This window comes from Ochlerotatus camptorhynchus, unplaced genomic scaffold, assembly GCF_037179485.1.
Source record: "Ochlerotatus camptorhynchus isolate MF236.1 unplaced genomic scaffold, CSIRO-AGI_Acam_v1.1 ptg000408l, whole genome shotgun sequence".
In the NCBI taxonomy this organism is placed as follows: domain Eukaryota; kingdom Metazoa; phylum Arthropoda; class Insecta; order Diptera; family Culicidae; genus Ochlerotatus; species Ochlerotatus camptorhynchus.
Genome location: NW_027040894.1, coordinates 961,744 through 1,018,578, shown reverse-complemented (window position 1 = coordinate 1,018,578; position 56,835 = coordinate 961,744). Strand labels below are relative to the sequence as shown.

Genomic DNA, 56,835 nt, shown 5'->3' with positions numbered 1-56,835 from the left:
CTAAGAGCTGTTGGCGTCATGTGAATGGCCAAGGTAAGGAAAGCGGACTACCCTCAAGTATGACGAACGGTGTAGTGGAAGTGGACTCTATCGTGGGTATTGCCGATTTGTTTCGCACACAATTTCGGTCCAGATGGCGTAACGTCGTTAGTCCTCAAACGTCCTTAGTCCTCAAAGACGGAAAACAAAATAAAAAAAAAAAAAACCTCAAATACTTATGAAACAACTCATGAGAACTAATGTTAAATTTAACTTATACATAATTCAACCTGAAATTCCAAAGCTGCGTTTTTTTCTAAAATAACCATTTTCAACATGGTTCCGCTAAATGCTCATCATATACTGAAATGTTCATAGAATAACTTCCAATACAGTGATTGTGTCATCACTGGAACATATGTCATAGCCGGCTGACTTACCCTAGCATCTTTTTTTCAGAATTACTCACAGCATAAAAGTAATGCTTTACATATGCTGACATCTTTACAGAATAATCTCACTGTCGCTTATTTCAGCAGCATCTAAAATATCACCCCAAGATGTGTGTCTCGGACGCTTTGGTGATGGTGTTTCTACGGCTATGATTCATGGCCTTCTCGTTGATGCCGTTTCATTTGATTCAAAGCAGCTTAAAACCCCATTTTGTAAAAAAAAAAAATAATAATAATAATGAGACGTTCAAACCGACATCAGACGATAAAACCCTAGAGGTAACTCTAAGACCAGAAGGTCCCGAAGAAACGAGCTCAACTTTTTGGCTCAGCTCTGGTTACTTTCTTCGGTCCCAAGCTAATCGATGCAGCCCTCGAAACATAGGAAAATCCACTAGCCCCTCATTTTATCTGTCAAACTTTCATAGCGAAACAAAACAAACATAGTGTAGTACTGGAATTTATACTAGAATGGGGTACGTTAGTCGATTGGCTTGGGACCAATAGGCTAGTCAAGTAGTGAGCTGCATCAATCCATACTGCTTGAAAGCTCTTTTCTACTCAATACTTGAAACAGCGTCGGTAGTTTGAAGCCATGCCTATTCCATAGAATTATTCCTCCAGGAATGTTGGGTGTTTTTTATATACTCCAGTATTTTGTCAAGCAGTTTCGAGGTTATTTTTTATTTTTATTAATGTCTACTTTTCTTAATTTTCTAGTCTAGAAGAAACAATGTCGAAAATGAAGTAATGAAACTGGGTTGTTAGCGGAATGCATTAAATAAAATAGCAAAAAAGGATTACTTTTCTCAGCTACAACTCTGTGGAATAACGTTTGTCAGCCATACGTCAAATTGAATAATAATAAATTTTCAAGAGATTGATCGTCTTATGGCATGATCAAGCAGCTGTATAGTGGACAGGAACACCAATGTTGCCTGCTGAACAGTTGATTGGGCATAATCATAAGCAGTTAATCCAAACACATAAAGCAACCAACGATAGATTCAAAACGGTTGCTACGAATACCATGACAAACTCGCTCTGTAACGTAGCTCGATCGGAGTGGTAGAAGGATAATGATGTAATGCTTGCTTGCTTTGTTGCAATATACACTGAAGTCTTTTGGTACACGGTTTTTTTACACAGTTTTCCACGATTTACACGGTACATTTTTAACGATTTCTCGACAACGATACAACCTATCGACTTGATTTTAATAACATTATCCGTTTCAACCTATAAGTAATCGAATGACATACTTTTAAAAAAATCAAAATTTTTGGTGTAAATACATAATTTTTTTTAAATATGTCTATATGGCCCTATAACATACTTAATAACAAATGCACAGTGATCCAGAGCGGAAAAATATATGAAAATTGGGTTTTCCACAAAATCGACTTGTTTCAGCGGGGGGTTTCAGGGTGACTTCAAAAATCTAACTCTTCAGGGAAATTTTTGGGATTTTTTTTCTTCTTCAAAGTTGTAGAGAATGCAAAACCAAGCAACTTTGTCCAAAATTTCAAATTTTTATCTCATCATCTACGCATTCTACGAACTGAAACAATGGAATGTTAGGATGATTCATGAAATAAAAACAGTTTTTTGACCATAACCTTTTTTGCTCTGTATTTAGAGATAAGTGTTCTTCAAAACACTTTTAGAACTTTGATCACCTAATTATGACGTTTGGACTGCTGAATCAAAAGATATAGCCATTTTAAGGTAAGAAACAAGTATTTTTCAAGCTTATATAACTTTAAAACGCGCAAGTCAATTTCAAACCTATTGAAAGTAATAGAAAGAAGACATTTGGTTTTATATTTGCTGAATGGCAGAGGTATCATTTTTTTTAACTCGATATATTTGAATAAGAAAATTGTCATTTTTTGAGAAAAAAAAGCTAAAGTCAGTAGAGTTTTACCGGGTTTTGAACTTCAGATCAAGTCGGTAAAATTTTCCAATGACCGTTAAACGTGATAAATCAATAAATTTGACAATTTTTTTTTACTTACGGTGTGTGATGTGGGTGTGTAGTGTGAGGAGGCCGGCCGGCGACGATGGGATCAAGCTTCTGAGGGGTTGATGCTGCTGGCGATGATGGATACAATCGGGTGATCGTCGAGCTCGCTTCTAGCACTCGTTCCACGACGAGCTGGGAAAACTGCTGGCTTGTACGATCGGTCCACGTACATGTGGCCACCGAGCGGAGAATGTCCTTCTGTCGTACTTGGTATCCACCGAGGTCGATCGAAATACGGGGTGCCCATTTGAACAACTTTACTGATGGCAGGAAACTTCTATCCGGTTTCGATGCTGCGTTATTACTAGATGAACTTTATTTGTATTCTTGCGCCAAATAGTGAGTTAACTCCCAGCTAAAGGATGTTACGATCAAAACTTGGACGACTTAAACTTGACGCATTTCTTTGAACACCCCTCATTTTGTAGGTGTGTGCGTGTAGAATGATGCTTCTATTTTGATTTTGACATTTGCTCTTAAGTTTTGGCGTTCAAGCAAGAGAAAAAATGCATCAAAATTTTGCACGCGCATCGCGAAAATCCGAACTACTCGCACGCAAGGCAGACTTCAAACAGCTTTCTGTACAGGAGTTTTGTACGGAAGCCAGAAGAGGAAAGGTGGTAAACATTTTCAAGCATATGAAACTGTCGAAGTTTGCTAAGAAATATCTGGTTTGTCAGGATTTCTGTACCTGTGGCTTGAAAAGTGACATTTTCATTGCAACTGGTACCGTGAACCAGGAAATTTATGTGAACGAGTGTCTGTAAAAACATCTCCTGCCTTTCCTGAAGCAAAACGATTGTTCTGTGCTGTTTTGGCCGGATTTTGCATCCTGCCATTACGGAAAAAATACCATGGAGTGGTATGCCACCAACAACGTGCAGGCTGTGCCCAAACACAATAACCCTCCCAACACGCCCAATCGAAAAATATTGGGCCATCGTCAAGCGGAACCTGAAGAAGACCCAAAAAACTGTTGCTAGCGAGAAATAGTTTAAGGCAAAGTTGTGTTCTGCGGCAAACAAAAATTTAATCAATTTACACGCATTCTTGTTTGACCAAATTTTGATCGTAACACCCTTTGAACTGTTTACTACTGAACGGATCTTGTCAATTCGAACAACTTTGCTGATGACACGAAACTGATCATAACGTTAAGAGATATAAAAACATGTTTTGCCGGTAGAGGCTATTGTCCTGGGTGCATCGTTCACTGGCTGCAGCTCGATCGATGATTATCATGTTTTTGTTTGAAACAATTAAAATTTGATGATGTTTGGAGTTGACGTCAAGAGCAACGTTTGTTTTGAGTTCAAAAATGGAAGTGCGAGCCCAACCTAGGGTGAAATTGTTGATTTCGTCAATGATCGCTGGATGCGAATGCTACTGAGATGGAAACAACATACCATGTGTCGGTGCAGAAAGCGCTATTCATTAAGTTCAAGTTGGAAGTACTTGCACAGTTATTACTTGCTAATAATGTGCTTTAACTTCTGGGCAATCAAAGGCCCACAATTGTACTAATTTTTATATTTACATAGTAGCCATGATTTGTGTGCTCTATTCTACGCGCCAGACATACCAATGTTGCCTGCTGAACAGTTGCTTGAGCATAATCATAAGACATCTTTGACTTAATTTATTAGTAACTTGTGTTCCTTACATTTGATCGAATACCTAATACCCCGTACAGACTATGGCTTATATCATGTAATATAGGCTGTCTTGCAATGAGCACTCAGACATAGGATTTCCAGTTAAAACTAGGTGTCTGAGTGCTCATTGCAAGACAGCCAATATTACATGATATCGAAAGTGAGCATGCATAAGGGCGTAAACGCGATGATCGATTTTCTCTTTTATTAATAACTCACTAGATTTTCTCGGTGCGTTTGCTGTTACTTTTGATAGCCAATACAACCTGTTACAGCTCTACATGGAACAAATTCTAGAAAATTGTTTCGCTTAGCTGCAGGAATGCAAAGAGAAAATTGATGAAGATAATAAGTCATCGCGTATACACCCTTATGTATGCTCGCTGTCGATATAAGCCATAGTCTACATGGACGCACTGGAAAAAAGGAGAGAAAATATGCGTGCTGTGTTTCAGGGTTACTTCCAGTCACTTGCTATAAAAAAAAATGGTTTTCGGAATTATGGAATTATGTAATAGTATAATGCTTATTAGTACTTGTAAGTTACAAGAAGAGGTCATGAAGTATATGTTTGACACATAAAATCGGTCAATATTGCTTTCAGTGCGTCACAATCAGCGATTTAACGACTCGTGAGCGCTCACTCTGAGTGAACGCTCACGAATCATAAGATCGCTGATTGTGACGCTCTGAAAGCGAAATTGACAGGTTTTATGAGTCAAACACATATTTTACACCCTCTTTTTGTTACTTACTAGTACAACATATCATTATAACATCTAATGATTGCATAATTCCGAAAAATACTTTTTTATAGCAAGTGAGTGGAAGCAACCCTGCTGTGTTTGTTGGAAAATTACTCTGCGGAACAATTGACGCCCCCAATATTTCTGCAAAACTAAATGTAACCGTGACTGTGAGAGTTCTTCGCTCCACGAACTTCCTTCGTCTTCTTTCGGACAGTTTACAGTTTGAGCTATATGTAACATTTTCAACTATGTTTTCCATTTGTGTGACTTAGCCGATTTAGTTGTGCATCGTTTAAATTTCGTTTGTGTAACCGTAGCTTATTATAGATTGTTAGTTATGTAAGTTTTTTTTTTATCATGTAGACCGTGGTGTCAGATGATGTTAGTTAGTAAATATATAAATAAATGAATTACATTTCTTGTAAGAAACATATCCAGGGGATGTAATAAATCCATACGTACATTTGATCTACGGATGTACGAATATAAAACTATTCAGCAGTTGGTGTAAGAAACGTCTAGAAAGATCAGAAAACCTTAGGTGGATAAAATCTGCGAAAAGTTGAGAGAATTATGGTATTAATTTACAAATTGCCATACTTCCAAGCGGATCTTCCCTGAATGCGTCATCATAAGCAAATTGCATGATGGAGCAATGCAATTCTGCGGTTTTCTTGATGCTTTGTGATCTGTAATTGATATTTAATCCATTTTGCGTACAATCGGAAAAAAATATGCTAATTCTGCTTGGTTTGCAAAATCTTCCAATTCCTTTTTCGAGAGTTTCATTCTTCAATCAACATTCCACTCGTCATGCAAATGCACGCCTTCATTTCTATGATTGATGAGCACAGCTTTTTTCCTCACATACCATTTCCATTCTTGTTGGCTTCTTGTCTTTGGGCATGTTTTGAACGTGAACAACCGTCGTAGAGCTCACGAAAACCGATGATGAGTCGGCAGTTATCTAGATACATCAAGCATCAGCTAAGAATAACGATAAAATCATCTGACAACAATTTAACAGCATCATTTCAAGGTCAATGGCACTTAGTAGTTCTCGTTGAAACCCTTGACGTACTCGTTGTACTTGGGTCAGAACCCAAAAAACCCTGGTAGAGTTATTTACGTGCTGATCACGAACGGCACGTAGGCATGCCTCAGCTAGATACCATCGTTCGAAGAGTTCGTTGATTCGATGCTGTTATTTTCCCACATCTGGAGGCAATTATTCGGCATGAAATTACAACATTTTGGTTCGATTTCCATTTAGTTTTATTTTATTCTATTCATGTACGATCTTACAATCTAACATCAAAGGTCGTGCTCTCGAGGGGAGCGATCTCCACATCCAATTTGAATTCAATCGAAGATGAGCAAATCTATAAATTACTAATCCATCGCGAAGAAAAATATAAGGAAACAGAAGATTCAACACTTTTCAGATTCATTTGGAGCTACAAAAAGAGTGAAAGAAATCCTTACACGTAACAAACTTTCTCGTCAAATCTATGATTGGGCACCGTAGGAATAGGTCAATCACCGCCCAAAACTCTCACTTTCAGTCACACACTCACGATTGTTTCACATTCAGCTAATTTTCTCGATCCCCACATTCAACACATGATTAATACACACTATCTGTGACCAACAAAGCTTATCCAAATAGAAAGAAAACAGCTACCTTCATAATATATCGTATAACTTTAGGAACCTTAACAATTTCAAACAATAACATCTGCTTGAATAGCATAAATAACAAAACCCCAGCAACAACAAGCCTAACCTCCCAGGCACGGTAACACATAAATAAAAAGCCACAATTAAAAACTCCGAAATTTCCGGATCGTTTGTGCTTCTTCGGCGTGTTGTCGTTTTCTTCCAAAGTTCGACGCATTTGTTGTTGTTATTGAATTGCCCCCAGAGGTGCTGCCGGGTGGTGGTTGTTGATACCTTCTCTTCCTTCATCTCTGTGCTGTGAAGGCATCATCTTCTCCATCCAGTTTGTATGTTTTCCTTCTTCCTTCCATCATTCGATCCGAGGGCCATAAGTGGAGTCACTTTCGACATGCATTTGCTTTCCTCGTGTCATCGTGCGATTTTGTGGAGTTGGAAATCTGTTTTGACGGAGAAATGTCGGAAAATAAGAAGAATATGGTTTTATTGGATGTGGATGGGATTTGCTTAAATATATCGACGGTGAAGTTGATTTCACTTTCCGCCAATTAGTGGATGAAGAAAGGAAAAATATTAGTCGGTTACATCATCGTTGGCAAAGTCTGGCGTGACATTTCAAAAGGGTTTCTGAAGCTGAAAAGACAAACTCGGTGCGGAATGCTTTTGTAGTTGCACACGGCGAATGAGAACGACCGAAATTTGAGTTTAGTTCACTCATAATCGCCAAAAGTGCAGGAACTGAGTCATGAAGTAAATGTGTCTTGTGATTTCCTGTGGAAAACCTAGAAAATCTGCCGGAAAATGAGGACAAATGACAAAAAAAAATACCAGTCTAGGAGTAGTACCAATAGACTGAGTTAATCCAATCATTACTTTTTCCATATTTGTGAAGTTTTTCCAGCACAAACCTTAAAAAAAAACTTCGAAGACCTTGAAAAACATGAGGCAAATTTACTCATCGCTGAGTGCCTAATAAAGGGCATGATGCTCTTCTAAAATGTTTCGTGAGAAGTTTCGGGCATCTTCCCTAGTAGCACCCTTGTTATAAATTGGTCTTGGAAACCTTATATACGACTTATTTCAGTTATTTGTATTTGTATTTGTATTTAAAATAATTCATCTGACAATTTAGTCTTAAAGGGTGATACGGTCAAAATTTGGTCAAGGGAAAACGCGTGTAAATCGGTGAAATCGTTTATTCAAAAAATCAAATTAAATTTCTTTTTCAAGTTCAATTAGTATAAAATTCAGGAAAAATATTCAGTTAGGCTTCCGCTTTTACAAATCCGAATTGCCGGGCCTTACGCTTGACCCCTGCCATCAGATTTTGTACAGCCACCTTGTCCACCTTCTTCGCCGCAGAAAGCCAGTTTGCCTTGAACTGCTGCTCGCCCTTAGCAGTTTTTTTTGGTCTTCTTTAGGTTCCGCTTGACAATAGCCCAGTATTTCTCAATTGGGCGGAGCTCTGGCGTGTTGGGAGGGTTCTTGTCCTTGGGAACCACCTGCACGTTGTTGGCGGCGTACCACTCCATGGCCTTTTTACCGTAATGGCAAGATGCCAAATCCGGCCAAAACAGTACGGAACAACCGTGTTTCTTCAGGAAAGGCAGCAGACGTTTATTCAAACACTCTTTCACGTAAATTTCTTGGTTGACAGTCCCGGAAGCTATGAAAATGCTGCTTTTCAAGCCACAGGTACAGATGGCTTGCCAAACCAGATATTTCTTTGCGAACTTTGACAGTTTCATGTGCTTGAAAACATCTGCTACCTTTCCCCTTCCTTTTGCCGTATAAAACTCCTGTCCCGGAAGCTGCTTGTAGTCGGCTTTGACGTAGGTTTCGTCGTCCATTACCACGCAGTCAAACTTCGTCAGCATCGTCGTGTACAGCCTCCGGGATCGCGCTTTGGCCGTCGTATTTTGTTTATCATCGCGATTTGGAGTCACTACCTTCTTGTAAGTCGATAGTCCGGCTCGTTTTTTGGCTCGATGCACGGTTGTAGACGATACACCCAGCTTATTTGCGGCATCTCGGAGAGAGAGGTTAGGGTTTCGCTTGAAACTACCGGCAACTCTCTTTGTCGTCTCAGCGGCTTCCGGTTTTCGATTTCCCCCCGATCCAGACTTCCTGGCTGTCGACAAACGTTCCCCAAACACTTTAATTACATTTGTAACGGTTGATTTGGCAACTTTTAGCGATTTTGCCAACTTTGCGTGCGAGTAGCTCGGATTTTCGCGATGCGCGAGCAAAATTTTGATACGCTGCTCTTCTTGCTTGGACGGCATTTTGACAACTGAAGAGTGAATTCCAAAATCAAAATAGGAGCAACATTCTACACACACACACCTTCAAAATGAGGGGTGTTCAGGTTTTTTAAATGCAAAATTGAAAGAAATACATCAAGTTGATATTGACCAAATTTTGACCGTATCACCCTTTAATGAATAAATTAGAGCTAATTTAACACAGACCTAATCCGATTTGCAAAACGATCGGTTGGTTCATTGAACTCGAAAAACTCTTCGACAGCCGTAAACGCACGAATACACGCTGAGATTGGTTCGATGTTCCCAAACATGGTTCGGTGAAAACTTGGTTGCAGTAGCGTTGTATTCCGAAGAGATCTGCTCGGCACACGAAAGTTCAACATCGCAAGCAGGTCGGGGGCATCAGTTTCACCATTCAACAGCTTAGCAATAAGCAACGATTGCTGTACTTTCCGTCGTTGTTCCAGTGTGTCTAAGCCCAACAGTCGGCATCTATCAGGATACGGCGGCAAATGGTCAGGATCACTCCACGGCAAGTTTCTCTGTGCCAGACGAATGAACCGTTTCTGAACCCGTTCGATCCTTAGGCACCACGTGACATGGTGAGGATGCCAAACAACGGACACATTTTCCAAAATTGGACGGACAAGTGCACAGTACAATGACTTCCAACAATGTGGATCCGAAAAATCCTTCGCAACTTTGGAAATAAAGCCCAACTGTCGCGTGGCTTTCGATATGAGCGCTGAACGGTGTAAATCAAAAGTCATTTTTGTGTCTAGTTGAACCCCTAGATCAGTCACACTGGTAACTCTGGTAAGAGTATCGCCGTCGATATGATAGTCAAACAAAATTGGATGTACCATGCGGTGAAACGTGATTATCTGACATTTTTCCACACTAATAGTCAGTTTGTTTCTCTGGCACCAATCGACAAACAAAGTCAGCGAGTTTTGCAGAAGCCAACAATCTTCTTGTGTGCGCACCACAATGTACAGCTTTAAATCATCTGCATAGACCAGTTTGAATCCTTCGCCCAAAACCAAAGCAGCATCGTTGAAGAACAGAATAAACAGCAACAGTCCGAGATTACTACCTTGTGGAACACCAGACTTGTTTGAAAACGGCAAAGATACAAAACCCTCAACCTTCACTCGAAGTACACGCTCTGTAAGGTAGGATTCCAACCAAAAAACCAATTGCATAGAAACTCGCAGACGAGATAACTTGTGTAGCAATATGTTATGATCAATTTCATCGAACGCCGCCTTCAGGTCGGTATAAATTACATCGACTTGCGCTTTTTCCTCCATACTTTTTATGCACTTCGACGTAAAATTCAATAAATTGGTGGTAAACAATCGCTCGGGCATGAATCCGTGTTGATCAGTGGATATGTAGCTTTTTGTGGCATCGAGAATAACTCCACCCACTATAATCTCAAACAATTTTGAGACAGCTGAGAGACTCGTGATTTCCCGATAGTTGACAACATTGTAACGATCACCACATTTGAAAATGGGTGTCATAAACGATTGCTTCCAAATGCGAGGGAATTTTGCTTGCTGAAGTGAGCGATTGAAGATATCACACAACGGTTGTGCTAAAGCGGCAATACAAAGGCATATTATAACTGCAGGCAAACCATCAGGACCAGGGACAAACGAGCGTTTCAGTTTATTTGCAGCCAATGAAACTATTTCTGGATTTACAGCAAATAGTCCAAACTCAACAAAATCAGCGGGAACATCACTGGTGGCTTTATCGATTTCCAAGTTTGAGGCGGGATTCGTCGCGAATACGGATGCAAAATGCTTGGCGAACAACTGGCATGACTCTGTAGCTGACGCTGCAGTCGTTTCGTTCAGGTAGACATTCGTTGGGATCACTGCACTTTTCCGTTTGGAGTTAACAAAGCACCAAAAACCACGTGGATTTATTCTCAGACCAATTTGCACACGCAATACGTAAGATTTGTAGAGAGTGGCATTCAAAAACCGGTACGCATTGCTGGCTTGTTGAAAACTTCGTTTGTTGCCAGGCGTTCGTTGACGACGTAGTTTCCGTTGACAAGCATTTCGAGTGCGTTTTAAATCCCGTAAACGGAGAGTACTCCAGGTAGGCGAAACTGATGGCCGAATTCGTGGAACATTCGAAACAAGCCAATCGTTCAAAATGGAACAAAAAATTTCCGCCATTTCATCGACATATATGATAGTAGATATCGCATTCCAGTCAACGTTTAGCAAAAAGTTCGAAAGGGCCGCAAAATCAGTCATTCGAAAGTTTAGAGGTCGCCCCTCATGTCTTTCAATAGGTTCGTCACACACCACAAGCGCTGGTAGAGAGATCTCAAGCGGGGGGTGGTGAGAGTCAACGGGTAGCAATGGAGTTGAGCAGCTATTCACATTAGCCTCACAATCAGGCAAACAAAAAACCAGATCGAGAATGCGATCGAGCGGATTGCGCACAATATTCCTTTGGCCAAGGCACAAATAATCCATACCATCCAAAAGAGTGCTACTGGACAACGGTAGTGGTGAAGCATCACATTGGATGACGTTGTCAATTGAACACCAGCGCATGCGTGGTTGATTATATTCACCACATGGTGCAACTGTCAAACTAAGTAAATCTTTTTCTTCAACACAGCCTACTACGGTACGAGCTATACACGGTAAGAAAAAAGTACCCAAAATTGAGTTCCTTTCACTCATCACGTGGCTTCCGTGGGGCAAGGTAAAATTAAGTTAAAGAAGAAAACTCAATTTTGAGTAATCCTGATCATGAATCCACGTTGACCAAGTTGACAAAAAAATAATAAAGCGGAGCAGACTGGAACCGAACCATGGACGTTGAGATTACGGGGCCCGTGTGTTGACCACTCGTCTAGCAACGCTTGTGAAAATGATATAGTTAAAGGCGCATAGGAGCAACCTCAATGAAAATAAACTTATATTTGAGTTCATTTATTATTACTCAATAGTTGAGTAAATTTTAACCAACGCCGCTTTTCTGATTCACTCAACGGCGGACGTCAAATGATAGAACCCAACGATGAGTTTTTTTTTAACTTAAATTTGAGTATTTTTTTCTTACCGTTACGTGCATGCATGCAAAGAAAACCAAGGCATTGTAGGCACAGGTGAAACCTTATTTGTACGATGGTGCAAACATTATCACGCATACGGTATATAATGGAAATGGGTGATTACGACGAAACACCGCTCTACTGTACACAGCAAAAAAGTCTAAAAGTTTATTGTGATGTAAACATTATTCACGTAAACTTGTATTTAATTTCACGCAAATAAGCAATGTTGTTAACAAAGATATGCTTTTGTAAACAATATTTGCAACATTTCATGAAATGTCTCAGAACTTTACACGATTTATAATGTGAACGTATATGATATGTGACGCCCAATTTATGTACATCATATTGAACAAAAACTTACACTACTTTTTCGTACTGTATACCTACGTTGATGCTTTGTCATTCCCTCCTTGTTTTTTTTCAGTATATATCGTTCTACTCCACCACTTTTGATAAACAATGAAGTAGGTCCCATTATCAGTACAGTTTTTACGCAATTCCCATTTTTTCGATTTTGTCATAATTAAGATGAGAACAGAACATTTAATGCAACCATAATTTTGTTTGATTTTTTTTAATAAGCTAGGCTAAATTTGGCTAAATTCGTGACGTACTTATTCAGAGCAGTCAACTAAAACAAAAAACTCTACACTGATCTGCTCGATCAGGATCCGCATGCTTCTCTAATTCATCATCATATGCGTGCAAAAGATGTGATCCTTAAGTTTTCATTATAAACTGTATGAAATATTTGCTTGAAAAGTTAACTTCAGAATTGTTGTTGCCATATTCTAAATTGGTCTAAGTTTACCCTTACAATCCGGAATCTTATACTCACCACCCCTGCCTGCCAGCTCTCGTCGTCGTAGGCCTAATGGTCGTACTTTCACTGATTTGAGTACCCTTCGGTTGCTGCTGTTGCTGCTGTTGTTGTTGTTTCTGTTGTTGAAGCTGTTGCTGTTGCTTTTGCTGCTGCTGCTTCTGCTGCTGTTGTTTCTGCTTTTCATCCACCCTGTGCTCAATTTCAACCTTCACTTCCGTCGTAGCTCTTTCCGCCGGTTTCAACGTTTTGATCGATTGCACTGATGGTGCGTGCGAGTTGTCTTGCTGTTCGGATTCATCGTCGGACTCCTCAACCGGTTTCACATGTTCGTGATGATGGTTCCTTCGACCCAGTTTCCAGTGGTTCTGATGGGCAGAGGTGGAAATGGGATGGTGGAACGACTGTGGCTGCGGATGAGTCTGATGTAGGGTAAGAGCTGGCGGCGGCTGCTGCTGTTGCTGTTGCTGTTGCTGATAGGTCTGCTGCAGGGGAAGGTACTGAGGAGCCGAGTAGGGGAGTGGCTCGGGAAGATGTTGGACTTCTACATTGGAGTGGTTGTGGGATCCGTGGGATCCGTGGTATTCGGAGACAACGTTGTTTTCGTTAGCGTGTGGCTTCCCAGAGTACTCAAATTGCTTGTGGATGTAATAGGTGCCCTGTTGACCACCGTTCTGTTGTTTGTAGAATTTTTGCTTGTAATAGGTTTTTGGAGGTTCCTCGTGGGATGGCTGTTTCGGGACAACGAATTCAATGTGTTCCCCATTTTGGACCGTGTTCACCGGCAGCGAAGGTTGATGCATTTGTTGAGGCGCTTCGTGTTGCTGAGACACTGGTTGAGGATGAGGGAGTGGTTCAATTTCCTTCGGGATGTAGAAGCTAACATGGGTTTGAACTTGAGGAGCAGTGGGCTGCTGTTGGTGTTGGTAGTACGTCAACGGCTGTTGTTGCTGCTGGTGACCATCTTCAACATTGCCAGATAAGGTCTTTGGATAGTAGAAATTGGTGGATATTGATAGAGGACTGGCCATTTGTGGCTTCTTCGGATGTTCCGACCATTTGTACGACGATGGCTTGGATGGATAGAACTGTGGCTTATTGTGATACTTAACAATTTCATTGTGCATGCCAACAAAAGTGCCTGGTCCAAAACCTGGATGACCGCCTCCTATTGGAACGGCTTTGTAGGACTGACCATGTTGGAAGTTGAACTTGGTTGGGAATTGTTCAGATTTGGTGAAACTTGGTTTCTCCTGGGTCACTGACGAGTACGGTGGTTGAGCTGATGATCCAGGTATTTCCAGTTTGCTGAGCGCCTGGTGACCTATCTTTAACAGCTGGTCTTCCGTGTTGACGGCTGGTACTTGGTAGCTTGACGGTGACGGGGATGGAAGAGACTGAACTGGTTCGGCTTCGGTTGGCTTGAAGCCGAACAGAACAGGTGTTTCTTCCTTGTATTTCTGGGGCTGATAGTGGAAGTCCGATGGTTTATATTGTGGAGAGGGATTAAACGTTGGATGCTTGGGAATACCATTGAAGACCATACCCTCAAGGCCAAGGATTGGCAGCATGTGTTCTAGGGTGAATACTTCGTGATCACTCGTATGGATCTCTGAAAGTAAAGGTAAAAAATAAACGAAAATTATTACATTGCAACATAATCCATTGCTGAACAAATAGGGAGTGTGGGAAATTATGCGGGACTAAATCGATGCAAAGTTAAGGTGCAAATTACTTTGCTGCATTTACCAAATTTTATCAAAGTCCATGTGATCTAATTTAGAGAATGGTAGGGCAAAAGATCTTTTTGAGATTTTGAACTCCGTGCAAAATTAAACGCAGTGTTTTGACACTTTTTGGAAGGTCTTTAAGAGCATAAATTTTCACTAAAAGTTCACAAAAAGTTCGTTTCGATCGCACCATATTACATATCCCAATCAAGAATGGCAGCTATAGAAGAATATCTGTGAAAAAAATAGAAACGTTGATAATTAAGGAGGTCTACGTTGGTCATGACGAGAGGAGCAACACAATAGTTGGCGTTAGGTAGTGATAAACGTCTCTAAAACAATTCCACAGCCGCAGATAGTATATTAGAACACCCGCACCAATGCGTTGCGAAAGCTATTTTAGCAACCTCTACCATAACGCAGTAACCACACTGGGGGTTCCTATTCAAGTGCGGGAAATAACAATCTTCCTTTCGGAGAACAGCGGGTTGACAAATATAGCAGCGCGATAGCAACCGACCCAAGCGTTGCTATATATGAAATGTTTGTTTTGTTTTTCATTTGATTTAATTTGGATTTGTGAGAAAAATGTGGACCCAATCGACAGCAAAACATTCCTCTGGAAGACCCGGAACATCCGTTAATGTGGAAAGTTAGTAAAAAGGATCTAGATTTTTTAATCAACTTGTTGTTATGCTGCATGTATGAATTTGGATTTGAAACCTGTATGTGTACTCTGGTGGCCATGGAACATTTGTAAAGGGGCCAATTCGTAGAAAAGAACCTAGAGCTCCGTATTTTTTTAAATCACTTATTTTGATGCTACATTAATGAATTTGGATATGGGACCAGCATACGAACACTGCTGGCCACAACCCGGTTTTTCGGGAGGCCCGGACCATGCGTAAAAGTGATAAAAAAAAAGTTTCAAGAGCTTCACGATTCACTTATTCTGAAGCTACAGGTATGAATTAGGATCTGGGACTAGCATATGCAATCAGGTAGCGGCGTGGTTCTCTGGAAGATTTTGAATATTCACAAAACTAGTCAATTCGCGTAAAAATCCTAATTTTATTTGGACTTCCCTAATAAAAAATACCATAAACGAGCTGTACCCTGGATGGGTAAACTATCCCACAAATGGCTTGAACGATACCCCGAACACGTTGTTAAGCTCTCTTTTATGGTTATTTTTATTAGGGTTCCCTGATGTTTTGAATCTTTCCTAAAGTTCAATAATTTTTCTATTGTTCCGGAAATTTTAATCATACTGGATTTAATTTATTATTGAAATATCCCATAATCCCATAATTGAAAAATCCTGAAATTTTCCTTAAATAAATGAAACTGATATGAAGATCTATAATCATCCGGAAACTTCTCAAAATACTAATAATTAAACTACAAAAAAATCTATATATATGTCTAAAGGTCTCTAGACGTTTTTGAAGATTTCTGAACATTTTAAAAGATCTCACGATTTTCTTGAACATATTCTGATCGTCACTGAAGTTCCTGCATATTTTTGCAGTTCTTTAAACTGCATTGAATACCATGGAACTTCCTTAAAATGATTTCACATATTCCTTATGCTCATGTAAGATCTCTTATGTTTCTGAAATTTAAATAAAGGTCTTGCTACTTTGATGAAATTTCGGAAATTCCCTGAGTTTCTTGGATTTTCTTAAACATTCTTCAATTTCCATAAAATTAGTTTATTTATTTTTTTCATTCCTGAAGTACTCTCAACTCTATTGAAGTTCTTGGTACTACTCTGAACTAAATAGAACTGTCATAAAAAGTCTGGAAGTTTTTCTGAATTTTATTTAATTGACCGGAACTTGCTCATACAAATCTCCGAACTTTCCTAAAAGTCTGGAATTACTTTAATTTTTCGAAGTTATGAAGTTATTGGAAGTGCCGTTAATATCTCTGAAATTCTCTTAAGCTCTCTAGTTTAACTTCTTTGAGCTACTTGGAAGTTCTTAAAAATGTCAAATTTCCTCAAATTGTCTCCACATCACTGAAATTATTTTGACTTCCCTAAAGTTCTCTGGATATCCCTGAATTTCTCAAATTTTCTTAAAAGTTCCTGCAGTTTCCTGAAGATTTTGGAACCTCTTAAAAATCCTGAAGTTCACAAAAATTTCCAAAAAAAATTGTGGAACTTTCCTTTTGTTCCCGCAGTTTGCCTATGAAACTTTCTGCAATTCTCAGTACTTCTTTTAATTCCTCAGACTTTCCTGAAGATCTCTTTTGTTTCCTGAATTATACGAAACTTCCCTTATGATTTCCTGATGATGTTCCTGGAATTGTTCAGAAATTAATGGAACTGCCAAGATCTTTAAATTTCTTCAAATTTCTGTGTAGCTTTCTTGATGTTTTTAAGTTCATTCCCTGAATTTTGTTTACTATCCTTCAATTTTCGAAACTTCTTGATAGTTTCCTCTAGTTTACTGAAATAAATGGAAGTTTTAGGAACGTCCCTCAAGTTATCACAGTTTTTTTTTTCTGATATTCATGGGACTGCCCAAACATTTTCAGAACTCACCCGAAGTTCGCGTAACTTACTCATAGGTTTTTAAGCTTAAATTTTCCTGATTTTAATGGAACTGCCCTGAAGCTCTTGATCTTCGCTGAAGTAAATTTTTCTGAAATCTATTAGATTGCCCTGGAGCTGTCGAAACTTACTCTTAAAGATCTTTTAACTTCCCCACATGTCTTTCAATCAGACTTCTTAAAGTTTTCAATTTTTTCTGAAGTTAATAGATCTACTGTATTAAATTCAACCAACCGAGCTTGATACATTCACAAGCTAAAATGATGGGCATCCGAAAACGCCTTTATGCATTTTGGTGCGAAACTTTTATAAGATGAGTATACGAAGATCGATCTTTCGGTCATTTTTATGAATTGACCACTTTTATGAATGCTGGTCCCAGATTCAAATTCATTCATGTAGCATCACAACAAGTGATTTAAAAAAAATTCTGAGTACTCTGTACATGGATGTATATATATGGTATATCAATATTGTCAAAAAAACAATCACGAAACTCTGCAAATTTTCAGTTCGAATTTCGACGATAAGTTTAGCAACTCTCGGTGCGAAAGCTGAAAACGTAAATTCACAATCGTGATAGCAACGACCGATGCGTAAACAAGTTGCTAGCTAAAATAGCAATGGCTAAAGTGGACAAACTCAGTGTTCACTCGGCTGTCGACAAAAGCAGGCCACTCTCGATGTGTGCTACGCGATCGTCTGTTTTCTCGGCAGCAACCATTGTGTGGTCCTCGTCTTTGTTCTTCATCAGCAGTTCTTTCGGTCGATGCGTCGTCGACTTTGGAAAGCAACCGTTTCGTGATGAATGTGTGAGTGCTGACCACGTTTTGCGTCCATTGCTGCAATGGACGCGCTCTGACCCTCGTTGGCGTAACTGCCATTCAATGAAACTGCTAGAAGCGGCTCCAGTTCTGATGGATGAGGCTTTTTGGATAGCGGAAGATAAAGTGTTTATTGTGTTGTACCTTTTGACTATAGTTTTAAGATGTATTGTATAGTGACCAAGAATCCTCGGCTCTGTAAAGTTAATTCGGTTGAGCCTTATCAAATATATTAATAAACAAACAAACAAAAAAAAGTTGACAAACTAGCAGCCCGAATAGCAACGCATTGGTGCGAGTGCTCTTAGCAAGTCAAACGCGTCACTCTTTTGCCTGTGGATTTGAGGAAAAACCTCAAGTCCCCTCATCCATTTTTAATGATTGTATGTGCTAGATAAAGGAGTGTGCGTTTGACTAGTACTATCGCACTAATTTCTACTTATGTTCAATTTTCAAGCTTCCGTAGTCTAGCGGAACTATCAACCTGCACACTAAAAAAATCTGAATTTTACTGGTGATGTAAACATCCATGCATGCAAACATTCATGCATGTAAACTTCCTTTTCACGTAAACTAGCAGCTTGCAAGAAATGTTGCATACAAAGGTGGAAAGTTGCATACAATATATGGAATATTGCATGACATGTCTCATAAATGTACACGATTTATAATGTAAATTTGTATGATTTATGACGCTCCATTTATGTGCATCATAGTAACGGAAATTCACACTACTTTTTTTTAGCTGTGTACGCTCTTCAGAATTACCTTTTTGGGATTTTTTTTCGAGTGTTTTTATAGTTTAATAGATCGTCATCAAAATAAAAAAAATCCCCTCAACCCTCAGCGGGGCCCAAACACTCAACCAGATTAAAAAAGCCTAAATTTTGCCGCTGGAATTTGAACCCACACAATTCGAAAAAGTAGTGTAAATTTCTGTTCAATATGATGCACATAAATGGAGCGTCACATATCATATAAGTTTACATTATAAATCATGTAAATTTCTGAGACATTTCATGCAATGTAGCAAATATAGTATACAAAAGCCCATTGTTGTTAAAAACATTGTTTACAAGTTGCTAGGTTGTGTGAAATGAAATACAAGTTTACGTGAATGAATGTTTACATCACTATTAAAATTCAGAATTTTTATCTGTGCAGACGATAGAGAAGATACTATCGCTTTTGCCATCTACTCTACCTCAACTCTTGTAGAACACAAGATGCAAAATAATGAAGCATCGCTTTGTGTTGGGGTGCACAATTCAACTGAGGTGAAAAATTAAAAAAAAAAGTTTTCTAAACTCCTTTCACTCACTCTCATTTTCTTCACTCTTGTTGTTACAATTGTTAAATCAGCCTTAAATTACCATTATAGCTTAATCTCGCTCAAATAGACTAGAATTGCTTTCAAAACACAAAAGAAATTTACAATGACCTTCAAAACACCAATCCGGAAAATCTCACAAAAATTTTGAAGAATTATTATTATTTAGCTTTATTAAGGAGGCTTTCAGCCTTGGGCTGGTTCGTCTCCAAAGAAATTTTGAAGAACCGTTATAGTCCAAAAGATGCTAGTAGTGTCCTTATAAAGTCAAATTTTAAATGTCCTGGATTTAAATGATATATTAGTCCTTAGAGCGCCAAAATAAGTAACATATTAATCGCAAAATGGCATTGTAATTCTTAAATGAATTTAAATCACCATTTTATTTTTTGATTCCATTAAGAGATTTAAATCAGCATAAGGATAAATGAATGCCTCTAACCAGTGATGTGAAAAAAAAAATCCAATATCAGGAATGGCCGAAAATCACTGCTGATCTTGAGATCAGCAAAATCACAAACATAACATCACAGCTAATTTAAACCTTAGCTGATTTTGAGGTAACAAAATCAACAAACAGAAAATCAATACCTTGCTATTACAGTCAAAGTAGAAAACCGACATCTGCCGCCATTTTGGAATCCAATATGGCGGACCAAAATCCGATATAGTGGCCTCCAGACAGCGTGTATGCATCTAAATCCATGAAATATGGGTATCTATGGAGAGGGCTCGATGAGTAGAAGTGGAAAATCGACATCCGCCTTCATTTTGGAATTGAGATGCATATTCGCTATCTAGAGGCCACCATTTTGGATTCCAAAATGGCAACGTATGTTAATTCCGATTCGACTCATAAAGCCTATTTCAAAGATACCCATATTGCATGGGTTTAAATGCATATACGCTGTCTGGAGGCTGCCATATTGGATTTTGGTTCACCATCTTGGATTTGTTGAAGCCATCCTGGTTCAAAATCCACCATTTTAATTTCGTCCGGAATTTGGAAATGTCCCATACTTTTGAATTTAACATATCTTCTAATCGTTTGATTTTTGATGATTTTGATCTTGGCTGATATTGATGCTGGTTGATTTTGGGACGAGAAAATCACAGCTGATATTGATTGAAAATCACGGGTGATTTTCGTGGTCACGATGGCTTGTGATATTGGTGCTTGTGATGTAAGGTGACATAGATCTTGAAAGATAGAAGATTTTGATTTTCTGATGCTGATTTTAGCCAACGCTCCCTCGGACTATGTTGTCTGAATTTCCGTGATCAACCAAAGAGCAGCCCACGACCCACCAATGATTGAAAAACGCTGAATTAATCGAAGAAAAAAACAATTACTTTTAGTCGGTTATATAATGCCTAGTACCGGATTCGAGAATTGGAAGTTTAGAGTCGAGAAACTCCTAAGGTCGACGGGATTGCTGGACGCGGTAAAGAAAGACGCACCAACCGTAGCGACTGAAGCAGCGAAGTTTCAAGAGCTAGATAGAAAGACAACGAATGTGATCATATCCTTCATCCACGATAATTGACTGGATTTGATTCGTGAAAAAGAAACGGCCAAGGAAATTTGGAGCACTGTGGAAAGAATCTACGCCAAGAAGTCAATTTCGTCGCAAATGCTTATTCGCAAGCAACTCGCAACTGAGAATGACCGAAGATGCATCAATCAAGGATTATTTGAAGACTTTCGACGAGATTATTCGGAAACTGAAGTTAGCAGGAGCAAAATTAGAAGACAGAGATATGGTTTCGCAGCTGTTCATAGCCCTCATGGAATCCAACGACCCGTTAGTCACAGCGATAGAGAATCTTGATGAAGATAAATTTGTGGTAGATATGGTTGGTAGTAGCGTAGCTTCCATCCTTCCGATGGAAGCTCTTTACTCTCCACCCATACTTCGGGAGCAGAATAGCTTTCCGTCCTTACTCCAGGAGCTCTTTATTTTCCTTCGGTAGTGGTAGATATGGTTGGTTACAAGTTTTATTATATTTTGAAATTCATGCTGTTGTCATTATATTGGAAATGCTTTTAGTTTATTACTATTATTATTACAATTATTGATTCAAACCAACCATATCTACCTTAGTCACCGTTTGTTGGAATCAAACAGAAACCACGGAAGTTCACAGGTAAATGCGATCGGTGTCACAAGAAAAGACATATTGCTAAGGACTGCAGAGGCAAGATTCATACGGAAGCGAATGCAGTAAGTGGCGGAAAGGCTGTTGCATTCATGGGTGGTAGGTCATCTTATAGCGGCGATTGAATAAAAGTTAACTTCAAGCTGGACTCAGGCGCTAGAGACCACCTAGTGAATCAGAAGGAATATTTCGAATCTCTTGAAAGGATGAAGAATCCCGTCATTATATTTGTTGTAAAAAATGACCAGTCCATAACAGCTTGGCACACGGGAAAAATCAGCGGAGTCAACAGTCTCGGTGTTCATTGTACCATAGATTTATGCACCAGATTTGCGAGCGAACCTTCTATGGGTGAAAAAACTGACTAGAGCAGATGTCTATGTGTCGTTTAGAGAGAAATCGGCTGAGATGAACCACAATGGTGAGATTGTGATATGTGTCCTTTGAAAGACCATTTCTACGAGCTAGACGTATATCTAGAGCATGCAACTTCCAACCTATGCGTCGCTGGAAGTGCTGATTTGGGGCACCGCAGGCTAGGTTACCTTGGGATAAAAAAATCCGCATAACTAACGGCAATGGTATCAGGTCAATTGATCTATCAAGGGGTCGAGGGGTCAAGTAATTTTCACAATAAAAAAGAAGTCAGAGCTATTCGAGAAGTTTTGAAACTATGAAGCGATGGTTTTAGCTGTTATGGGCCATCGAATCTCGTAGCTTATAGAAAATACTGCCCAAATGACCAGACACGATTCTATTCCGAGCAGGGTATCCAAATATAACCAACTATTACATACACTCCACAGCAGAATGGAGTCTCCGAGAGATTCGATTGGACGTTAATCGAGAAAGCTCGTATGATGCTGATCGAATCCAAGGCACCGAAACGTATGTGGAATGAAGCTGAACTAGCTGGGGTCTGTCTCATGAGCAGAAGTCCGACCAATGCTGTTTCGGAAAACAAAACTCCTATCGAGATGTGGACGAATCAGAAGCCTGATATGCCGAAGCTCATAGTGTTTGGCTGCAAGGCCACTCAGCAGTAGAAAAAGCTAGATTAGAAGATTCAGTTGTCCGCATTGGTCTGCTACACACCTAATGCGTACAGGCTGTTGAACATGAAGACCCAGAGCTTGTTTGTAGCACGAGACGTAAAATATGACGAAGACAATTTTCCGTTTATGTCCAAGATGAACGCAGAGTCCGAGCCCAGCTTGTTTGTGGCTTCCTACGATTTCGCAAGAAGAAGCGGATACTGGTGTTGCAGCAAATCTTCTAGTGTCTGGAGCAAGAGGGGGAAGATTCGAATCAGATGGTCAAGAGAATGTCGAATCAGATACTGCTTCCAACACATCAGCTCATCTAGATCCTGGTCATAACCTTGACACGGCGACCACAAGGTACCGCGCAAGCTCTCCGGTAAGTTACGATATTTTTTAGTTGGAGGATTATTTTCTGCGTATGCATCCCCTGCAAACCACAGTAAGATGACACTTAGTGAAGCTTCAATTACTGCGCTCCCTTCGTGCTTTGAACGTAGACCAAGTTCCGTTGAAACTTCTACGAGGTCTTGCGAACGGGAGCGCCCGTTCTGTTTTTTCCCCTCGAGCAAAGTCCTCGATACTGGAACTAGAAGTTGAACTGTCTGCTGCTGAAGAATAACTTCGTGCGTTCCAAACACGACTACTGACTGTACACCAGGGTGAGCAGAGATGAAATACTCTACGTGATTGTGTACGTGGATGATCTTCTCCTGATGGGAGACATCAATGGTATGATAGATCAAGTGAAGAAAACATTGTCGCTGAAATTCGAGATGTCAGATTGCGGGAAGTTAAGCATTTCCTTGGCATTCGAATTGGCTATGATCGAGAAAAATATTTTTTTACACTTTCGATGCAGGCGGCCATTGACAAACTTCTGACGAAATAAGGAATGGAAAAGTGCAATCCTGTGAAAATTCCGATGGAGAAGGGCCTTGCGTTTACCGAATCGAGCTGGGGTACTGAAAAACCCTACCGCGAGCTGCTAAACGTCAGACCTGACATCTGCTATGGGAAGATACCAGCAAAGGCTCCAGTGATGGCAACTGGCAAGCACTGAAGAAGATCGTTAGATACTTGAAGGGGACCAAGTCATCGAGATTGTTGTTTCGACGCGAGCATGACGCATCACTGTTGACCGGATGCAGATGCAGATTGGGCTTCAGATAACAGCAGACGAAAATCAATAAGCGGATACCTTTTCAACTGTACCGTCAGTTGGGCAAACAGAAAACAACAACTGTGACAATGTCATCAAGCGGCATCCGAATGAATCTGGCTGAAGGGCATCTTGGAGGATTAAGGTGTACTACAAGCTAAAAAACCATTCACAATATACGAAGATAACCATGGATGTATTTCAATGCCTAGTAATTTGACGTATATGGAGGTACACTTTGTGAAAACCTAAAATTGAACATGTAACAAATTTATGATAGATTTTGAAAATAAATAGCTCTGCTTCCCCTGGACCAATTTCAATAATTTTATCACCAATCATTCAGAAAAATTTCTATGCATCAATAGCAATGCATTGACTTTTAACAAAAAAAAACTAAAGAAAACGTGGTAATGTCAAGCATTGTCCAATGTACAAATAAAAAGTGATAATTGTATCACTGATTTCATGAAATAAACGTTCTTCCCAAACCTAGTCGTCATAATCGAGTACCATGTGCAACCACATCATTTTGCTTTACCCTGAAAAGATATAAAAGAGCGATGCTGTCTAGCTTCAACTCATTATCGCTGTGGATAAGCAGGCAGCAGAAGCAGCAATAGCAGCAGTAGGTGGCGGCAGGTTAGGAAGTCCACTCTTCTACCTAACAAGCAACAATGACTGGTCGTGGAGAAGGAGGAAAAGGTCTTGGTAAAGGAGGCGCCAAGCGTCATTGCAAAGTTCTTCGTGATAACCGCCATCCGTCGTCTGGCTCGCCATGGTGGTATCACACGTATCTCCGGTCCGATCTACGAGAAAACACGAGGCGTGCTTAAGGTGTTCCTGGAAAATGTGATCCGTGATACTGTCATCTACTCTGAACACGACAAACGTAAGCTGCCATGTATGTTGTCTAAGCTTTGAAGCGACAGACGCACTCTGTACGGAGGTAAACTCATCACCTACTTTGGCAACAGAACGGCCCTTCTTAGGGCCAACAAGCTTATTACAGTAAATAGTTGGAATAGAACTTATCTGTGCCTGTTTGTCCATATTCAGAACCACACGCCCCCAACGACCACACAAAATGCTCTCCAGAGTTGTAATCGTGCAACCAACCGTGGAAGCAGGGGTGCAAGTCATTTTGATCGCTTCTCTCCATCAACTTTCTCTTAAAAAAAAAAGAAAAATACTTCAAATTTAGTACGCCTACAATACAAAAACGGAAAGATTTAAGATAATAGATGATCGGTCAATTGAAAGAACTAAATGCTCTTCACATTTGTTCCGTCCACTAGGGGTCCTACGTCAAGCTTCCGTTAGTGCCCCTAGACACAGACCCTTCTACTGTTTTTTTCCTTGATTTGTTTTCCGTCGATCTTGTTTTCCGTGCGGAGCACCAATGCTACCGACACTAGGAAGGCAGCTCCCACACCTGGACCCTGCCTATCGACCCATCAACTCATGAACCGGATGCCTCAGAACATCCAGGCGGCGCTAACTGGGACTGAACCTATTCCTGCTGGGGTGAGAGGTAATCACGCTTACCACTACACCACCGGCGCCGCTGCAATGGCAAGTAATCTGAATGTCAACGTGCTTAGCACATTGATATCAAGCACCACTTTTTGTAGGACCATGTGATGGCTGGAACCAATAGGATCTAATGGACAGTTAGCAGATACATTCACAAAGTCCCTCGAAGCTGGACGATTCTATGAAATGAGTTCGCTAATAGGATTAACTGATTAAGAGGGGGTGTTGAAGATCAGGGGACTCTACCCTAGTAACCTGTTTGTTTGAAGATATCAACAAGTGCAGGACTGTTACAATAGGCGCGGATTTCGCGAATTTAACGGATCTCGCGATTTGCGCGGATTTGTCGCGGATTTGAAATCGCGGAAACATTAAATGATGGTGCGAAAATCGCGAAGGGACTGATGTTCTGTCACAAATATTGTGGAATTCATTGTAACCTTTCCGCCCCGGATTATTTTGCTGGCATAAATTTTGTTGTTCATTTGGCTCTCAATTTTTAACCGGTTCAAACCAAACACCCTACAAATAATAGAGAAATGATCTCAATTCCATAAGTTACACCGGATTTACACGGAAATTCCCTGGGGTCTGTCCAATGTGAGATATTTTCATGGTTGTTTATTTCCAATATGAATATAACATTTTTCGTTATCAAAACATAAACGAATCGTATACATGCGAGTAATTGCCATCTATACCAGATATTCAAGGTTCTCTAAATCGTCCTGGAGTTCAGTTGATTTGTTCTACTATATCAACCAGGACTGCAATGATGTCTGTAGTATCGAAATATGTCCAAACAGATTCAAAGTGCCTATGTGGATCGTGTCCGACCTATTGCTACGTATACAAGATTTTATAGGTTCTGAAATCATTCTGGAGATCAGATTATTTTTCTACTAGATCACTAAAGACTAATGTTCAAGGCCAAATGTTCTAGGATTTCCAAATCGATATTTCGATACTACAGATGTTATCCCAGTCTTTGTTGATCTAGTAAAAAAAACATCTGAACTGCAGGACGATTTGGAGAACCTAGATCGTCTGGTATACGTGGAAATAATTAAACATTATCCATATAGATACTATGAATCTGTTTGGATAAATTTCGATACTACAGACTTTATCCCAGTCATGGTTGATCTAGTAGAATAATGAACTCCAGAACGATTTGGAGAACTTAAAATATCTGGTATACATGGTAATAATTCATGCATGATCCACATAGACACTGTGCATCTATCTGGAGATATTTCGATACTAAAGACATTGTCCCAATCTCGGTTAATCTAGTAGATCAAATTATCTGAACTCCAGGCCGATTGGAAGAATCTTGAAAATCTAGATTACTCGGAAATAGCATTATTGCAGTTTTGGGTGATCTAGTAGAACAAATCAACTGATGTCCTGGACGATTTGGAAAACCTATAATTTCCGGTATACATAGTAAAAAGTCGTGCATGATACAATGTCACATATAAACGGTGCCGGTGGTGTAGTGGTAAGCGTGATTACCTCTCACCCCAGCAGGTCTGGGTTCAATCCCAGTCGGCGCCGCCGGGATGTTCTGAGGCATAACATCTCTGATCACGCCTTCCTTCGGATGGGAAGTAAAGCCGTTGGTCCCCGGTTCATGAGTTGATGGGTCGATAGGTAGGGTCCAGGTGTGGGAGCTGCCTTCCTGGCACGTCGGTAGCATTGGTGCTCAGCACGGAAAACAAGATCGACGGAAAAAACAAACCAAAGGAAAAAAAAAAAAAAAAAAAACAATGTCACATACATACGATTCGGTTATGATTTGACAACGAAAAAGTGCTAGGTTCATATTAGAATAAAAAAAATCATGAAAATGTCTCACCATTGGACAGACCCCAAGGAATATCCGTGTAAAAACAGAACCGTGACGTGAACAACAACTGTGACTTATGAAATTCTGGTAATATCTCGATTATATGCAGGCTGTTTGGTTTGAAACGGTAAAAAATTGAGAAAACAAGAGCCAAATTAAGCCAAATGTTTCGAACGATTTTTTATATTTTACTTTAAAAAATTTCTTATACTTTGAAGTTTTTTTTTTATGCAAAATATCTAAGCGATCAGACGAGTAGTTACCGAGATATCGATATTTATGTAACAGCACCGATTCCGCCTACCGGAAAACTTTAAACGCATTTTTCTCGAAACAATGTTTTCCAAATTGGCGGGAATGATAACTCAAATAGAAAAAGATTTTTACTCTCTGTGAACCACTGATATCATGAAAAAATTAACAATAAATAATTTTCAGGTCTGCCTAAAGTGGAAAAAAAACAGTGAAAAATCAACTTTTTTTTTCAGATATTATTTTCTAAATTTTTAAATTGTTTATTTTTTTTTGGGTTTTAGAGGTTCACATAAAACAAAAATCTTTTGTGAATATGGTCCAATTGATAAAAGTAAGCTTTGTCCATTTTTCAGGTCTCTAGAACGCCCGCCAATTACCGATCCCCACCGGAGGCGACCTCCTTCCGATGTGACCCCAAAGAGCCACAGAGGTCACACACCAATGAAAAAAAATATCAAATGTAGGGGAAGGTTTAAGAAATTTAATGCAAAAAACCCCAAACGTTTGCGCTGTTTCATTTGCTCACAAAAAAATTCTGTGTTACCCCCTTAACTACAACTGTTTCCCCCCTTAACTACAACATTTAGGCCAGCAAAATACGTCAGAGACGCAAAGGTTAATTTTCAAGAAAATTTTCCTTTCAAATGAAAATGCATTTTTTTTTTAAATAATGTTTCATCAAATCTAGGCCGGTATTATTCAATAGAATCTCATAATGTAAGGGTGCTTTATTATGTTCAGTAATTACTCAGAATTTATACTATTCATAAATAACTGAAGATGATACATTGTTATTTTTTTAGGTTACAAACGATACTCCTTTAGCTCAGTCGTTAAAGGCGCAGCTACAAAGCAACTCCATGCTGGAGGCGACTGCGTTCGTTTCACGTCTGGTCTATTAATTTTTCGAGTTGGAAAATTTATCTACTTTCTTGGGCATAGGATGGTACAGGCATAGAAAGCTCTCAATTAAAATGTGAAAGTACTTCAAAGAACACTAAGTTGACAGCAGATTAAAATCTAATATGCTTGAAATTCCATGTAGTACCTATCTAGTACTTTTAGGTAATGAAAACAGTTTTTTTTTTGTCGCGGATTAGTGTTTTAAGTCGCGGATTTCTTTTGAGAAATCGCGGATTTCACGGATCAAATTTATAAAATCTTGTAACAGCCCTGCAATTGCAAAGTTTGTTCATTCGTTATCAACTTCTCGTCCTGTACAGATTCAAACTATAGTGTTCTCCCTATAATTCAAACCACTGTTATAAATTCAAGACTCCATAATACTAACTTTAATCTCAATGCTGTCTTGAGCATAGTAGTTTAAGCTGTGCTGAAATTCTGAGCTAAATCGAGTCTTCTGAGCAAGTTCTATGCAAGAAAGAGCGAGGGAATGTTATTTATCCATACATCTCAACCAAAGCCCTCAAACATAAAAACATTAAACCAAAAGCGTCAGCTCATGATACATCCGAATGAGCTGAAATTTTCAAAAAGTGCATTTCTCACCTAATGGGACAAATCTGGTGGTTGGCCTGTTGAAAAAAATGGTTAAAAATTCTAACCGTCCATCTTAAATCCATTCCTCCGTGATAACTAAATTCAAACCATTAACTCACCAGGGTAGTTCCCATACGATGCCACTCCACCGGACATAATCTTCACCATGTGCTCTTTGTAGGGTTTCTTCTTTTTCAGCTCGATTGGCCGAATGATCAGCAGGGGTATTTCCCCATTGGAGCGTTTTGGTTTCCTCGCACTGAGCGTCGTATTGTAGACAAGGGCCTTGTGAAGTTTGCTCGTTTCGCCTAGGCCAGCCTTGATGGTCACGGTTGTAGCTGGGCCTGAGTGCACAGAGGTACTCTCCTCGACACCAAGCACCATGGGAGCTGAAAGTGAAAAAAGGTAAAATATGCTTATTAGTTTACTAATACGTAAAAAATTGACCACCGGTCGGTGAGTATACAGAATCAAAGGAGAAAATTCACACGACCCGTGGATTAACCGATTGGGATACGAAAGTGGAGAAATGGAAGAGGCATCCCCAGTGCGTGGTTAAAGCGGAATCGAAGATAATTATGGCACGTGCTGGAAAAAAGCCATAATTCATTGGAACGAGATGAAAGCTCATCGAAAACCTATTGGTTGAGATTGGCGCTAAACATTTCCTGTGTTGTTGATGCATATTCATTGATTTTACCCCTTATGTGATACGTGAAAGTCTGATCAGAAGGTATTTTTTCGATCCTAATGAAATACTTAGATGGATTTATGTTACTAGAGATCCATGTATCTTGAAACGAGATCACATGTTTGCTTGGGAAAGGAAATCTAAACTATGTTAATACTGAAATTCAGGGCAATCAGTTGTGGAAGGGATCCATGATTTAAATTCATAATTTATGACGCTATCTATAAATGAAAGTATAGGTTAACCTTTCGTTATGAAGAATTTTTGGGTATCCACATTTCAATATTAGAAAGCAACTTAAGCTTAGCTTTCTTATTTCAGATCTCTAAATCGATTTATTTTTCTGCAAGCTCAACAAATCAGGTAGCGCATTTCCCTTTTCATCCCAACATAAGTTATCATTAGTCGTGGCCATTCCAAAAGTAAACACCAGTCGCGTGGTAATTGGCTCCATAATTTCTTATTTCGCTCACAACTTCTGCTCAACGCACTTCGCATCTTTCAGCTATTCCGTTGCAGTGCCGCATATTTACACCTGCCAAGATCCTCCAGAGTATCCTCTGAGCAGACAGAGTAATGCCATTCTGTTGTGTGTGTGTGACGTGATCGTCTTTCGGTCGAGCGTGATGAGCGTCCACTTTTGTACACGTCGGTGTTGCAGGGAAAGAGGATAAACCGACAATGAATGGACCACCAACCAACCACCCGACACCATTGAAAAGGTGCATAGTGGAGGACAATCTTTTCTATACCAAAGAAGTCGGTGGACGGTGGATGGAGTGAAATAAACATGTTCCTCCAGACGACCGACGACGAGACACTTCAATCTACTCCAGACAAATAAATTTTCATAAAAACACGCTGCACCCTTTTAGTTACGGTAGCTTGAGGAAGCTTTCAGGGAGCAAAAGGATTCCATCAATCGTGCGCATGGAATAATTGGGAATAGTTGAATAGATGATTGGATGTTGACAATGTACCGGCTGTACGCTTACCATTCGATAAATCCATGCAAATTTAAAAATAAGTTAGTGTTAGTGTTAAATCCTGTTGTTTTTAATTGCCATAGACTCAATGAATTGTAAGTCGAGTGAGTGGAATTAAAAGCCGTGCGGATTAACCTATCTTTATGGTACTAGCAGATTTTTCCCGAAACAAATGTTTTAAACTAATTACATGCTCTACATATATTTCATAGGCCAAATAAATGACCAGTCAGCGGATCAAGTTTTCATTTCAATCCTGTAGAAGATTTTGTATCCATTATTTTTAAAGGTATTCATAACAATATTAAAAATTGATGGATTTTATTTTGAGTAAAAACGAATTAAACTCTTTTTTTACATTGTTTTTCAATTTTACCAAATTGTACAATTCCTACTATTTTTGACTAGTAGAAATAAGCACACCACCCTAGTACCCGAGCATGAACGAATATCTCGATACCTTAAATTGGTATGGATGAGCATGTCATAAGAGGTAAAATACCAAAAAAAATATTCCAACAATACCATTCCAATACCAAATTATGATAAGGCAATACAAAAACAATACCACAAAGGTAATTAAAAAAATAAAAAATACCGAAGAAAGAAATACGGATCGGAACAATCGGCACAGACCTACGCGACGAAATAAGGACTACGATTGGAAACTCGGAACATGGAACTGCAAATCGCTCGGCTTCCCGGGTTGCGATAGGTTAATCTATGACGAACTTCAACCACGCAACTTCGAAGTCGTAGCACTGCAGGAACTTTGCTGGACGGGACAAAAGGTATGGAAAAGCGGGCATCGAGCGGCTACTTTCTACCAGAGCTGTGGCATCACCAACGAGCTGGGAACCGGTTTTGTAGTGCTGGGTAAGATGCGCCAACGCGTGATTGGTTGGCAGCCGATCAACGCGAGGATGTGCAAGTTGAGGATTAAGGGCCGTTTCTTCAACTACAGCATCATCAACGTGCACTGCCCACACGAAGGGAGACCCGACGACGAGAAAGAAGCGTTCTCTGCGCAGCTGGAGCAGGTGTACGTCGGCTGTTCGCAACGGGACGTCAAAATCGTCATCGGCGACATGAACGCTCAGGTAGGACGGGAGGCAATGTATAGACCGGCAATCGGGCCAAACAGCCTGCATGCCGTATCGAACGACAACGGCCAACGATGCGTGAACTTTGCAGCCTCCCGGGGTATGGTAGTTCGAAGTACCTTTTTCCCCCGCAAGCATAACCACAAAGCCACCTGGAGATCACCTGACCAACACACAGAAAACCAAATCGATCACGTTCTAATCGACGGGAAATTCTTCTCCGACATTATCAACGTCCGCACGTACCGCAGTGCGAACATAGATTCGGACCACTACCTAGTTGCAGTATGCATGCGCTCAAAACTCTCGACGGTGCATAACACCCGTCGAAGTCGAACGCCGCGACCCAACATTGAGCAACTACGGGACGCCGGAGTTGCCCAGAATTACGCGCAGCAGCTGGAAATTGCACTACCCAAGGAAGAGCAGCTTGGCGCAGCTTCTTTTGAAGATGGCTGGAGGGACATCCGTTCAGCCTGCTGCAGCGGCACTAGGTACTGCAATCCCGGACCGAAGAAATGACTGGTTTGACGGCAAATGCAAGCTGCTAGTAGAGGAGAAGAATACAGCACGGGCGAGAATGCTGCAACACCGCACGAGATTGAATGTGGAGCGATACAGACAAGCGCGGAACAGACAAAACTCGGTTTTCCGAAGGAAGAAGCGTCAGCAGGAAAACCGAGATCGCAAGGCGATGGAAAATCTGTACCGCGTAAACGACACACGGAAGTTCTACGAGAAGTTAAATAGTTCGCGCAAAGGCTACGTGCCGCAAGCCGATATGTGCAAGGACTTGGACGGTAACCTTCTCAAGAACGAGTGTGAGGTGATTGAGAGGTGGAAGCAGTACTATGACGAGCACTTCAACGGTGAAGCAGCAGAAAACGAAGGTGGCACCGCAACAGACCTTGGAGCACGCACAGAAGACGACAGGCTACCGGACCCCAGCAGAGAAATTCAAAGATGCATTATGGCAGGGAATCGTGCCTACTTTGGACTCCAGAGTACGCTCCGGTCTAATAAAATTCGCCGCCGCACGAAGTTGACTGTCTACAAGACGCTGATTAGACCGGTGGTCCTTTACGGCCACGAGACCTTGACTATGCTTGTGGAGGACCAACGCGCCCTTGGTGTTTTCGAACGGAAGGTGTTGCGTAGCATCTACGGTGGAGTGCAGATGGATGACGGAACGTGGAGGAGGCGAATGAACCACGAATTGCACCAGCTGCTGGGTGAACCATCCATCGTCCACATTGTAAAAATTGGGCGACTACGGTGGGCTGTGCACGTCGTAAGAATGCCGCACGACGACCCAGTGAAAATGGTTCCAGAAAGCGCCCCAACAGGAACAAGAAGAAGAGGCGCGCAGCGGGCAAGGTGGATCAACCAAGTAGAAGGTGACCTGCGGACCCTTCGCAGACTAAGAGGCTGGCGAAGTGTGGCCATGGATCGAGTAGAGTGGAGACGACTTCTTCGGACAGCAGAGGACAACAAGGCCTTAGCCTGATTGGTAAGGTTAGTAAGGTAATTTGTCAAATATCAAATTTTGTTATTTACAAACTATTTTGCTCGCAATTTTTTGGTATTATTCTTTGATAGTTTACCTCTTACACGCTATTTTTTAAGGCAGAATACCTCAATTTATTGTTTTAAAGGTCTTCTAATACCAATCCAATAACTCTTTTAGGTGGTATTGTCTAAAAAATGCAAGATCACTTTTTGTTAATTTTGTATTTATTCGATATTTTCAAAATATGTAGATACCTGAATAATTTTGAAACAAAGTTTTAAACCGGAAGTTAACCAAGTAAGATATCATACTACATTAATATATTCATAAGATATTGGTTAGTTATCGGTTCCTGCTCGGGATGTCAGGCTGATCAGTACCTCATTTTAGTGTAGAATTAGGTATTCATAAGTTACCCGAGCAGAAAAAGAGGTAAAATACTAAATAATAATACCAAAACATGCAAGCAGAATGCTTTGAAAACTAATACATATAGGGTAACCAACTTGAATTGGACCCCTACATATTTTGGACCCTTTTCATATATTTTCCTCGCTTACTGTCTAGTTTCTTCAAATTCATCTGGGTTGATGTTGTAATTACATTCTTTCAATTACTTGCTATGTCTCAAGATCATTAGTTCACCTCAAATTGCTTACAATTGCTCAATTTATGCAGTTTTAGAAAATTTTATCGAAAAAGTTTCATGTTTCAACGTTTGTCAAGAGGAATCGGCGTTAGTGGACTTGTTTTAAATTTGGTCTAAAATATACAATTCAATGATTTTTTTTTTATCAAATCAGTTTATCTGACTTTGGAAGATGTATTTCACGTGTTTATAAAGATTTCACCTTAAGATTTTACTTAAAAAGTATTAAATAAAAAGTGTCCAAAAAAGATCGTAAAAAAATGTTACCAACTTATTTTGGACACTTATCAAATGAGAATCATCAAAAGAGCGACAAAAAAAATTCCGGTTGGTCGATCGTGCTATTATCTCAGATTTCTGATTAAATTGGTAAGTAAATCAATCAAAATTATATGAATTCATTGTTTTTAAATATATTTCTTGTTTATCAGGCGATTCAAAATGGGAAAAACGGCAAAACACGTAGAGTGGTCCACTCTGAGTTTTCCTAGTTTTCCTAGTTCCTAGTTTTCCACAAAAGTTTTCCTATCTCTCAAACGCATTTAACTAAGGGGCTGTTCATAAACTACGTAGACGCTTTAGGGGGGTGGGAGCGCTTGGCAGATGTCTACGGTCCATACAATTTTTTAAATTTTGTGTTTGAGACTGTCTTCTACGGACAGGGGTTGAAATCTCTCAAAAACCGTCTACGTAGTTTATGAACAGCCCATACAAAAAATAAAATGGACTGCAAGCATAGAGTCAGGTCTCCGTATTAAGATTTACTTCTGAATGATTTTTTTTTATGGTATGATCAGTTGTTTCCTTATGTTATATTATATTTCCTCCGTTACTCGCGCCTACTTTTGTAACACGAGTACTCACGCGTTGTACTTTGTACAACAGTGTCAGTTTTCCATTTCCATTTTGCAGCTGAGCTACCAATCGATCTGAAATCAACGAGTATTCCTCAAAAAACTTGCTTTTAACTAAACAAGCTAAATATTTATTACAGTTAACCCCCAAAATATGCGGATAATAGAGAAAATGTAAATGGAAACCGCGTAAATGGTGTCTATACTTCGAGGGTTCTGACTTAATTGGTTACAACATGGAATATCTCGAGATCCTGACCAGATAGAAAGTTACTGTCTTGGGCAAAGTTGTTCAGGAGGTCAAAGCCTATTTCTTAGTGTACAATAGTTCAGAATTATCTCACTTCGTGGTGCTAGTATACATGTGAAATTCTCGTGTATAAAATATCTCTAGATCCTGACCAGATAGAAAGTAAATGCCTTCAGCAAAGTTGTTCAGGAAGTCAAGGCCTCTTTGCTGGTGGACTTAAGTTCAGAGTTTTATCACTTTGCAACGCTAGTATACATGAGGAATTCTCGCATATAAAATATCTCTAGATCCTGACCAGACAGAAAGTTACTGTCTTCGGCAAAGTTGTTCAGGATGTTAGGATCTTTTTGTTTGTGTACAGTAATTCAGAATTTTCCCTTTACGTGGCACTAGTATGCGGGTCATTTAGAGATATTTTATATGCAAGGATTTCACGTGTCTTTTAACGTCACCTAGTGAGAAAATTATGTACTTTCCACCAACGATAGGGTTTGATCTCCTGGACAACTTTGCCGATTACAGTACATTTTTAGCAGGTCTTGAGATATATCATATGTTAGAATTGCACGTATATACTAGTACCATGAAGTGAAATATTCTGAACTACCGTCCACTAGCCAAAAGGCCTTGATCCCCTGAACAACTTTGCCCAAGACAGTAACATTCTATCTTGTCATGCTCTCTAGATATTTTATATGAGAGATTTTAACGTGTATACTAAAACTACATAGTGAGAAAATTCTGAACTATTCTACACCAAGCAGTAGGCTTTGACCTCCTGAACAACTTTTTCAAAGACAGTAACTTTCTATTTGGTCAGGATCTCGAGATATATCATATGCGAGAAGTGTATATGTATACAAACGCCACGTGGTGAGAAAATTCTGAACTACTGTCTACCAGTCGAAAAGTCTTGACCCCCTGAACAAGTTTGCCCAATACAGTAACTTTCTAGCTGGTCAAGAACTCGAGCTATTGTATATGCGAGAATTACACGTATATACTAGCGCCTCGTAGTGTGAAATTTCTGAACTACTCCACCAACGAAAAGAGCTTGACTTCCTGAACAACTTTGCTGAAGGCATTTACTTTCTATCTGGTCAGGATCTAGAGATATTTTATACACGAGAATTTCACATGTATACTAGCACCACGAAGTGAGATAATTCTGAACTATTGTACACTAAGAAATAGGCTTTGACCTCCTGAACAACTTTGCCCAAGACAGTAACTTTCTATCTGGTCAGGATCTCGAGATATTCCATGTTGTAACCAATTAAGTCAATCCCACGTAGTATGGACACCGTTTAGGCGGTTTCCATTTAAATTTTTTCTATTATCCGCATTTTGGGGGTTAATTCTAATCAAAGTTTAGCTTTTTTAGTTCAAAACAAGTTTTTTGAGGAATACAAGTTGGTTTCAGATCGATTGGCAGCAACAAAATGGCAATGGAAAACTCATATGTGTACAACAGCGCGAGTAACGGGGGGTTAACTTTTATGCATACCGTAAAACGGGGTGTAATTGATCAGCGGGGCAAAATTGATCGCTGAAATTTCTCGTGATATTTTTTCATGTGTAACATGTTTTTCGTTACTAAGCGTACGAATGTATATTTGTATACATTGTAAAAATATTATGCATAAGTACAATATTGGGTATACTCAGCGATCAAATTCACCCCGCTGATCAATTTCACCCCGTTTTACGGCACCTTCTATGAAAATTTTCCCACCTAGACGGACCTAACAAATGCGAGATAGGAAGAAGTGACCGTCGTAATTAATTTTAGGCTCATAGGTTGAAAGAACTTCAGCATGTCAAAAATATATTCGTTCCCATTCAGTGTGTCCAAAATATATTATGGACACTGTCCAAAATCAAGTGGAAGGGTCCAAAATATGTGAATATCATGATGTGAAAAGAATTATTTTTCGAGTATATATCAATAAATAAAACATCTAGTGACATTTTACATCCAAGATGAGTAGCTTTCAAACACAACCGCATGTAAATTGCATAATAATAATAAACAAATAATATTATTTTGACATAAACGTGATCTCACTTCCTCTAGGGGTCCAAAATCAGTTGGTTACCCTATATTTGGATACCAGAAGAACATTTGTGTGGTATTGTTTTGGTTTTGAATTTGCTTTATTCGGTATTTGAATGATACTTAGGGAACAATTTTTGTTATTTTGTTTTGGTATTTTATCTCCGGTGCCAGATTTTTTTTTAATAATTTATTTGTACAGGATCAATCGAATAAACTTTCCAGAGCCAAGTTATCATTTGTTAAAGGAATTGAACCGATAACTTGCGTCGTCTCGAGGTTGTCTACCTCGAAGGGAATCGAACAACTCGGATCCGACTCCACGGTGCTCACCACATGACTGGTAACTTTGTCCACATTCACAGATATTGCTGTCCCCCAGCCCAACACGGATCAAGTGAGTATTTAACGAGTAGTGATTGGACATGAAGCGAGACATCATACGAATGAAGTCTCGACCCACATCCAACCCCTTGAACCAAGGATCCTTCGACACCTTACGGATGATTGAATATAGCCATCGTCCCAAACTCCCTTCACTTATTTATTTTGTCAGCTAGCGAGTGACTGCTGACGATAAATGAAGAAAAATTCGTTGTAAGAGATTTGTGATCGAAAATATCGTCTTCCATAGTGCCCACCTTAGCCATTGAGTCCACCATCTCATTGCCCGGAATCGAGCAATGAGATGGGACCCATGCAAAGGTGATGACAAAAGATCTTAAAGATAAAGCACTTAGAAGCTCTCGTATTTTCATAAGAAAATACGAGGAGTTCTTTACCGGTCTCATAGAGCGAATAACCTCGACAGAACTGAGACTATCCGTGAAAATAAAATAGTGATCTGGTGGAAGTGAGGCAATCGTTTCTAGCGTATAATGTATTTCCGCCAGCTCAGCAATATATACGGAACAGGGAGCTTGAAGCATTCGAGAGGTGTTATGAAATTCTTCAAAAAATACCAAAACCAGCGGACGCCTCTATTAGTGATCCATCTGTGAAGAACGATCTTGCGGAATCAACTTGGCCAAACTTTGCAGCATAAATTGACGGAACAATCATGGAACGATGATGTTCTGGGATCCCAAGAATCTCGCGCGTCATAGATAAATCAAAACTAACTGAGTTGCCGAATCGGAGAAGCATACACGATGAGGATTATGCTGTGAAGGGCTGACATTCTGTGTTATGTACACGTAGTACAATGACATCAAACAAGTTTGAAGGTTCAGTTAAAGAAGCTTCTCAAAGTTTTCGATTACCAGTGGGTTCATAACTTCACAACGGGTGAGGAGGCTGAGTGAAAATTCCGAAAACCGATCCGATAGTGGCAACACCGCCAACACTTTTAGACTCATCGTATAAGTCGAGAGCATGCATCCTAACGCTATACGAAGACAACGATACTTGATACGTTCCAGTTTGATGATGTGCGTTTTAGCCACCGACTGGAAGCAAAAACTACCGTACTCTAAAACCGATAAAATCGTTGTCCGGTACAACGTTAGAAGATCTTGCGGATGGGCTCCCCACCACGTTCCGGTAATTGTACGGAGAAAATTGATCCTTTATTGGCATTTCCACTTTAGATACTCAATGTGGGATCTCCAGGTGCATTTAGATTCGAACCAGACCACAAGATATTTGAATGACATAGAATGACTGATCGGTTTACCCAAAAATTGAAGCTTAGGTTGTGCTGGGCTATGCTTCCTAGAAAAAACGACCAACTCAATTTTCTCCGAAGAGAATTCGATACCAGCTGAATAGCCCAAGTAGACAAATTGTCTAAGGTATCCTGTGAGGGTCCTTGCAGGTCAACCCCTTTGGGCCCTGTCATAGACACTACGCCGTAATCTGCAAGTTGTCTCAACGTGCAGTTGTCACTAAGACAACTATCAATTTCTCTGACGTAGAAATTATACAAAAGGGGGCTTAAACATGAGCCCTGGGAGAGACCCATGTAACTAAATCGTGAAGCTGTAGAGTTTCCATGTGAAAAGCTCATATGTTTCTCTGACAGCAAATTGTACAAAAAGTTAAGTTAACTCTTCGGGCACTGAACCATTTTATATACCTCCGAACCCCAAACCTAAAATGAAGTAGACATTTTTTGGAGTTCGCTCACTATTTTGGCAATATTTCCACCATTTTTTAACCGATTTTCGATGTTTTGTTTTTTTGTGAAAGGATATTAGTTTGCCTTTATCATGTTGATTATGATTAAGTCATATAGTTCCGTGGTCACATCGTAAATTCCGGATTAATTTCTGTCGAATCGGTAGACAAGCCGTTTCAGCAAGTTAGAATTGATTGATTTATCCCATTGCATTTTGTTTCTGGTAGTCTACAATATTATCTAATAGATTGCACTATGGTCATTTTTTTATTTGAACTACCGACCAAGTACTGGCCTTAGGTGTATGATCCGTGGGACTTTCAAAGGAATATTTATCTTTTAAAGTTGGCCATGTCGTGCGATGCATGTTTCGCACCAACCCGACGAAATATAAATAATGTAGACTATAAAACATCATATTTATTAGCGCAGATTGCATAGGAAAGAGCACTACTTCCACACAGGACCCATTTTCGTCGCCCACCGCCGTGTCTTGGATACAGCTCAACTTGTTGAGCTGATTTTCCGTTTATGTATAACTAGATTATGGTGAACACTAATCACGTTCAAGAAATCAGCGCAACTAGTTGAGGAACTGCCGAGAGGTAGCGGTGGATGACGCATATGGGTCCTATGCCGAAGTAGTGCTCTTCCTTATTTAACAAAAAAAAAATGTCTACATATATGCATTCCTACCCATACAGCGCAACCAAAAAAGTTTATCAACGAGGAGTTTGGGAGGATGTAGCACTGAGCCATTCACAGGCGTGGTACGAATCAAAAACAGGTAAGTTTTAAGGCTACGTCATCGCAAATCGAATTGATTGAGAAAACGTTTATCAAATGTTGTTGGACAGGATTCATATGCACGATAACACCAGCATCCTCTGAAATATTTCGTGTTCGACCTCCCAATAAAGGATTGAGTGCTGATAGTCAGCATGTTACGTCTATGATGGATTGTATTAAATTGTTTATTTCTGATGGAATAATTCGAAAAATCATTCGTTATACGAATGAACATGGACGCGACGATCCCAAAGTGAAAAACTGGATGACATTAACGGAAAAAGAGGTCTGGGCATTTTTTGGTCTATTGATAATAGCTGGTGTACAGAAGCAACAAAAAACCCAACGCTTTGGACTACTGAGTATTTTCTTCGCCAAGCATTTTTTCCGACAGTTATGTCCAGAAACAGGTTTCAATCCTTTATGAGACATCTGCGATTTGATTGTCGCACTGATCGTAGTTTATTGCTCAAAAATAATGATCAGATAGCGGCGATTCGGTTGGTTTATGATGAGTTTGTGAGCAATTGTATAAAAAGCTACAATCCATCCCAAGTCATCACAATCGATGAAAGGCTAGTGCCATTCAAAGGAGGATGTAAATTTAGAGTTTACATGAAAAGCAAACCTGGTCGGCATGGATTGAGAGTATGGGTTGCAGCAGATTTTGAAAATGCCTACGCCTGCAATCTACAAGTTTACTTCCCAGGTAATAGGCGTTCCTACTTTTGTTACATATATTGTAACTTTCTGTTATATATTGTAACTTGGTGTTATAGGTTCACATTTATTGTCAAAGACAACTCAAGGAAGCAGTAAACAGCTGCCGAGTGAAGTAGAAAGCACAGCCTAATGCAAGAAAAAGTGTATCCGATCAAAGAAAACCGTTAAAGTTCTAAAAAAAACCTAAAATACGAGAAGAGAACCAGTTGTCCTAGACCCTCTCTAAAGCTGAGTTAAGATGGTTCAAGTCAGCGTTCAACTCACTTTTGATTGGCTACAACTATTGAATGGTTCCTAATTTTCATCGAGCACCCTCTCAAATTAGAGTTAAAATGTTGTGGGTGAGAGGATTTTGAGAACGGGCACCAATATATTTTATATACCTCCGAGCCACTAACCTGAAATTAAGTCGGCATTTTTTGGAATTCACTCGCTATTTCTGCAATAAATTCGATAATTTAAACCATAATAATATTCGATAATTTCTATATAATTTAGAAATTATGGCTTAATTCCACAGTATTTTTTCCAGGAAGCCAATAAAAATATCGAATAAAAAAAAACACCTTGATTACTTTTTGGGTAACTGATCTGACACTGACGTTCAGAAGATGGCCTATGGAACTTTTAAAGGGACAATAATTTTCAGCAAGTTTACCTTAACGTATGACACATCTTTTTGTGCAATCTCATGTGTTTTAATATTGCAGATTGCATAGTTATTTTTAAAAAATCGACGGTTCCTTGGTTATGTACGCAGATTGGTTTTCGCCTCGCTTTGGGCTCCATTTTCTCTCACTATTCTGCGCTCGTTGAACGATTAGCTACAAAGCTTTTTCAATTTACGAAGAATAGTGTCGTGTGTAATAGTGACCCATAGTTAATTGAAATAAAATCAACCTAAGTAGGTTGACTGAAATAAAAACAATCTGCTTATTAAGCCCACTGTAAGGGCACGTACCCTATTCCAGAACATCCTTAAACATTATGAATGTGGTCAATTTGTGGAAAAGTGACTTCTAATGTGATGCAAAAGCTATATTTTACTAAGCTATAAGGGGATAATTTCGCATACCATGATTATCTCACCAAAACAAATGTCATTTTGAGGTTTGCATCGGTTATCTTTCAAAGTCCAGAACTCGGTTAGTAGTACAGTTAAAAATTAGAAAGTGGTGCATTCCACTAAATAATTTTATAAGCTTTCAGGCAAAAATATGAAACCCCAAATCAATTAATTTTAACTTTCAGAAACGGCTTGTCTACCAATTCAACAAAAATTAACCCGGAATTTGCTGTGTTTTACAGAATCGTGTGGCCTCATTAGCTAGTCCACAAAAAAGTTGAGGAAATAACCTTTAAAACGGTAAAAAAAATTAATAAGTATAAGTAGAACCCGAGATACATTATTTTGAAAAAAAAGTGTCGACTTCATTTTAAGTGTGATAGTCGAAGAGTTAAGAGGAAAAAGGCCTAACATATGATTTCAAATCAAAGGTTGCAGAACACATCTTCACAGAGCACCACCAACTATCGACGGGGGACATCACGATTTTACGGACCGTATCTACACCAGAGAAATTGGATGTTGCAGAGAGCCTCGAGATCAACAAACAACGTAATTCAACTTTACTCAACAGGGATCAAGGAAACGGACACACATGGCTTTTCAAGTTACTACCTAGGGCACATCAACGAGTAAGCAGCACAAGACACTGAAGAAGTCTCCACATTGTAGACGAAATACGCGTATCTTTTTTTTTTCCTTTGGTTTGTTTTTTCCGTCGATCTTGTTTTCCGTGCTGAGCACCAATGCTACCGACGTGCCAGGAAGGCAGCTCCCACACCTGGACCCTACCTATCGACCCATCAACTCATGAACCCATCCGAAGGAAGGCGTGATCAGAGATGTTATGCCTCAGAACATCCCGGCGGCGCCGACTGGGATTGAACCCAGGCCTACTGGGGTGAGAGGTAATCACGCTTACCACTACACCACCGGCGCCGTTGAATACGCGTATCTGTCAAGGATAAGGTAGTAGAATTAAATTGAAAGTACTAATCCTTCTCTCTCTCTTTATTCCTGGTGTCTTCTGAAAAGTTATTAACAAGATAGATGACCACCTTTTGGGAAATTTTGCATCCAGAAAGTCAAAAGTCTGGTCCCCCGGAAGATCCGGGACATCCGTAAAATTGGTAAATTCATGAAACTGGTTGTTTTCTCGAAGCCACTCATAGACGTCTTATTAGCAAGGAATCAAAAATTATCTCCAAATGACAAAATGACAAGCGATCAACGAACTGAATGATTACGCTATGTTAGAAGTGGAAAGCAATAATGATATAATTTTCTTCCTTTTTTCGCGCTCATTTGGGGCGGTAGAAGGAAACGAGCAAATTGTTGGCAAGCTGCTTCACGAAGAAAAAGTGAAGATGATACACGTGTGTTAATGGGAATTTTTTTGTTATGTCATGGTAGTCGTAGCAACCGTTTTGCCTGTATCGTTGGTTGGTTTATGTGTTTGGATTCGCTGCTTATTAGAATAACTTCGGAGTTGTTACCGGAATTTGAACTCATGGGGCTATGTAATCGTCCACTGAAAGATCCAACACATCCGTAAAAGTTGTCAATTTATGAAACTGATCCTTTTGCTCGACATCTTTTTTCGAAACCACTCATAGACGCCTTGCCCGAATGGATTGTAAATTGTGACCGAGATAAAGACCCTGGGAACCACGAGATGGTGAACCGGGAGATCCAAAAAATCCTAAAGAGACTGACAAATTCTTCAAACTAATCCTAGACAAATTACTAATTTGATTGTATAAATATTTATATCAAAACGCAAAAACCGTATCTCCGAAAAAATTCTGATTTTTATATGAAGAAAAAAGTACACGTATTCAACGAATGCAAAACGGTTTTAATGCACAAATGAGCAACTGGGGATTTAATTATCGGACAGATTGGGCCAAAAGGTCTTCGATGTCTATGAAACTTTGCCCAGTTCATAAATGTATTAAAAAAAGTAAATTTAAAAAAAAAATCAGGGTTGAAATTTTTTTCCGGAAAACCTTAGTTAAAGTTTTAAGATTTTCTCGGACACCATCAACTTCAAAAAAACATCGTACGCGTAGCAGCTTAAATACACATGGTTCAAAAGTTATGATTTTATAACGTTGGAAAACTTTAACTTAAGTTTTCCAGAAAAATTGGCATCCCAGATTTTTTTGAAACTTACTTTTGTTAATATATCCTTTAGCTCTACCTATTGGCGAAGTTTCATAGAAATCAAAGACCCTTCGGCCCAAACCTGTTCGGTAATTAAAAAAAAAAATTTTAACTGTTACTCACTTCTCAAATCAAAATACCAATGTTAGGTACCTCGTTTTTACCGTGTACTGCATTTCCACCCGCAACTATTTTTTTTATAGGTTAAACATTGTATTCATCCAGCACCATTCATTTACATGCTAAAAACGAGATACCCAATTTACATATTTTGTATCGAGAAGAACCCATATCATCAAAATGTGGTTGTTATGTTCACTCAAACCCTCATGCGTCATTCGTGACTTATCCAGGACTGAGATTTAAACTCGTAACGTAATGTGACGTGAGAGGTATGGCTATTAACCAATACGCCGGGGACACCCCAAAAATAAATGAATACGTTAGTTTGTTTATCCAAAAATGAATCAATGTTACCAACATTCATCATCGTTCCTTCGAATATCTTATGTCACCTAGGCCATTCAATTAACAATCAAGTTCTCCGTAAACGTTTTTGTGGATATTGAAAGTTCAATTAAAAGTACTTTTAGTTTACCAAAACATATGAAAACTTAGTATTGAAACAAATTATAATATTCTAACCTCAATTTGGATCATTTCGATACGGATAAAGCTTAAATTTATTACGATACTGTTGGTAAAAATCACTGAGCTCCAGCTCTTCCATAAGAGGTAAAGATGCGTTTAAAACGGGAACTGCCACCGTGACATCCGCAAAAACACGACACGGATAGAAATGAGCACCTTACATTGAGTTCCATTTACCCAGGTCGACAGTTCTGTGCGCCAACTTAATTTTGAGTTAACAATTCATTCGCTCGCATGTAAACAGACTACTTACTTGTAAGTTGTTTTCACCTAACATCAAGTCCAAAGTATACCATTTACTCAAAGTCCTGACAATCATCTTAATGGTCGTTGTACGTATGGCACAAATCCGTATGGCTAACGTATTTATGGATACTGTCTGGTCATTGCATTTTAACAAGTTCTAAAAGTTACATCAAAAGAACTTTTTCGAGAAACTGGAAACAAAAGATTCAGAGCAAAAAACCCAAATATTTCTGGTAAACCCATTTTTTTTATTACTCTCATATGAGATCGCTTTGAGATAGATGATATGTTTTTTAACAATGCTTGAAATTAACTCAGCTACAACTTTGCTGAAGAACATATGTCTCTATTTTCAAAAATATGTAATGTTATTTTCAAAGGATCAATTGATTTCAGGACCTAATGTTTCCAGCAACAAAAAAAAATGGCACAAAAACACAAAAGTTCACCGAAGACACCAAACGTCTATATATATATACTTTGTTTTGATAGGCCTCACTTCTCTCAGATGCTGAAATATACCACGGCTTCAGGGACCTGTGTATTTTCGATACAAACTGTTTAAAACTTGTAAGTTTTCTCGTGTTAATTCCCGGGATTGATGCACTACTTCGTTTCAAGCAGGGGAAATGTTGGCTTCGGCAACACCTTAACCTATTATCGTCAGAGGGGTAAACAACGTCCTTGAGAGCTCAATCCTCAATCTCCTTCTCAGTAAGCAAAAACAGTCTTCACTAGGCCTCCAAGTCCTCATATCTCTACAAACCACTACGACCGTTATAAACATCTTGAAACGTGCCAAATTCGAACACGTGTTTATTTTTGTTTTCATGTTTTCCCATATGGAAAATGATTATTGAGCCAAGTTATGTATCATATCAAAAATTGAGCTTTTTTCGTTGACATTTAGCGGTGAAACATGAGGTCTACATCCAAACTGTCGAACGATGTACATATTAGATTATTATTATATGAATTATGAAGATACCGCAAAATCACGTGTTTAATTATTTGAAGCATATATTTTATTTAAAAAAGCTCATCGTTCGACATTTTGGACTTAGAGCCAATGCGCCACCTCTAAATGTCAACGAAAAAGCTCATTTTTTATGTGTTGCTCAATAGATCCCAATAATCATTTCCACATGAGAAAACATGTCAACGAACGATTTTTTAAAAATAAACCCAACCCTACCGTATTTCATTGACAATTTGTATGCGAATGTTTAAGAGAAGGTACGTGAAAGAGCTCGGCACAATAAGTGTTGATGTTGGTTCGCTCGCAACTATTTTTGCGAAAAACTAAGTGTTTTCGAACGAAATTGATACCGAAAGTGTACCAAAAGTGCTTCTGACCGTGTTTCGCAGTTGGGTGTGGTGAAACTCGTGCATTCCCGGTTAACTTTCAGGCAGAGTTAATGTACACGTGCATCCATCCCGCGTGATAGAGACACGCTTTCTATAAGATCGTAGGTGCCTGGTACATTTCGAAACGTATTATTTCGCGTTTCTTTTTTGTTTTTGTCTCATGATCTTAGCTCGGCGAGCTCCAGGGAGATCGGCAGCGTACCTACGTCCTGCGTGCATGCTAAAAGTGGCTGGTTGGTGATAAAAAAAACGGCAGAGAACTGTTGTAGTCCTGTCACATTCTCGTGTTGCTGGTATAACTGATTGATTTCAATCAGTTGATATTCAGTTTTTGAGGGTTGAGAGATTGTGGTTTTATAGTAGTATTTCAAGCGGAAGATGAGTTAAACGATTATGAACCAATTACCGGCGGGGTTATTTGTTACCGATCCATGCGCATGAAATTTTCATGGTTCAAAATATTACTTTAGCTCCACCAAGTTCAAACGATTGATCATTCTCACAAAATGTGTTCTCATTAGGAAGCGAACTCATACTGCACTTGGCCCTTTATGTGGGAATTGAAAAATTGAACGTTAGGATAATTAGTTATTATGAAGATGATGTTCTTCTGACATTTCTGACTCAGCAGACAACATTGGAATAATAGGACAAAAAATCGAGGCTATTATGTCACAAGGGCAAGATGCAGTGTTGCCCTGAAAACAGCCGATTGATCCTACCAGCAAGTTATCAACTTGGAAATTAATTAATAACAAATTTTCTTGACATTCAATTAAAAAGAGGTTTTCAACAAAGTTGTAGCTGGGAAATTTTCACGTAAGAGGGGGAGTGGGGGCCCAAGTAACAATTCAAGCTGAATTGTAAGAACAAAAGTTGATTATTGGTTATGATATATGAGAAGCGGTCTTCAATTATATTTTTTTTAATAAAGAATGAAGACTGAACAAGGGTTGGAAAAGACTGTTGGTTAATGCCTTGAAAAGCTTATAATTTATATTGCTGTTAAGCTTTGGGCTGATTAAAATCACCAGATTTAGATGTTTAAAAGCTGAACAAATGTTAAATTGGTCTATGTACAACAATTATTCAAACTAAGCCTGAATTAAAATCGTTGAAAGAACACTTGTTAAGCATCAATTTGTTACCTTTGGGGTGCTATGATGGACAACTTTTCCGTACATCATTATGGTGCAGGGCTAGAACGATGAGGACAAAAAATACACTTTTCTTATAGTAATTCCCATATAAACTTCAAAGAGCCAGTGCAGAATCAGTTCGCCACCAAATTAGCTCAAATTTTGGGATATTGATCAGCCTGATTTGGATCCGATTGATCTTGGTCGATCAAATTAATAGGTATTTTGCAGCTGGCAGAGAACCAATAGTTCGGAGGGCCCTTTAAAAAAAAACTTCGTTGTTGAAATTGATTCGTGTGACTTCATCCATCAGTATTTTCAGCCTTTTAAGCTGTAGCCGACATCACTTGTTAATTCAAACATGTACTTAAATTTGAGAACTGTTCAAATATATTTAGACAAAAAGCATGGTGTGTTCGTCCCAAGTAGTGGTCAACCTGAAAATATGATGAGAAATAAGAAAACTGGATTGTAAATTTTGGGATGAATCCAACATATTTGTCACACTCAACGGTCAGTGTCTGAATCGAAAACCATGTTTTCCAAAATGTTGATTTAGTAGGTTCAATATCTTTGAAAGCTTTGCGGAGCCGAAGGACTAAACAAATATTACAATGGAGATCTAAATCGATTTCCTATATTGTTTGTGAGCTTGTAACGCATCGAATCTCGACAGATCGGCAAACCCTTTCTGCCGAGGATGCTGATGTTCGTTTTTGCATGCTTTATCGGCCTCCTGAGGGCACGTCCATTATCACCACCTCTTCATGCAGCACCTCTACCACTTCCTCTATTGATTTGCTGGTGCTGTCTGACAATGCACCTACAGCCACTACGCCAGGGTACGAACTGCTATCCGAGTTGCAAGAAATTTTGTAGTTCTTTAAGAAACTTCGTGGTACTTCAGGGAACTTTTTAAAAATTCAGGAAACTTTCTTGAAGTGCAGATTTTTCTTTAAAGTTCAGCTAATTTTGTAGAAGCTCACCGAACTTCAGTGAACTTCGTAGAGTTTCATCGAACTGCTTCGGTAACTCTTCCTCTACGTACCTGAAAAAGTTATAAGACAACGACACTTCATACACCTCGCAGCTCGTAATTGACAGTATGGGCTGAATGAGGCTATTCATACTGTCGCTAATGTGATTAGTAACACTTATGCTTTGTTTGACTCTAATGTTCCGTTAACTGTTTTCACTAGATCACTGTCCTGATTTTGAATGTTTCTTTGGTATTAATATTATATTTTGTTTTATGCATTAAGACCAACATATGTCAGATGAATCATGAGCTAAATTTAGTGAAATTATTTGAAGTTCTGAGATCATGGAAAAGTTCAGAAAACTTCGTAGAAGTGGGAACTTTGTACAAGTTTAGGTATCTTCGTAGAAGTTTATTGTTTAATGGCAGGGAACATCTTTATTATTCAGGGACCTTGTTTATAACTTCGGAGCTTTGATGAAACCTCATGAACTTGACATAGTTCAGAGAATTCCGCACAAATTTAGGAAATTTCGTGCGTCGAACTTTGCGGAAAATTAACGAGAAACGTAAACGGGAAGCAAGCTTTGATGAAGTTTTGTGAACTGCGTAATAATTCGAGGAACTGTGTGAACGCGTGTCTCTTTCTCGCTCGTCACATATTGTTTTCGATGCGACGGGAGACGGTTTGTTGAGAGTCTCGGCAGCACATTTTTGCACACACGAGGAAAATGTAACTCTGCTTTCAGGGTAAATTCCGCATCACCGAATTGCTCATCGAGTTCTTTTTTTTTGCCGTTCGAAAACGACAGGTTTGATTTTGCGAAAGTGAAGTATTTTTACTGTCTCCCGGAAGGCTGGTTCACCGTGTTCGGATGTTACGCTTTCGGCGTGAAGTTCTAGGTTCTATCGAGAGTCTCGTCCCCGTGTGCGAGTTTGAACACGGTCCGGTTGGTAAATTAGTCGGGGAAAATGCTGATAATGTGCAAAAGTGCTCGTCTACTGGTCTCTCGCTAGTGTCGGAGATTGTGAGCAAGCTGAAGGATGCCTCGCTGGATACGCCCAAGACTGGACGGGCGGTAGCTGGTGGCCGTGAACGGTTCCTGGGTAAAACACTAGACGCGAACCTCCTCCCAGATGACCATGGCAATGCAAGAAAATTTATTTTAGTTGAAGGAAGTAATACAACAAAGGTAATTGCTATTAGATATTTTTGCAAACAGTGACAGATAGAAGAAATGAAGCTCAAGTGGAGGTGTCGGGCAAAGTCGTTATATCCTAGACAAATGGTAATTTGCAAATTTGTTGTTGTCGTCGCCGTAGGTGCCGTCGTATTCGCCGTCCTAGTCGCTGTCGTAATTAGGATTTGAAAGATCGTCGGTTGCAGTGGCTTGCTTAATGAGCAGAAAAACGTGGTCCCATTTCCTTTTACATTAAAAATGTATGGTCAAATCGCTTTTTTATAGTGTCTTTTGTAAAACTTTCGTTGTCGTCGGTGCCTTGTTTGAAAAGTCATAACAACTTTAGTAATGTATAAGTATAATGTTATATGAGGGGCTAGAAGGCCTTAGAGCAACCATTTTTGCTTACTGAGCAGATCATCATGAGTTCAATCTCAAGCCCATCCACATTCTAGATTCGTCAAGAATTTTATTTGTTAACATGACTACATGGTACTAACAGCTACTCGATGATTTAAAAGGAGCTCGTCTGCCTAGTGGCAAACGTTTTTGCTTACTGAGCAGAAGACCGTGTGTTCAATCCCAAGCTACCTCACGCTATTTGATCGTTAGTACATCAATTCAGCTTATCGTTTACCAAAACAAACCCTGCAGTAAACCCAACCCTCTTACCTAACATCCCTGTGATTCCTCGTGGAAGTGCAGAGGACGCTTCCATCAAAGCGAGTGTCACGTCAACACATTCCTACCCATTCTTTTCTTGACCTGAGTTCAGGCGCGGCTGGCACTGGTATTGCCTAATTTGAGATCACCAGTTTTACACATTGAGGATGATTGCTAGGCCCAAACATCGTCTATTGGTTCTCTGTGTAATACAGAGTAGCAACCGTGGGCGGTCAATCATGCTCGTGCTCATGCTCATGCTCAATTTGTATGCGTATGTTTAGGAATTGTTTGGCAAATATCAAATCCATTTATGTGCAATCCAAATATACAGATTGACTCATCTAACCTTGTACAACAATCTTCATATCGGTTTTGATTGGAAAATCACGTGATAGCACCTTATTAGTTGACGTTAAATCGTGATAAGCGAGCGTTACGTTCACACATAAACATTCTCAAATACAGTAATGCAGTAACCATTCATCTACCTGTTTGCGTTGTTAGTTTTTTAGATTTAGCGAGAAATCTTCAAATGACGTGTATGTTTACAAAAGCAATTACGCCCTAATCTCGAAGTTCTCCCGAGTTGATTGTAACCTGACGTAATGAGAGTAAACAAAACTTTTGAATGGCAGCAAGCTGTCAAACGATGCAATCAGCATCGCACCCTAAAATAAAACAATGTCATACAAAATCATCTCAACTTGCAGTTTTGGACTACTGATCAGGTTTCTACTTTATTTACTTCACTTTGTGACGGTGTCACCACTAGACACTCAACCATGACGCCTCAAAGTTTATGGTTGGTTGAAGCGAGCTGTATTTTTGAAATTTTATGATAATTTTTCAATATTTACTAAAATCACTTTTATAACTGAACTTTGAATGTTGCAAATATGCACACGTATTGTGGTATTTAAATGAACAATGTAGCATTCCAAAAACTGACAAATTTTTAAAAATATCATCTGGTATTATCGTAGCTTCGTAGAATGAACATTAACACCATTGTTTTATATGTGGTCCTGAACCAACGAACGTCTTCCAACGGTGTAGCAAAAAATCTAAACAAATCAAACGTGATGATTACCTCATCACCCCTCCCTCAACCTTCTCTCATCAAACCGAAAACAATACCCCCCTTGAATTCTGACAAAGTCAATGAAACCATTCAAACCATACCTGTTAGGAAAACAAAGAGCAAAAACGGCTGCATCCTTCGTCCAATCTTACGGTGCTGTTTGCTGAATGGTTTCCTTCTTCTGCACCAACTGCTTCAACCAGTCCGGCGATTATTCGAGACTACGACTTTGCAGAAAACTTTTGGCTCCGACCGTTCTTCCCGAATTCCCGAGCCAGAACCCACCAGAACTGAACTTCTTTTCCTGTATTTGAGTATAATTTGTTTTTGTTCTCTTGTCTGCCTTTTCACTTTTTCTTCGGAAATTTAATTTCCCCTTTTCGCTTGTTTCGTTCCACGGAAGGATAAATGACCACTAACCCCCGCGCTGTGGGTGGCAACGCTAGAAAAGGGATGATGTTCTGAGGGAAAATTACTTTCTGATTAAGAGTTTTCCACTTGTACTTCTGGGGAGTTTTCCGCACTGAGCATCACTTCCTTCTCACTGCTCCGTTTGTTCTTATTTGGACTGCCTTCTTCTTGACTTTTCTTTTAATTTTTCACAACATTTCTTCGCTAAACGAGTTTAGCTGGCTGGAAAAACGAATCACAATCTGTTAATTTGTTCTGCACTCTTGTGCTCTTGGGAAAGAGCGCAAATTTGCTTTCAGAAGCAGCCTTCCCGAAAAAAAAGTGCTTTGAATCACTTAAGAATGTACTTGATTTTTTCTTAGTCTCGAGGGGGTGTGAATTTATGTTTCTTCTTATCCAGCCGGCGAATCAATTTTCACTGAAGTTCAATGTTTTCCGTTTCGCACTCTGAATACTTCTCGAGCGAAAGGATATTTTCCGCAGTCTTGATAAAAATTTACGATAGCCGGGGCTTAAACACGAGCGATGTACACTTTCGGCGGTCTGGCGAACGAATAACCAACTTGGAAGCGGCCGGAAAGTTTAAACTTTAATTTTCGAGGCTCGCATGTCTTCTTCGGGCAATGTGCTGCTGGCCGATGGATGCAATTTGATTTGGTCTTTGCTTTTCTTTTTTCGAAGCTTCCATTTATCCACCTTTTTCTCCTCCTTTCTTCCTCGTGTGATGATGAGGTGCTGCCTTCTCGCCCATGGGTGGCAATAACAAGTTCCGAGGCAGGGGTCGGTGGGATGTAACACAGAGGGTGGAGAGAGAGAGACTTAGTTCATAAGAGGGAGAGTGGAAACAAAAAAGTTTATCGATTGGTGGATGCTGCCGATGAAACATGGATGAGGAAAAGTCACTAATGGGAATCGAATGCATCTTGGCTTGCGAGGAGCTGAGTGGTACTAATTAGTAATTTATAGCGTTACTAAATCATGTCAATCGTAATTGCTCCATTACGACTGGGTTTTTTAAGAAAAGTAGGGGAAGATGGAGTATTTTGTAAGAAAAATGTTCAACTGCTGTTTGCAATGCTTACGATTTAAATTATGTTTTTTTTTTTCAAATAACACCTCTTTATTAAATATGGGTAAAATATGACTGTACATATCTTTTCAACAGTATTTTGTAATTGAAAAATTGTTGCTCCAAAAACTTTCCATGCACGTAAGAGGTGTCTGCTAAGAATGATTTATTTAATTTGTATTAACCGTTGCATTTTTTTTGATTACTTCTTGAAAAGTAGAAAAGGAATAATAAAGCATGTTTTAAAATGTTATTTTTGGATTTAGGATAAAAAAAATAAATTGTTTCTAATTACCTCAAATTTGAGCCCAATTGTGGTAATAAGAAACATGCAAAATGTTTGAGAACGGGCGGTATATTGTGGACAGCAAGTCCAAACACATAAAGCAACAAACGATACAGCCAAAACGGTTGCTAGGACTACCATGACAAACTCGCTCTGTAACATAGCTCGATCGGAGTGGTAAAAGGAGAATGATATATTGCTTGCCTACTTTGTTGCAATATGCATGGATTAGGGCATAGTTTGATCTGATTCGAGAAAAGAAATAACAAAAAAAATCCCATTAACACACGTGTATCATCTTCGGCTTTACTTCGTGAAGCAGCTTGCCAACAATTTGCTCATTTCCTTCTACCGCCCCGAGTGAGGTGTGTCGTACGGACTGCTTGTCATGAAAAAAAGGAAGAAGATAATATCCTTATTGCTTTCCACTTCTGACAAAGCGTTATCATTCGGTTCGTTGATCGCTTGTGAATTTATCATTTGGAGATATTTTTGATTCCTTGATGGTGGAAGATTATGTAATTGGAGTTCAGCCACAAACTACGTAGACACTTTTTGAGTGATTTGAAACCCGCCTCCTTTTGCGACCATTGTTCATAACGGGTGTTCAATAAAAAAAATGAGATTTTTTTCAATCATATTGCTAGTAAAACAAAAAAAAAGTTTTTTGCAACGAATTCAGTATTTTTTATTAAAAACATAATGTTTATTCTTCAAAAAAAAAAACGTCAATCAATATTGGAGAAGGGGCCGTGGTTAGCCGTATGACGCAACTTAGTCACGATGCTCTGACAAGAGCGCTGGACGGCACTGAAATCATTGTAATTTTTTATTGAACACCTGTTACATTGTTTTTTTTTTACTTTCACCACCCCCCCAAACGTCTGATACTGCAAAATGATAAAATTACCATAACTCTGCATTTCTGAACAAATTAACTATCTTTTCATCACAAACACCTCAAGTTTTGATGAGCTTTATAGGATTCCGAAAAAATCTATGTATTCTGAAAATATTAGAATTGAAATGGAGTAGATTGTTTGGATAGATGAACTTATGAGAAGATCTGAGTCTTGCTAGTGCATCAGCTCTTTCATTTTCTTCAATCCCGCAATGACCTTCCTGACTTGACTTGATTATGACAAGACAATTTTTGAAGTGATTGAACACACTCGCAGACAAGTTTTGATGTACATGTCGCCGACTTTAAAGCATTTAGAGCAGCTTGACTGTCGGACATGACGCATATATTTGAACTCTTATAGTTTCTACGCAAACATATAACGGAACACTCTAAAATTGCTTGGATTTCAGCTTGGAACACAGTTGGCCATCTGCCCATAGGAACCGATATTTCTATCCCTGGCCAGTTACTCCTGCTCCCACTTGATTGTTCAATCTTGAACCATCTGTATAAAAAACAATCGATCCTGGACGAAGATCCGGGCCACCAAATTGCCATGAATTACGCCCAGGGTCAACTACTCGAAAAAGTCGATTGAAATTGTATCTTTTCTCCATCCAGTCTTCGTTGTTCCTTACTAGAGAGTTGATACTAACAGTTTTAGTCCTCTAAGGTCTCCTTCAAAGAGTTTCACTGACCTTGTAATCCTTAGAGCACACTTTTCGGCTTCTAATTGTACAAATTGATGCAATGGTAGCATATAAAGCAAAGCATCCAATGCCTTCGATGGTGTACTTCTCATTGCACCTGTTATTGAGAGAGTTGCTAACCTTTGGAGTTTTTCTAACTTTCTCTGAACAACACTCTCTTTTGTTTTTGGCCACCAGACCAATGCACCATAAGTAATCCTGGGCTTCACAACTGCCGAGTAAATGCAATGGATCATTTTCGGTTTCAGTCCCCACTGTTTACCGAATGTTCTTTTGCATATCCATAGAGCATTAGTAGCTTTGTTTATTACCTGCTCTAGGTGCATATTCCAATTAAGTTTACTATCGAGGATTACTCCAAGATATTTGACAGCATTAGAAAGTACCACAAGTGTGCCTTTCAATCTTATGTTGTCTAATGAAAATTTCTTCCTTCGGGTAAATGGCACGATAGTAGTTTTAGAAGGATTTATGTTTAATCCTTCCCTATCACACCACGAGGAGACAAAATTTAAAGCAATTTACATTCTGTTAGCGATAATACAATTATATTTGCCACGTACAATTATGACTGCGAAGCCAATTATTTCGAAGCCATGGGCTATTAAATTTTTGAGAAGATCATCAACTATTAAAGACCACAATAGAGGTGATAACACGCCTCCTTGCGGGCATCCTTTGGTTGCTCTTACACTGATGAGTGAGCTTCCAAGGTTTGCTAATATTTCTCTTTTTGATAACATTTCATTGATCCAATTTACAATGATTTGATCGAAACCACGTTTCATCATAGCTGTAGTCATTGAATCGTGAGATGAATTATCGAATGCACCTTCAATGTCGAGGAATGCAGCAAGTGAAATTTCTTTTGCTTCAAAAGATCTTTCTAGTTTTGTAACAACCGTATGGAGTGCTGTTACTAATGGCTTACCTTCCTGGTATGCAAATTGATATTTGCTCAGTGGATTTGTGACTAAATATGATGACTTTATGTGTTCATCTATTATTTTTTCCATTATTTTTAGCAAATTAGACGATAAGCTTATTGGCCTGAAGGATTTTGGTGAAGTTTTATCCTTTTTATTAGCCTTGGGAATAAAAATAACCCGCACTTGTCGCCACACTGCCGGTATATAGCTTAATATTAAGCTTGCTCGAAGGGCCCAATATAAGATCCATAGGTCAACATTAGAGACATTTCCTCTATTTGTTGATAAATTTATTTATAGTCGGTACCGATGGTGAAGTGATATGTGTGACGGCTTCTCACCTCAATGAGCTAGGATTCAATCCCAGCCGAATTCGGTGGGATTTTTCTGAGGCATACAAATCTCTGGTCACATCTCACTCTGGTTTCCGGCCCATGTGTGTTGAATGGGTGCGATATCCTACACAGCTGTGGAAGCTGCCTCCCTGCACATTTATTTGCCGTCAATGGATGGCAATCGAAGTCTGTCTGTGATTAGCCCTAAATTGCGGAACAGAGACCGACGTTAAATAAAGGAATTAATATGATTAAAATATATGTTGAATAATTAATTAATTTATACTTGACCATTTTGCAGAGGGTTGATTTTTGTTGCTCCAATTTGTTTGTTTGAGGTTTCTTAAGGGGGAGGGTGCAATTAAAAAAACTACAAGAGACAACCCTATGGGGTTGTACGCAATGGGAACGTAGGACTGCGGGGATAAAAAATAAACAAAAAAAAATAAAACATTTAAAATTCGTTTTACATTATATCAGAACCGTATATTTCAAACGCTAACATTTTTGCTTAGCCTCCGCTTTAGCCTTATACTTCTTTAAAGCCGTGATTTTTGACACTAATGCCACATATGTTGACTTTATTATGTGTAACACTCGAGTTATCAAAAATACATTTCGCGCATAAGTTTTTGTATCCTTTCAAGGAAGAACATTGGTAATAATGTAAATGAATAGGATCTAAGCAATTGATTTTTGGGTATTGTTTAATTCCGGATAAACCATCAAGCGGAATACCACAAACGTAACAGTTCTTATGAAAAAAAAAAGTTCTGTTTTCGATACTTCCTCCCTATCCAAATATAACTCAGTTTTCTCAACAATTGTTCGTGCTTCAAAACATTTAACTAGACGTATGGATTCAGGAAGGTCTATTCAACAAAATCCAAGCCTAATATTCAAAGAAAGGAGACAAAATTTATCTTGGCTGAACATAAAAACCAAATTTTAACAAAAATACGTAGTTTTGTCAATTTAAACCTGGCTTTGGGTGACAATCATAACAAGCTATGACCGACGTGACGATTGTTTAAGACCTGGTTAAACAAGCTATTCAAATGAAATTACGTTCTAGAATTTTACTTGGAATGTAATGAACAACACAAATACGCGATAATTCATATTTTCAGCGGTTAATGTTTAATTTTAAATATACTAACGGTACTGCCTACGACTACAACAGCGATTACGATGACTACGACGGCGCCTACGACAACGGCAACAGCGAATTTGTAACTTACTATTTG

The 56,835-nt window shown here is 39.2% G+C and overlaps 1 protein-coding gene across 1 annotated transcript; it reads right to left on the bottom strand.

The window, feature by feature from the left end:
- Window positions 1-6,476: 6,476 nt before the first annotated feature.
- LOC135710945 (ataxin-2 homolog) lies at window positions 6,477-33,346 on the bottom strand. The gene is made up of 4 exons (XM_065233670.1): window positions 33,342-33,346; window positions 28,791-29,086; window positions 12,741-14,334; window positions 6,477-6,978 (listed from the first exon to the last, which is right to left on the bottom strand). Coding segments are annotated over exons 1-4 (1,896 nt in total). The 3' UTR covers window positions 6,477-6,977.
- Between the last annotated feature and the right edge of the window lie 23,489 nt (window positions 33,347-56,835).

Excerpts from the sequence above, each read along its gene's own strand:
- LOC135710945 (XM_065233670.1), bottom strand. Across the intron at positions 14,335-28,790 it reads ATCGTATGGGAACTACCCTG|AGATCCATACGAGTGATCAC; the intron begins GTGAGTTAATGG and ends CTTTACTTTCAG.